At 38.7% G+C, this 58,008-nt stretch overlaps 2 protein-coding genes and 1 pseudogene across 2 annotated transcripts; all 3 read left to right on the plus strand.

The window, feature by feature from the left end:
• Positions 1-13,262: 13,262 nt before the first annotated feature.
• On the plus strand, positions 13,263-47,009 carry LOC135768949 (uncharacterized). Its single transcript, XM_073813817.1, has 2 exons — positions 13,263-13,478; positions 45,274-47,009. The coding sequence occupies exons 1-2, from the start codon at positions 13,391-13,393 to the stop codon at positions 46,287-46,289; spliced, it is 1,104 nt and encodes a 367-aa protein (XP_073669918.1). The 5' UTR covers positions 13,263-13,390; the 3' UTR covers positions 46,290-47,009.
• LOC141281884 (uncharacterized) lies at positions 21,136-26,382 on the plus strand. Its single transcript, XM_073813712.1, has one exon. It carries the CDS (start codon positions 21,136-21,138, stop codon positions 23,152-23,154), a length of 2,019 nt encoding a protein of 672 aa, XP_073669813.1. The 3' UTR covers positions 23,155-26,382.
• Positions 47,010-51,099: 4,090 nt separating the features above from the next.
• On the plus strand, positions 51,100-57,378 carry LOC135768962 (uncharacterized; annotated as a pseudogene).
• The last annotated feature ends 630 nt before the right edge of the window (positions 57,379-58,008 follow it).

Genomic DNA, 58,008 nt, shown 5'->3' on the forward strand with positions numbered 1-58,008 from the left:
AGAGAGACCATACGTGTGTCAACAGTGTGGAAAGAGTTTCAAGACAAAAACAAACCTTAATGCACATTTGAGAACATTTGAAGACATGGTGTCTTAATGTATAAATTGAAAGCTATGGGTTTTAGTGGACAAGCATTGAAATGGGTGTGCTCTTATTTGGAGAATAGAACACAAGTTATGGATATTGGAGGCAAAATGTCCAACAGGCATGGATTGTGGGGTACCTCAGGGAAGCATTTTGGGTCCACTCTTCTTTTTGTTATATATAAATGACCTAAAGTCTGCATGTTCATGTAACCTTTTTTTTTATGCAGATGATTCTGCTTTAGTTGTCTCTCATAAAGATAAAAATATGATTGAAAGCATACTCAGCGCAGAACTTCTTAATGTTAGTATGTGGATGGCGGATAACAGATTATCCCTTCATTTAGAGAAAACGGAATCTATATTATTTGGAACAAAGATAAAGTTAAAGAAAGCCTTAAGTTTTGAGGTTCGTGTTGAAGAAACAGTAATTACTGCCAAGGAATCAATCAGTTACCTTGGATGTATGTTAGATTGCCACATGTCTGGGGTAGGTCAGGCTTTAAAGGTTATCACCAAGGTAAACCAGAGAGCCCGCTATATGGCCAGAATATCAAAGTTTTTGGACGAAAGAACTAAGATAATTCTGGCAGGAGCGTTAATACAGCCTTATTTTGATTATGCGTGTGGCTCATGGTACAATGGTGTCACAAGCAACCTAAAACATAGGCTTCAGACATCTCAAAATAAATTAATAAGGCTTATTTTAGACCTCCCTATAAGAACTCACCTGGAAACATGCCACTTTGAAAGGGTGGGATGGTTGAGAGTTGAGGATAGAGTACATCAGTTGCAGCTGGGTATGATACATAAAATTGTTTATGGGGATGTTCCCAAATATTTTAGAAATTATTTTAATAAAGTAAATGAAGTTCACAGGTATTCCACAAGGGGTAGTGCAACAGATTTTATACCACCAAGAGTCAAGACCAATTTGGGCAAACAGTCTTTTCTTTATGTTGGAGCTACCCTTTGGAACGGGTTACCTAGTACACTTAAGACAGTTAGAAGCATAGGCAGTTTTAAAAAGGGTTTGAAGGTGTGGCTTAGGTGCCAAACATAGGTTTTATGCTTTTATTGTTTTTGTGGTATAATATTAAATGGTTGTGTTAATGTATGATGAAATGATTGTTGTGAGATCTGTTGCCACTTGTCCTTTGCCCTTAGGAACCACAATGGAAATAAGTCTTTCGGCTTTATTGTGTTATCCCTGACTATTTATGTATTTTAATGTATGACTCGGAGTATTGTTTCATATTTTTATATTTAAGTGGTCAAATAAAATCAATCAACATGCTGGCCACAGTTTCTCCAGCACTTGTCTGAGCACGAAGGATTCCATTTTGAAATTATCTGTGGAGTTTGGAAAAGTGTGGTTATTATCTTCCATTTGAATTCCCTCCAATTATTAGAGTTGGTCACAAGGTGTACCTCACTGCAAACTTCCTCCCAAGTTTCCAGAGGAACGGTTTCGTCCATTTCTGCCTCCCATTTCTTCTTTATATGTAATGTATTATTTGGGTTTTTCAATAGAAATAATAGATATACTCTAGAAATTATATTTTTGATTGCATGTCCATTTTGTATTTCTTCTATTTCTACTGGAGAGGGTTTTTTCACGATTTTGTTGTAAGGAAATTGTAAGTATCTAAAAGATTCAGGCCTTGGGAGTGTAAATTCTTTTCTAATCTGGTCAAATGATTTAAGTGTGTCATTGTGAAATAATTGCGGAAGATAATTAAGTCCATATTGGGACCACTTTTTGAAACCCACATCTGTCGAGATGGTGGGAAGTCATTGAGATATCCAATACTTGCTGCTGATGAAATTTTATTGGACAGACTACATGAAGTTTGATACTTGATCAAATGATGTTGATTTTTAAAAGTCATATAAGCATCACGCAATCAAATGTGCTGCTACATCATGCGCTGGAGCGCGCATGCAAATTTTTGCAAACCTCCATTTACCTGAATAAAAATCATTTTTACTTTGAAATTGATGCGCTGTCTTTTTGAAATGACAGTACACTGCAAAAAAGGATTTTTAAGAAAACATTTTTTTAGTATTTTTGTCTTGTTTTCAGTAAAAATATCTAAAAATTCTTAAATTGAGATGCTTTTTCTTCATGCGCAAAACGACCCAAGAAAATAAGTCTAGTTTTTAGACCAAAAATATCAAATTTAAGTGATGTTGTGCATAAAACGAGCACAAAAAAACTCTGCCAATAGGCTTCAAGCAAAATTAGCCATTTTAAAAACACATCAATGTAAAAACTCAGGTGAAGATGTCGATTTGTTGTCTCTTTTTAAATCATTAGTAGAATACAGGGTAAAAATTGAATATGCGTATTACAAACAAGTGGATAATGTACCCTTTTTTATGATGAGGTGGGGTGTGAGAGATGCATTAGAGACAATTGATGAATATGAGAATTTTTTGTTTGACTGATGAAATGGTATTTATTTTTCAATTTTTTTGTACATGATTTTGTAAGGTAAAAATGGTGTAAATTAAAAGAGCTCTTAAAGTCTCTCTCTCTCTCTCTCTCTCTCTCTCTCTCTCTGTCTCTGTCTCTCTCTCTCTCTCTCTCTCTCAAAGGTGGATATAACAATTCAAAGGGGGAATTCACTTCCAGAAATTCCAAAATGTCACAAATGCTGCAGTGATTTTCACTACCATCAAAGTGGTTCCCCCTAAAGCCACATGTGACTGTCTACATGGACAGTGAGCAGCAGTGCGCTTTTCCTTTTCAATACCTCAAAGCTCTGCTTTATACTCAACTGAACTTCAAGAATGAAGTGGAGTTTATTTGTAGTTTTCTTTTCCCTGAAGTAGACCCAAACATGTTTGTCAATTGGATTGATTCTATTATTGTCATATATGCAATGTTTTTATATAAATTAATTGATGTATTTATGGACAGGCCATCATTCATGGCCTACGTGAAATGAAGGCATTATCCTGGCAGGAAACTGGGGAGGTGTTCCTCCGTGGCCTTTCTTATCATTCTAGGTATGCTTGTAATTTGCATTTGCAAAAAATGGTATTTTTTATTACACAATATTTTTGACAAAGGCATTCATCTTTAATTGTAGTGAAGTCGAGAAATTTGACAGCAGTGTCCAAAAGACTGAAACAAGAAGGAAAATCACATGCAGGAAGTAACTTACTTATGCATTTACATTATTTTACATTTATTCATTTAGCAGATGCTTTCATCCAAAGTGACTTATAAATGAGGAGTTGTTTTTAATGCAATTGAAGATGAAAAGTAAAGTCACTAACACAAGTCTTTTTTCCTTTTTTTCTTTGCTTTCTCTTTTTTGCAGTAAGATGATGTTTATTTGATTGTTAAATAAAGTACAGAATTGTTTATTATTGGTGTTTTGTCTATTCTTATTTAAAGGTGACATAGAATGATTAAACAGAGTATTTATCCTTGTTCTGTGATGTGACATGTAGACAAAAATGTTGTTTGGGTCTGTAATGCCTTAAGGCTGGTTCAGACGGGACGAATTTAAAATCGTCGGCTGATTTTCCAACCCTGAGAGACCCCACACACGGCGATAAAACATCGCGGGTCTAACAGTTTTGGTCGTACAGTTAGTGTTGCGCCGCCACATGGCAAAATCAACACATCACACACAAACCGATTTGACCTCCGAGCAGTCCCAGGTCAGACGGGAAATCTCGAAAAAACTCTCGAGATCAAACGTGATTTCAGAGTAAACAATCATGGCGGACGAAGAGGATCCAGTGGCGATAGTTTGCATTTTGTTTTTAACCGACAAAAACGTTCTCAAAAGAAAAGGCGATGGTCAAAGAAGTGGAGACAAGACAACGCGAGCATGGACTATACTTGCTACATCATAATATGAAGGTGAGTTGTTGTGACCCGTGATTTTGTTTCCCGGTACATCCTCGCTGCCTCGCCACCTCGCTTTCTGATTGGCTACACGTCACAGTCCACCAGCTGCGTGCTCGTTTGTCCCCGGGAGACACCACACACGAGAAGAAATCGGGTCAAAAAAATCCAACATGTTGGATATCCCCGATTTGAGATCGGAGCGGTCCCGAGGTGCTTCCGAGTAGACGAGAGCAGTCTAAACACCACACACGGCAAGAATATCTGATCAGTTTATTTTACGATAATCGGAGCATCCCTAAGATTGTCGGAAAGGGTGAATCGGGGCTAAAATCGGCCTAATTATCCTGCCGTGTGAACCAGCCTTTAGAAGCTTACTAAAAACCTCTCTCAGATAGCTCTATTAGGGTGGGGGATTTTAAATAAGTGGTTTTGCACCTATTTGGCTCCCCCTACTGGCTTAACTTGCAATCTCATTACTGATTGGCTGACTTTGCTGCCACTCAAAAAATGTAGCCAATTATTTTAAAGTGGACAGTGGGCAGTTAGATGCCTGTGATGTCATAAGCATCAGTTTTTCAGATTGGGCTGTTTTCTGGCTAAAAGAGGAATTTCTATGAGACTGAGATGTTTAGCCTGTTTTGCACTTTTTGTATGTTTGTGAATGTGGGTAGACTACCATTATTCAACAAAGACAAGGTAAAAATGATTTTCTATTCTCTGTCCCCTTTAAGTTTTGCTTCGCATTCAAAATATCAAAAAACAGGTTTTTTAATGTTAGCGTGATATAATTTTAATAAGACCATTATAGGTTGAACTGAAAGAAAAATGTTTGCATAAAAAACATTGCAGCAATATAGACCATTTCAAAAGATGTAAACAACACTGGTCCAGAAACACTTCCTGTTTCAATTCGTAACTGTTTTTTATTTTATTTTACATATATCATTATCTTTAAGATTTTTGTTTAACTTTTTGATTCAGTTCTGTACAATCAAAAGAACATATTTTATCCCAACATTTATCTAGTGTTAAAAAACTGAAACAGCAAGTGTTGTTTACATCTTTTGAAATGGTCTATAATATCACATACTATTTTACATAAGATACATACACCCACGTTAAAAAATACTGCAGACTACTGTGTAATTTGTTAGTCAGAGAATGCAGAGAGTTTGTTTGGCACATGCATTAAGCAGGGAACGCAAATATTTATTTGGAAAAACTTTAAATAAAACGAGACCGTAATCTTGCATCCTATTGTTTTCAATGCCATGGGTGTTATAGGATCTTCCAAACAGCAGGGGGCGCTGTCTCGAAAACGAGGGGTCTGAGGATGCGGGTCCCTGGGCGGGGGTCTGTAGCTGCAGGCTCCGAGTTGTACTACTCGGTGAATCATTCTTTTCACACTCTATCTATCACAGTAGGTGGCGGTATGCACCTTTAAAGTTGGTTCGCAACCCGACAAAAAACCCACAAAAGAAAGAAGAAGAAAGACAATAAACCAAGAGAAGAAGAAGAAGAACGTGTAGAATTTCATGAAGCAGTGTTTCGAAAGCGGGCATCACTAAAGTCTAATTAAATCGTCTTTAATTATTTACTTGGTTTGTCAGCAGGATTTATTAATACGCTAACTGTTAGCAGTGAGATTGAGTTTTCTTACCCGGACTCACTGTTGTCTCTGGAGCAGGGATCCATTGTCCGGACAGCGTCACAAACATCTCCTGACTCATACAGTTGTGTACTTTGAGGTAATGTCCAGCACGTTTAATACCAATATCATTATTTGCAGTTTTTTTCCATGTATAATCATGAATCGGTATACTTTGAAGAGGACACAAAACATAGAAGTTGTGCACTATTCAGACAACTTTAAAACTATTCGCGAACTGCATCTGTATTAATAATTTTTATTTTAGTTATTATTTACCTTAATGTTAATTAACGTTAGGGGAGAGCGGGGGAAAAATAACGATATTTAGCTTTAGCTCTATCATTCAAAAAATATTTAAGTAATATTAATTATTTTTTTACACAATCAACACACACATCTCTGCTAGAAATGAACACTTAAAGTTTGTTTGTGGGACCTACCGTAATCTTACAATTACACTGAAAGTGAAAGGAGTGCAAGTTACCCAATAAGTTAGGTAAACAGATGGTTTGTTGTAACACCTGCTAGAAATTTTATTAACACAACGTTTTAAATTCAATCAAATTCTGTTTATATACTAAATGTGGATATTGTTTATATCTATAATATAGATATCCACACATTCATCCATCCATGATCATTCATCTAACCATCCTTGTATTATGCATCGATGGGTATAAATATATTTTTTGAAAGGGCTGCACAATTAAGACACAAAATACTAATTGAGTTATTTCCCCTGATATTCTATTAACAGTTATCATTTTGATTAATAGCATTGACATTGTTTTTATTTCATTATCATTGTATACCTGAGGCTTAATGGTAACACTGTGTTACAACTAACCCTGCTGTGTAAATTTTTTTTCAATCCCAGCTATCAGTTACTAGGAGTTGCTAACATGTTTCAAAATAATGTTATGTTTTAGGTAACAAGACAGTTATTAAAATAATATAAGGTTGGATTTGGTGACTTACACACCCAACTAAAAAACATAAGATGAAGAAATTTACTTTCATGCCTCCAAAACACTCTTTGTTTAATATCTTAAAGCTACACTGTGTAGTTTTTTTTTTTTTTTTTGAGTTAATTCTTAGCAAAAACCCATGTGTTCTTTCAAAAATATGTGCTCATTCATGTGTAATTACTTCCACCTACTAATCAAAGTATTCTCGTAAGTGAAGAATCTGCTATTTACAATACATACGGGCAAGTCGCTCGAATGGTTGAATTAGGGATGTCCCGATCCGATCACGTGATCGGAAATCGGCCCCGATCACGTGGTTTCAGACTCGATCGGAATCGGACGTTGCCTTCCGATCAGGACTCGGATACATATGCAGGGTTTAAATTGGGCCAGCACACATACTGAAGGTCTCGCTCTGCTCCGCGCCAGTCTACGCGCTGCGCTTGTGCGTGTGAACTGACGCGAATAATAAACGTGTTTTCATTCATAGGCTTCACACACTACACACTCGTGCATGCTGTGCACACAAAAGCGGGTTTTTACCGCTCATTTAAACGACGCGTCAATGGTTTTTGTCACTATGTGCTCAGTTCATCTACATCAGCACGCAGCTCTGTGTCTCACTCAGAAGCTCAAGAACGCGCATTCGCGCAGGAGGATCACATTACACATTGTAGAGATGAGAGATAGAGAGAGAGGTAAGAAGGGTGCACACGTCGAAAAAACTTAATAGAAGTCTAGAAACAAAGTATTAAAGTATGTATAGCCATATCAATCATCTTATTACAATATGTTAACTAGATAACTGGATACAACTTATTGTATTGTTTAATAAAATAATGTATTGTGATTATACAAATAAATTACAACCTAACTATAGTGATTGTTTAACTAACTGCTGACCAGCTTAGGGAATCTCTATGGCTAATTTATAAGACATATTGCTGAATCAGTATGTTGTTTTTCTTGTTAATTGAGTCTTTTTGGGTAGTCTATCTTATGCCTAGAAGTAGTCAAGGAGGTTGAGTCTTATAACTTCCTTCAAAGTTTGATCAATTGTGCATAATGACATGTGCAACAAATGCATATAGGGTGTCAGACTCATAGATTTGCATAATTTAAAGTTCAGGTTTTAATGTTTGGGTCAACCTGTGGCACAGCTTTAAAGCTGAAACTTATAAAATCCTATCAGAGGTCCAAAATGTCATTGAAACACACCAGTGGCTTTGCTGTCATCAGGATAAAACATGTTACCCCTCGAACCCTCCCTCCCAACAGAGCATCCCCACAAAACAAACCCCAATTTAACCCAAGAACATATATAGTATATATTCATTATTTTTTAACACATCAATAGTTATGCTCTGGCACAGAGTTAAACTCTTTTGACTCCACACAAAAACAGCAATGCGTGCGGCATGACATAAGGAACATCATGGTTCTGTTTTTTCGCTCTTCTTTTTTTAATGTATTATAGAAGTATCGGTATCGGCCCAAAGTTGCATTTGTAGGCGGCATACGTCATCAAGACAAAAAATACTTTGTTACATGCTCGTTACCGCTAAAAGTAGTGGAATTACAGTAACTTTATAATGCGTTACTCCCATCACCACTGGGCATATACCCAGAGACTCGAAAACTGCTACAAATTAAATAACAGTAGAAGGATGTGGCAAGGAATATAGTCGGTTACCAATTACATGAAAGTCGTAAACAAAACTGTGATCAAAGACTCCTCTCTACTGGACAACCTTAACAGGTTTTATGCTAGATTCGACCAAAATAACAGAGACATCCCCCTGCCACCAATAACTCAAATGAGACTGTACTGCAAGTGACGCACTCAAAGGTGCTTAAGCATCTTAGGAAGGTGAATCCTCATAAAGCTGCAGGACCTGATGGCGTGGCTCAGAGAGTCCTTAAAGTCTGTGCTGAACAGTTGGTGGAGGTGTATATGGACATGTTTAACACTTCTCCCCTCCAAAGAACAGTTCCTCGTATTTTTAGCTCATCAACTCTGTGGTTCCAGAAACATAAGACCCTTTTCAGTTTGCCTACCGCTCGAACAGGTCAGTGGATGATGCGGTGGCACTGGCACTTCACTATATCTTACAGCACCTGGACACAATAAATATGTATGATTATTGTTACTGGGCTACAGCTCTGCCTTTTAACATGATGTGGCCAATAAAGTTGACCGGCAAATGATAGAACTGGGAGTACCAACGTCCACCTGTAATTGGATCAAAGACTTCCTCACAGACAGGCCACAGGTGGTGAGGATGGGAAGAAAGGTCTCAGCTGAGCTGACAGTGAGTACGGGAGCCCCACAGGGCTGCTGTCTCGGACCTATACTTTTTTCACTATACATATGACTGTGTCACCAACTCGGACAATAACAACATCGTCAGTAAATATGCAGATGATACAACTATCCTTGGCCTCATCAGAATATGGTTCACATGGTCACTGGGGAGGACAATGATCTTGTTCTTAACATTGATAAAACAAATTAACTCATTCTGGACTTTAGGAAGAGACCTCTCCCCTGCAGCCTCTAACCATCAAGAGGATTGAAGTTGAACGGACTGACAGCCATAAATTCCTGGGACTTCATATCTCTGAAAATCTCAGCTAGGCTAAAAACATCCAGAAATTAGAAATTAAACACCGGTTCTGCATCTCTTTCCCTTGTATTTCTTTTAAAGGTCACTTTCTTTCTGATCCTATTTTTTAAACCATAGTTAGTGTGTAATGTTGCTATAATAGCATAAATAATATCTGTAAAATGATAAAGCTCAAAGTTTTCTTTAACAGAATTCACCTTTCAAAGCCTACAGCGAACGGCCGGTTTGCACTACAGTCCTCTACTTCCTGCTTTAATGACGTCAAAGCAAGAGTGTTTGACTAAACTCTGCCCACAAGAATTCGTCAGTCGCCAACTAAGCTCAAACTGCTCTGTTAAACTAAGCTGCTGTTGAATCACAACACACTAAACAAGCATCAAAAGTAATATAATATAAATGTGTTTTTGTAATCTGGTGGGTCCTGATTCATTTTCAGTGCAGGAAAAACCCCTGCTGCAATAATATGATGATGTCTGCATAATTTCACTTTGACATGTGTAACTAACTTTTATTTAAAACCTTTATCTTCCAATTGAAATAAAATGAAAATTGCATCAAAATGTTTATTTAAATTAACTGAAAATATGTAAAATCACCCAGGTCTACACCAAACATTCAGATCTATTATTAATGCGTGAGAAAACAAGTGAATCATTACACCCCATAACATAACAGTCAATCTTAGCAAAACATGAGGATCAAAAAACATGAGGATCAAAATAACGCTGTTGGGGGGCGCTGTGCAACAAAGCGACTCTCGACACGGCCAGGCTCTTTGTTTGTTTGTTTTACACTCTGTTTGTTTTACACGTTGCGTTGTGTTTTATAGTGTGTTTTAACGTTTGACGAAATGTCAATAATAACAGTCTTACAATTAGTGTGCATTTGGCTCGCGATTGTGAGCTTTTATCGTGTAAATTGACTTTTTTTGGGATCTGATGTTCCGTTTACCGCTAGCCCAGGCAGGCTCGTTTACACACGGACTCAGCTGTTGGAGCTGAGTCGGCTTAACTTGGAGCCATCGCAATTATCCCTCTCTACAACACTGATTCCTTTGGAGTTAATACGTGGCAGTAAACGGAGGCGAATACGGAGGAAGCAAGGGTCTAGAGGAGGCATTCGTAACAGATTGAGGAGAAGAGGAAGCAGATTACCGCTACCTGCAATCACCTTGTCAAACGTACGATCATTGCGGAACAAGGCTGACGAGCTGTCTACACTTTTGAGTTCGGACTCGGATTACAGGCAAACAAGCTTATTCTGCTTTACAGAAACATGGCTTTCTGAAGATGTGGATTTCGAGTTGGATGGCTTTAACATCATACGCTTTGACAGGGATGTACGGAAAACATGGAAGTCGATTGGTGGTGGGCTCTGCATAGCTGTCAACAACAAGTGGGCTAATAACTTCACGGTGAGAGAGACTGAGTGTTGCAAGCACTTTGAAACAATGACTGTGTCCTTCAGACCTTACTATTTACCCCGAGAATTCTCACAAATTACGGTGATTTTAGTATATGTACCAGGACCTGATTTTACACTCGCTGCTGAACATATAGCGAACAGTTACAATAGGGCTGTCAATCAAGTTGGTGAACAACCTGTATTTTTGCTGGGGGATTTTAACAAGTGTGACGTTACCACGCATTTACCTAATCTGGAGCAATATGTTACAGTACCCACTAGAATGCATAATAGATTGGATTTGTGCTATGGTAATATTTCGAATGCGTACATATCAAAATCACGTCCACCTATTGGTCGTTCTGACCATAAGGTTATTCTGCTGTTGCCAAAGTACAGATCAAAACTCAAGAGGGAAGTACCATTGAAAAAAATAATCAATGTGTGGAACGAAGAGACTTCAGAAACACTAAAAGGATGTTTTGAGTTGACTGACTGGGGTTTGTTTTTTGAGGATTGCGGGAATGATTTTAATCTACTGACTGATGTAATAACTTCTTACATCTTATTCTGTGAGGATGTTGTAACTCCAACCAAACAAATAATAATACATCCAAATAATAAGTTGTGGGTCACTAAGGACATGAAAGCCTGTCTAGTTAGGAAAAAGAAGGCTTTCTTAGAAGGTGATACACTGCTAGTGCGGGAGTTACAGAAAGAATTTAGAAAGAAGGCTAAGATGGCAAAAATTCATTACAAGGAAAAAGTGGAACAGAAATTAACCGCTGGGAATGCGAGAGAGGCATGGCAGGGGTTAAACATCATGATGGGGAGAACATCTAAACCTGCAGCGATTAACTGTCAAGACCCTGCCTCCTTTGCAGAGCAATTAAACCACTTTTTTAGTAGGTTTGATAAAGGCAGTACATCAGCCAGCTGGAATCCACCTAGCCCCAATCTATTCCACCAGACTATCATCATTGAGGAGCAAATGGTCGCATCTATCCTGAGGCGAGTAAACCCACACAAAGCCCCTGGCCCTGACAGGCTCAGAGGTAGAGTGCTTAAAGATTGCTCCACCCAGTTAAGTGGAGTTTTCACCAAGCTCTTTCAGGGCCTCTTGGATTCAAGCTGTGTTCCTCGCCAGTGGAAAGAGTCAACTGTCATCCCGATTCCTAAAAAGACACATGCCAAAGACCCCAAGGATTTTAGGCCAGTGGCCCTGACATCGCTGCTATGTAAATGTATGGAATGAGTGGTAGGTAACCACCTTTCCAGCTATGTGTCAGAAAGACTAGACCCACTCCAGTTCGCTTATAAAGCTAAACGTGGAGTGGAGGATGCAACTTTAACTCTCTTGGACACTGTAACCAAACAGCTGGACTCATCACATACCCACACAAGGATTTTATTCATGGACTTTTCATCTGCTTTTAATACTGTACATATATATACACTTTTGCACCACCTAGATGAGCTTCAGGTCCACCCAATACTGATTTTATGGATTAAGAACTTTTTACAGGACAGACCACAACAGGTGTGTGTGAATGGTTTTAATTCTAGGAAACAGTTTTTAAATACTGGACTCCCCCAGGGATGTGTTTTATCTCCTTTTCTTTTTTCTGTTTACACAAACAATATCTCATGTAACAGGGAAGGAATGACCCTTTTAAAGTATGCTGATGATATGGCCTTAGTAGCCCACCTGTCTGACGCGAACGCACTGTCTGACTACCATCAGACAGTTAACAATCTGGTCACAACATTCCAAAACATCTTTTTAGACTTAAATATTGATAAAACCAAGGAGCTGTGCTACCAGAGTAGGGAAATTAAGAGTACACAGCACATGTTTCAACCACTCAGTATCAATGGCAAGCCAGTTGAACAAGTTAATGTTTTTAAATACCTTGGAACAGAGATTGATACATCTATGTCCTTCTCACAGCATGTAGACACTGTGTATAAAAAAGCCCAGCAGCGTCTACATCTGATGCGGAAACTCAGAGATTTTAATGTGAGTAAGGACATTTTAATCAGGGTTTATCAATCACTGATCGAATCTTTACTAACTTTTAATATTTCAGCCTGGTATAATGTCCTTACCGTTAAGTATAAAACAAAACTTGCACGTATAATAAACCAAGCCAGCAAGATAATAGGCCTCCCTCAACCCCCCTTAACAGAACTTCACAGACGGTCAGTGTTGAGGAAAGCCACTACAATCACACAGGACCCAACACATCCACTTAATCAATCATTTCAGCTATTACCATCAGGTAGACGTTATAGGGTCCCACTTGCAAGAAAAAATATATACAAAAAATCTTTTATTCCTACAGCCATTACTATATTAAATGATTATTTATAGACCAAACATATTTTTGTATTTTGCACATGTATGTTGTAGAGTGAAATTGTTTACTGTCTATTTCTTATATGTTTTTACTGTTTTAATGTTATTTGAGCCTGTCTTGTCAAAGACAAATTTCTGTCACTTGTGACAGACAATAAAGTTTTCCTTATCCTTATCCTTATAAAGTTAGAAATAAGCCCATTATCTGTCATAAATAAAACATTAAAAAGTTTGAAACAGATGGTGAATGTTTTACTGACATTAAATGTTTTAATGCCTCTTTTTTCATTTCTAGTTCACACCTATAGAGTGAAAGTGATTGAGACCTTCAGTGAAGCTCCTCCTACAACAATCCACCAATAAATGCTGGAGTCAAACACACAGAGAAATCACTCCATGTGTGACAACTGAAATCTTCATGACATAATGTTGGTGCCGGTGAAAGAGGAGCTTGAGAAGGTGACAGATCCACAACCATGCAAAATAAAGGAAGAAGATACAGAGGAACAAATAGGTTGGTGTCTATTTTTCAATCTTTATTATTGATGGTTGAGGAATAATCATAAAAACATTGAGAAACATGAGGGGAAAATAACTAAAGAACTAAAATCCAGGAGATGATAACTTTCTGCATCTATAATAGATTCAGTAGAATTAGATTGAAACATCAGGTAAAGAGTTTTATCCAAAGCAACCTTCAGTGGATTGAATGACTGTGATCTCCATGCAATGCTCTACTGCAGTTAAACCTCATGTTGTGTTCACGTCATTATGGAGAGATTTTTCTTTTACCCAAAAATACTAGTTAAAGTTATTGCATCAGACTGAAATTTATTTACTTTGTTTCTAAAGACTAACAATCTCTGTGGCTTTTTGTGATTCCCCACCTTTTTTTAATGGTGGTGTTCTTGGTCATAAAAATAACTGGCCTACAAAAAAAGCTTATAACCAGGGCCTGCTAATGATATTGATAATGATAGTGACTCCGTGCCATAGTGTCTGGAGGGCCGGTGTCTCTGCAGAGTTTTATTCCAACCCTAATCAAACACACCTGATCCAGCTAATCAATGTCTTACTAGGCAGACTAGATACTTTGAGGCAGGTGTGTTGAGGGAAGTTTTAGCTAAACTCTGCAGGACACAGGCCCTCCAGGACCGACTTTGGACACCACTGGTGTATACCATAAAAGCAAACTAACTAGTTAAACATTAAAGTAGACTAGTGTGGTCAACGGGGGTGATTCTAAGATGATCATTTAGGGGGCATACGGGTATAATAAAAAATACAAATAGTTTGAATACAGTGTAAGGTCCGGCCTATATATGAACAATGGCAGAGCTGTCATTAAATGGGGCAGTCAGGGCTACTTTACAGGGTCCATAGTCAATGAAAGAAAACAATAAAGCCCACCTAAAAATGGCCTAACAAACCCATGGTGATCAACCCTGCAAGTGTTTGTCATATTTTATTTAATATTACCCAAATTATTCTCATATAATACTATTTTCACTAAAAAATCAGATGCATAAACTCAGATTAATTAGGCCTAACTGAAGGAAAACAAGTTGGCAAAAAGAATGGACCTGTAGTATTGAAATTGTAGAAATTTTGTTACTCTAACCCCATTCACACAGACCTTTGGTCCCAGAAAATACCCGTAAAATTGCCAGACAAGCGTCTGTGTGAACACAAACTCGTCCCGTTAATCTTCTGAGATTGTTGCCGGAAAGAGGACCTAGTCTGATACACGGATAACCCTCTGTGTGAACAAGAAGCTGAAAGAATGCCGTAATGAGCGGGTCGTAGTGAGGATGCGCGCGTCATCACAACAAAAGTTATGGTTCAGCTCTTTAAAACGAGAGATAACATGCCTATGAAATGTTGCAAACTATATTGATGCAGTTATCAGGAAATGATAAATGAGACGCATAAACAATGACGCATGTGCCGTAGTGAGGACGCGCGTGTCATGGCAACATGAAGTTGGTTCAACTCTTTAAAATGAGGGACTTACAACATAGACGATGAGAAATCTCATCAAACTGGACTGAAGCAGATATCAGGTAAGTTAGCTTTTCACTTACTGCATTGAAACTGAGATCATTGAGCAGCATAAAAGAATATCGCGTCACATGTTCATTTGAGCTATAATAAACAAAAAGTCCTGTGCGTCATCCCAACAAGATATATCGTTCAGCTCCTCAAAATGCGGGTTTTAAATGCATATAAACAATCACGATGAGAAAAGTCTGAAAACTGTATTAAAGCAGAGATCAGGGAGCTCGTCAAATATCCACTCTGAAGCTGAGATCATTCACCAGCATTAGAACGGCGCATCACGTGCTCCTTTATAATCTTATCATAAACAAAAATGCACGCGAGTGGTTTCTGGAGAGAGAAATAATAAATAAAAACAAACTTCAGATGCTGCGTAGAAGAGTGGGCGGGACTTTCAACAGGTCACGTATCTTTCTGGGACCATCAGATGCCGGCTAATCATGACAGTGTGAATGAACAAAAAATCTAAGGATCCTGGAAAAATCCAGGATGCCTTTTCCGTGTATTTTCCGGAATGTCTGTGTGAAAAGGGCTTAATGGTGATCAAAGACTATTGGCAAAGCTGTTTAATCAGTACAGTGGGGGTTAAAGATGGTTTTCTGATTGGTCAGTTTGAATGTGATGTTGGGTTTAGTCACATGGTCAAGGCAAGGGGATAAAAGAATATGTTTTGGGGGTCTTCTCTCTCTCCTTCCTATTGCACTCATCTTCTTTGGGTTGGTCTCCATGAGCTCTGCTCTTGGATTTTCTATGCTTTTCTTCTTTACCTGAGCTCTGGGGTTCAGGCTGTGTTTTTGTACTTTTACCCAACATGCCCTCTCGACATTTATAAATTAGCACCTTATAATGCAATCTTAAATCAATTTTAATCAGAAACCATAATCAAGCTTATAAAAACAATCTGCATAAACAAGTTGACAGTAAAATTCATGTACATGTTCTGACTAAGCAGTGTTTACTGCTGTAGTTAATACATTTAAAGTGTTTGTGTAGGGTTTTTTTGGGGAGGACTTGATACTACCAGCTACCAAAGACATTATTAAAGAGCTTCTGTGTGAGGATGCTGCCAAACAAATTGACGCCGTGCCACTCTCTGACAGCACGGTGAGCAGACGTATTGGCGACATGGCTGAGGATATGTCTGCTGAACTGTTGGACCAGGTGTGAGCTAGCGAATTTTTTGCACTGCAGCTAGATGAAAGTACAGATGTCGCTAACGCTGCCGAGTTGCTTGTGTACGTAAGATTAATTTCCCAAGAAATGTTCGTCGAGGAATTACTGTTTTGCAAAGCACTTGAAAGTAGAACCACCGGGAAAGAGATTTTTCAAGTGCTGGACAAATATATTGATTCAAATAGACTTGACTGGTCTCGTTGCGTGGGTGTGTGTTCTGACGGGGCCATGGCTATGACTGGGAAGAACAATGGGGTGATTGCTCTCATCAAACAGAAGGCCCCGAATGCTGTGTTCACGCACTGTATACTCCATCGAGAACCACTGGTGGCTAAACGGTTAGATGATGAGCTTAATCAGGTACTACAGGACATAATACAAGTAGTAAACTTCATTAAATCACGCCCCTTGAAACACAGGCTGTTTGCTCTTCTGTGTGAAGAAATGGGAGCCTGTTTTGATAGACTGCTGCTTCACTTAAACGTACGCTGGCTTTCACGGGGGGCAGGTTTGAACCGTGTGTATGAGTTGCGGAGGGAGGTTGCAGAATTTCTCTTGTCTGAAAAACATCAGCTTGTTGACTGTTTTAAAATGCAGCCTGGATTCTCAAACTTGCATATATGGCTGACATTTTTTGTCATCTTAATGTGCTTAACCAAAGCATGCAAGGGCCTGACACATACATAGTGCATATGCAAGACAAAGTGCGTGCCTTTTCCCTGAAGATTACGCTGTAGTCAAACAAGCTCAAGTAGGGAATAACAGAAATGTTCCCACTATTACACCAAGAGCTGCTGTCATCTGGTGGTGAGATGGACACCATTTCTCCACTGATACAATCCCACCTGGAGCACCTCCAGGGATATTTCAGAGACTATTTCCCTGACCTTGACAGCACCCATCTGATATGGGTAAGAAACCCATTTGCCTCTGAAGTAGGCTCTTGTCTGGACTTAAAAATCACAGGAGGGGCTGATTGAGAGGACTTCTTCATGGGATTTAAAAATGAAATTTGAGGCTCTTTCCCTCTCTAACTACTGGATGTATGTAAGAAAATACTTTCCCATCCTAGCTGAGAGTGCTCTGAAATGCCTTCTACCTTTTGCAACCACTTATTTTTGCGAGTCTGCCTTTTCAACTTTAAAATTACTTAAAACAAAACACAGAGCACGTCTAAATGTGGAGAGTGACATGCGTGGCCTCCATGTAAGATCTCACCTTGTGTGGAGTATCACTGATCCTGAGAAAGGTGAGGGAACAGCCTAGAACTACACGGGAGGACCTGGTCAATGACCTGAAGAGAACTGGGACCACAGTTCCAAAGGTTACTGTTAGTAAAACAGGGCTACCATCATGGATTAAAATCCTGCAGCGTGCGCATGGTTCAACTGCTCAAGCCAGCACATGTCCAGGCCCAGCTGAAGTTTGCCAAAGACCATCTAGATGAAGGAATGGGAGAGGGTCATGTGGTCAGATGAGACCAAAATAGAACTCTTTGGTATTAACTCCACTCGCTGTGTTGGGAGGAAGAGGATGAGTACAATTCCAAGAACACCACCCCAAACGTGAAGCATGGGGGTGGAAACATCATGCTTCGGGCTGTTTTTCTGCAAAGGGGACAGGACGACTGCATCGTATTGAGTGGAGGATGGATGGGGCCATGTATCGTGAGTTTTTTGGCAACAAAAAACCCTCCGTAAGAGCATTGAAGATGGGTTGTGACTCGGTCTTCCATCATGAGAATGACCCCAAACACACAGCCAGAGCATCTAAGGAGTGGCCCGTATGAAGCATTTCAAGGTCCTGGAGTGGCCTAGCCAGTCTCCAGACCTGAACCCAATAGAAAATCTACGGAGGGAGCTGAAACTCCGTGTTGTCCTGTAAGAGTTCCAAAACCTGAAGGATCTGGAGAAGACATGAGGGGTATTGCACAAAGGCAAGATAAAACCAGACTCATGACTCCAGACTCAGTTGCATGAAGGGATGCTAAATTAATCTACATTAAGTTACTATAGAGATTTTCTTTTTGCAGCTAGCCTAACAATTACTTCAATTCAAAGAACTTTATTAATCCCAGCGGGAAATTGCTTTCATTTTACAATTATAGAAATGAAAGATAAAAGAAAGAAAATAAAATAATAAATTTAAATATGCCCATCAACCATTTTAAAAATGAATAGATAAGACATAAAAAATGAATATACTATACCAATATAAAAAAGGGTAATTTACTTCAATAGTGAATTGTCCCAGCAGTTACTAAGAGGAGTTATACAGCCTAATGGCCACAAGTTTAAAGGATCTTCTAAAACGCTTACTTAGCAGTAATCAGTCTCTGACTAAATGTACTTCTCTGGTTGGCCAGCACCCTAGTGGGTGAAAGGGATTGTCCAGAATTGAATTTAGTTTTGACAGTTTTGTTTGTACATGGTGGCTATCAACCAACATTTTACACCCCCAGATCTGAAGCCTATATCAAATGAAAATTTTAGCCACATTTGACAAGTGTGCAACGCTTCATGACTTTTGAGCCTGTCAAAAATGCAATTAATTTAGCAATATTTTGCGAGGCCGGCACGGACACACCCTTTAGCAAAAATTCAAGGTCGTCGCTATTTATCATCACAAAAGGTCTTGAGATTCGACTGATGAAATATAATGTTGATATGGTTAAATCTCTAAGAGCAGTAAGTCACAGCATAAAACAAGGTATTTCCTACTGCCTCTAGGTGGTGCTATTACTGTATCTAAATATTGCTAGGTTGATGTGTTCAGGCCAATACCCTTATAAAACATGTGACATCTGAGGGTTGTAGGACAATGTATGCCTGAATTACAACAGCTTCCTGTTCCATGGCGAAACATTAAACTTTGACAGGCCACCACCGACACGCCCTTCAACAAAAAGTCAAGATCTTCCCAATTTATCATCGCAAAGTCCTTAAGATCTTTCTGACCAAATATGATGATGATGATTAAATCTGTACGAGCAGTAAATCCCAGTGTAGAACATGGCATTTCCTGTTGCCACTAGGTGGCGCTATGACTAACTGAAAATTGTCATGTTGATGTGTTCCGGCCAGGACTCTTATTAAACATGTGAAGCGTGGGTCAGATTGGACATTGTAAGCCTGAGTTAGAATGAAAACGCCTAAACTTGTCAGGCCACAGACACACACTCCAGCGAAAAGTCAAGATCTCCACAATTTAACATTGCAAAGGACTTTAGATGAGATTGACCAAATATGGTTATGATCTGATAAAATCTCTAGGAGCAGTTTGGTAAAGTACGAAGCCTGGAAATGCCAAAATTTGCACAGAAATCACAGTGAAAATTCAAAATAGCGGGGGTTTTAGAGCTTAGCTCCAAGAAACTTTTTTGTAGGTCTTGGGTTGATAGATGATCCTACCAAATTTCTTATCTGTACCGGGGCTGTTTTCTCGAAATTTTGCAGGTGGTGCTATCGAGTAATTTCTACATGCTCACTTCTGAAGCCTATACCACGTGTAAATTGTTGTCACTTCTGACGTGTGTGCTTTGCACCCACGGTGCTCAGGCCCTAAATATGAACTGCGAACAATGAACTGTTATAAATATAATGACGTGAAATGGCTGGAGAGGAACTCCCTACATTAAAGCAATAAGCATTGCTGTAGGCTAAAGCTATACTTCACCTCTTATTATGTTTGATTGAAGTTTGCATTTGCTGAAATTTATTTTTGCTTCAAGTTCGCTACTGTTTAGTACTGTTAACTTGAATGCTTCCTTTTTTAAATCATAAAGACCTTTCTGTTTGGTTTATAACATCAACATCAACCTATTAATTATATTAATATGTTGTAGGGGGGAGCTGGAACAATATAAGACTTTCCCAAAACATTTTTATAGGTTCAGAAAGAGTGTCTGTTGTAGTTGCTGGGAAAGGATCCAGGTATGAATTTTTGTCAATATCGCACACCCCTAGGCTGCATAAATGTGCAAAGGTAAGCTATTATTAGAGTAATAAGTTATTTTACACTTTAATGCGCATGCCCAGTTATGTGATTGGTCATGTTTCATGCGTTTATGGTTGTATGTAGTGTGGATGAATATTCTTTTTAAAATGCCGTTTTTAAACGCAAATGCTCTAATGTAAACAGGGCCTTATATTTGACAGGGGACGGCACAAGTCTTACTTTGCTCTCTGTTTCAGAAAAAACATTCTGGGTTTTGGGATCTTCCACTTTCACTATAAATGGCCGTCATTTTTGAACAAGAACACCACAAGTGTGACTCTGTGCCATAGTGTACAGAATAAAAGCAATTTAAAACAAACTTCCTAATTCAACATTAAAGTAGACTAGTGTGATCAACACTGCAAATTTTTGTCAGATTTTATTTAATATTGCCAAAATGTTTCCCAGATAGGGTTGCAAAGGGGTGGAAAGTTTCCAAAAATTGTTCAGAAACTTTCTATTGGAATCTAATCTGAGGAATTTTGGAAATACTCCAAATTGGAAACTTAATGGGAATTATTTGGAAATTTAGGGAAATATATATAAACTAAAACATACAAACACATATACACGTAATAACCATTATTATAGTTATTATAATGGTGCTAGCTTACATTTAGATATCTGATATTCTGTCTAGCTAGCTACTGTATAAACGTTTTTAAATTATGTCACCTAAGTGTTTTCTCAGTGAGTTTATTTGACTTTACACTGGTATAATGTTGTTGCACTAGCTTACACACAGCACAAGGAAGTTTTACAGACATTTATAGGACATTTGTTATAGGGTTTTGAACACAGCACAAGAGTTAGAACAGAAATTGACAATAGAAATGACATAATGTACTTCACACTAAAAATAACATGGATACATGACATCTAAAATGTGTTTTGTCATTCTGGTTTATCAATATGAACTATTTACTGTCTTCATTTTAGATATGATGGAAGTGAAAGAGGAGAGTCAAGCTGAAGTGGATGAGAAACATCAGATTGTAAAAATAAACCATAATTTTTCACAGAAAGAAACTCTGAAGACAGAAGACATAAAGTGTGAAAATAGTTTCAGAGAAGATGAACGCCCTGAAGATCACAAGAGGACTCACAGTGAGGAGAAACCTTACACATGTCAACAGTGTGGAAAGAGTTTCAGAACAAAAGAGAACCTTAGATCACACATGAGGACTCACAGTGAGGAGAAACCTTTCACATGTCAACAGTGTGGAAAGAGCTTCAGAAGAAAAGCTCACCTAAAAGATCACAAGAGGACTCACAGTGAGAAGAAACCTTTCACATGTCAACAGTGTGGAAAGAGTTTCAGAAGAAAAGATCACCTTAAAACACACATGAGTAATCACAGTGAGGAGAAACCTTTTACATGTCAACAGTGTGGAAAGAGTTTCAGAAGAAAAGATAACCTTAAAACACACATGAGTAATCACAGTGAGGAGAAACCTTTCACATGTCAACAGTGTGGAAAGAGTTTCAGAACAAAAGTTAGCCTTAACTTACATGTAAGGATTCACACCGGAGAAAAAACACACGCATGCCATCACTGTGAAAAGAGTTTTAAAACTGTCGGTGATCTTAACAAACATTTGAGGATTCACACTGGCGAGAAACCACACGCATGCCATCACTGTGAAAAGAGTTTTACAACTGTCGGTGACCGTAACAAACATTTGAGGATTCACACTGGAGAGAAACCATACACATGCCATCACTGTGAAAAGAGTTTTACAACTGCCGGTGACCTTAAGAAGCATTTGAGGATTCACACTGGAGAGAAACCTTACACTTGTCAACTATGCAGAAAGAGTTTCACCTTTAACTCAGGCCTTTTCCAACACATGAAAACTCACAGTGGGGAAAAGCTACACGCATGCCATCACTGTGACAAGAGTTTCCTAGATAAAGTTAAACTTAAGATACACATGAGAATTCACACTGGAGAGAAACCATTTACATGTCATCTGTGTGGAAAGAGTTTCACAATAAAAACTACCCTTAACGTACACATGATGATTCACACCGGAGAGAAACCACATCCGTGCCATCACTGTGAAAAGAGTTTTGTAACTGCATGTAACCTTAGAAAACATTTGAGAATTCACACTGGAGAGAAACCTTACACTTGTCATCTGTGTGGAAAGAGTTTCGTTACAAATCCCAACCTTAAAATACACATGAGGATTCACACCGGAGAGAAACCACATCCATGCCATCAGTGTGGAAAGAGTTTTACAACTGCAGGTAAACTTAAGACTCACATGAGAAGTCACACTGGAGAGAAGCCTTACATATGCTCTCAGTGTGGAAAGAGTTTTTCTGCTGAAAGTAACTTTAAGATTCATGCAAGAATTCACACTGGAGAGAGAGCGTTCACTTGCCATGAGTGTGAAAAATGTTTCAGAAGTAAGAGTAACCTTATAACACACATGAAAATTCACAAAGGAGAGAAACCTCACGTGTGTTTTCAGTGTGGAAAGTGTTTCAGTATGGAGTGTCAACTTAAGAAACACATGATAACTCACAGCGAAAAGAAACCTCACGCATGTCTTCAGTGTGAAAAGAGTTTTATAGATAAACGTGGACTTGAGACTCACATGAGAACTCACACTGGAGAGAAACCTTACATTTGTCCTCACTGTGAAAAGAGTTTTACAAGTGAAGGCACTCTTAGATCACACATGACAGTTCACACAGAAGAAAAAACTTTCACATGTCATCACTGTGGAAAGGGTTTTACAGTAAGACGTGACCTTAATGATCATGTGAGAATTCACACCGGAGAGAAACCATACGTGTGTCAACAGTGTGGAAAGAGTTTCAGGACAAAACCAAACCTTAATGCACATTTGATCACTCACACTAAAGAGAAACCGTTCACATGCCATGAGTGTGAAAAGAGTTTCAAAACAAAAGCTAACCTTAAAAAACACGCAAGATTTCACAATCAGTAGAAAACATTCATGTGTCAACATTGTGGATATGGCAACAAAGTTTAGAAATCAGATGAGGTCTTATTAATAAAACTGTCTGGAGGATCCTTACTCAAAGTCTACATGCATACAAAAGCCAAAAATGGCGTATGGCAAAAAAGATTGGGACCGTTTCTCATTTTGTGTTCTTGTGAAACATCATCAATTGCAGCCCAAGAACTGTTCCAATTCCAAGTTCACATCAAGTCAAGTTCACATAACATCTCAATGTGTTCTTGATCCACTCATTTTATCGAGAATGCATCAGGAGGTGACTTGTGTGGACTTACGACAGAAAAGTTTCCCAGAATGCATTTCACATCAACGGCAGTGGAGCTTAAAGTCTGCACAATATTTGAAATATTACTCTTTTTGTGTCATAAAATGTAGCCGTTTAGTCGAGAATATAGATGAATAAACTTCAAATCCGTGGTCAGTTAGTAAAGATAGCGCCTATATTAACATTTCCTCTGAAAATTTTGGATATTTGAGTTCAAGTTCATCCTCGGGCAGTCAGCGCCGTGTACAACGCCCAGAGCAACCTCATCTCTGCAAGTCCTTCTGAAATTTGCCACTGTCTCAGTGCAGCTGCTCTGCCCTTCAGTCTCATCAATTAATTTTTGTTTATTATTCATTTGAAGTGTTATTTGTTATTATCATAACATGAGAGTATGGGGATAGACTCTCTTTTGTAGCGAGCCAGTTGATGAATTGCAGTTTAAGCTGGGTACACACCAAAAGATAATCGGGCTGATTTGGGGCTGACCCCCCCCTCCAACAAACTATCATATTATGTTTGGAGTGATTTGGTTCGATAATAAGTATCTCTGTCTTATTGGAGTTTAGCATAAGGAAGTTATGTGCAATCCAGTCCCTAATATCGCTAATGCAGTCTGTTGGCTTAGAAAACTGTTGGGTTTTGCTAGATGTGACGAGATGTAAAGCTGGATATAATACACAAAGCAGTGAAAACTTATGTTATGTTTCCTGATAATGTCTCATAGAGGTAACATATATAACGAGAATAGGATAGGACCTAAAACGGAACCCTGTGGTACGTCGTGTTTAACCAGGGATTGATATGACTCTTCCTCATTTACATAAACAAAGACCACAGATACCAACATAGTTTTCTAGTCTGTTGAGTAGGATTGTGTGATCTATTGTGTCAAAGGCTGCTCTAAGGTCTAGTAATATAAGAATTGAGATTTCACCACGATCGGATGTTAAAAGGAGGTAATTTGTAACTCTAATTCTGATTGGAACTTTTCATATGTACCATTATTCACTAAGAATGTGCATAGCTGGCTTGTCACTACTTTTTCTAATACCTTAGAAAGAAAAGGGAGATTTGAGATTGTTATTAAGATCTCCCTGGTCAAGGTGTGGTTGTTTAATGAGCAGTCTAATAAATGCTAGTTTGAAAGCTGTCTAGCGATGAGTTAAAGATATTTAGTACTGGGTCTGACACTACAGGGAATACCTCTTTTTAAGTAGTTTTGTGGGAACGGGGTCTAATATACAGGATGATGATTTGGATGATGTTACTAATTTAGACAGCTCTACTATTGTATAAGGTTGTATAAGGTATATTGTATAAGGTTTAAATGACTCAAGATGTTCGTATGGTAATACGACAAACAGTGGCTGTTTGCGTAGCTTCGAAGTTTTCCCTAATAACAGTAATTTTCTTAGTAAAGACGTTCATGAAGTAGTTACTATTGTGTTGGAGTTTGCTATTGGTTTCTGTTTGTTCTTTGTTTCTAGTCAGTTTTGAAACTTTGTTAAACGAGGGTTGTTATGATTTTCTTTAATAAGCTTGCTGAGATAGGTAGAGACAAGGCAAGCATTAGCCAGCACTTTAAGTTTGCATCTAATGTCATGACGCTCTGGCTCCCGGTATACATTCGACTATGGTGGCTGGTGTCTCAATCTTCATGTTGTTGAGAATAGAATCACCAATAACCAGGGCACTTTTAACAGACATATCAGCAGGTGTATTGCTGAGGGAGGAGAATCTGTTAGAAATGACTACTGGAGCGTGAGCTGGTGGGCCCCGGGTACGACTCTGCCGCCTGACAGTCACCCAGTTAGTCTGCCACCTTGACTCTGATGTCAGAACCGAGCCATGTGTATTACACCTAACACTAGAGGCAACCGAAACAGTGTTTGTAACATTAGCGTTCTTACTGTCCTCAACTAGCGTTCGGATGCGCGCTTCTAGATCTGCAACCTTCTCAGTCAGCCTTACTACTTCAATACACTTAGTGCATGTAAACCCCTTTGTGCTTACGGCAGAAGCTAAACTGTACATGTGGCAAGTAGTAAAGGTTACAATAAGAAGCGGAGTCTTACTGCTTTCATGCTGGGCGATGCGGTCTCCGTTTATTCGAATGCGGTCCCTAAAGGCAGATTTACAGTAAGCAGACATAAGCAAATGCTACTTGAGCCGGCACCATTTGTTGATGCTAGCGGGCTATATGCTAACACTGGGTGTTTACTAGTGATAAATCGTTTCGCTTGGTAATACTGTTCAATAATCGTCACGGTAAAGTATTCCTAAGATAAACTAATAAGTTATATTATATAGATGGGAACAAGATAGTAAGAAAATAAGATTTAGATGATGAACACGACAGAGCTCCAATGCACGCAGCAGCGTTGCGTCTCTCTCTCTCTCTCTCTCTCTCTCTCTCTCTCTCTCTCTCTCTCTCTCGCGCGCGTCTCTCTATTGCGTCTCTCTTCACTTACTTGTCTCCACAACACATGCACATTTAGGCTTTCTGCCTTTGTGACAACCAGAGATGTAAAAAAGCAGTCCAGTGTATTTAATGACATTTCTTTATGCCCGTTGTTTGTTATCTTTGTTTACTGTAAAGTCACGTTTGGACCGAGAAACATTGCAAGATTTTGTGTGATTTCCTGTGTTCACAGTCGAGCGTCTGCCGTCTGGTTGAAAATCTGTCCGTGTATGGTGTGCTGTCTTTGTCACATCATTGCACACCACAATCTATAGGAGCAAAACAGTTAAATCTAGGATTTTTATCCTCATGTTTGTGGTCTATCACATTTTGAAACTCTTATGATGTAAAATATCTTTTGGTGTGTACCCAGCATTAAATCACTTCCATATTGCCCCTCAAAATGCTTGTGTTGCCTGAACCACATTCAAGCAAGGTTTTTGCATTTTATATATATATATATATTTTTTTTTACAAAAATAAATTAAAGGGGACATTTCACAAGACTTTAAGATGTCAAATAAATCTTTGGTGTTCCCTCGAATGCGTATGTAAAGTTCTAGCTCGTAATACCATATGAATAATTTATTATAGCATGTGTAGGATTGAAATAGGAATTTAGGAATTTAGTTGTAGAATTTGTAAGAATTTAGTACTCTGTCACAACTTTTCACAACCCCCATTTCCGTCCTGTACCATCTGCATTCCTGTGCTTACTGATACTGAACCAAGAGTATTGGCAGAGCTCTTTATTCAGCACATTGGGGGTTAAAGGTGGTCTTCTGATTGGTCAGTTTGAATGTATGATGTTAGGTTTAGTCACATGGTCAAGGCAAGGGCATAAAAGAATATGTTTGGTGGGTCTGCTCTCTCTTATTCCTCTTCTTATTTTTTGGGTTGGTCTCCATGAGCTCTGGGGTTCAGGCCATTAGGCCTAGATTTCAGTTCTCAGTGGTGATTCTCTTTTTTCTAAACTTTATTTATTTCTCTGTTCTCTATACTATCAGGTAATATCTCACATACATTGGAAACAGTTAATTGTATGTATTATTTACCATGTCATGCATTTATAATGTAACCATTTCAATTGTAAATTAAGTCAGTACTGTTATTAAACTTTTTCATTTATAAATCTGTTCTTTAGTTTTTATGTTAATACTTAAACGCTATATATTGCAAAACAATATATTTATATTCTAGCAATGCTCTCCCACATATTTTGCTATCATAACTGCACTTATTTCCATCATTGGTATTAGTTGCAGAATGGTGATAAATGACAAGAAATAGTTTTACATCATCTTGCTGTTAACATTTCCCAGTAATTTCAGCCTTCCTACAGACTGAACCACTGTAATGAATCCACACTTACACAGGTTAAAATTGCCACTTTGTAGGTTTGAGCAAAATTGTGCTGTTTTTGTCCTTTTAAATGCAAATAAACTGATCTCTGCACTAAATGGCAGTGGCATGGGTGGGTAGTGCAGATTATGGGTTGGTATTATTATAATAACATCCCCTTCTGACATCACAAGGGGAGACACATTTCAGTTACCAGTGTTGAGGGTAACGAGTTACAAAGTAACGGATTACAGTAACTATATTACTTTTTTGGGTAACGAAGTAAAGTAACGCATTACACTAATAATATTGGTAACTACACTACTAGACCAGTGGTTCTCAAATGGGGGTACGCGTACCCCTAGGGGTACTTTGGGGTACTGCAGGGGGTACGTGAGAGAAAGTGGAAACTGACATTTAGGAATAAATTAATAAAATCAGTAATTCATGATGATAGTATTTTTATATGACATTAGGACTACACACAGATGCATTAAAAAAATTATAAATTTAAAGCACATTGTACAAAATGCATGTGCGAGTTCAACCTGTTGACCTTGTCTGGCGCATGCACAAGGTTTCAGTTCAGCAGCTTCAGCAACGGAGATACACGGAGTCTGCTCCTGTTATCATTTCATACTTAAAGTTTACTTTCTTTTGTGGTGTTGCTGTGCGTATATATATATATTCAAGTAAGTGACATCTGTCAGTGTTGTAAATATGTTTGAGTTTTATTTAAATGTACCTCATTAAATCTTCCATAATAACCTTGGGAAAGCAGCTGTATTCCACACAAATTCCTACAGGTAGCTCGCGTCTTAATTGAAGGTAGCTCGCTCGTGGGTTTTATTTATTTTCTGTGGTTATGGCGCATTTGGATGTCTGGTTATATATATATATATATATATATATATCAACTTTATTCAAGACACAAAGGTCCATAGAGACAACACTATACAAAAATAAAACATACAAAACATTAAGAATGAAGCAAATAAAGCATCATTAAAACATATACAGGCTACGGGTCCAATGTTTCCAAAAGCAGGACGTATACCTTGTGTCACTCTTAGAAACATCAACTAAGGACACAATAATCATATTCTTAGATCCTGTTAGTCTGCACATGAATCTATACATAAAATTTCTTAAGACAGCGTTAAAAGTGGGCACATTATTAGACACAAACATTGCACTGGCACTACTCCACCTAGGAATTTTAAGCACAATTCTCAGTGCATCATTATAAGCCACTTGGAGTTTTTTCATTTTTGACTCACTAAAATTACACCACAGGTGGGACGTGTACAATGGAGTGCAATAAGTTTTAAAGAGTGAGATTTTAACATCAGGAGTGCACATGTGAAATTTGCGTGCCAGCATGTTTGCCTGCCCATACAGTTTTCCACACTGACGCTGCAAATCATCATCATCACAGAGGTCATCTCTTATCACATGTCCCAGATATTTAACTTTCTTTACAACCTTTAAAGGTTCACCTGCCAATGAAAAAGAGGGATAGGCACACTTCATATCCTCTTTGGTTCTGGCGATTAATACCACACTCTTCAAAGAGTTAAATTTTATATCAAACATAAGTCCATATTGAGAACATATTCTAAGAAGTTGCTGCAGACCAGCACTGGAAGGAGACAGTACCACCAAATCATCAGCATAAAGCATATGATTGATGAGACTATCCCCCACCAAGCAGCCAGTTCTACAGCACTTCAATTCCCTTGATAGGTTATCCATATACAGATTAAACAGCAGCGGGGACAGAATTCCTCCCTGCCGCACTCCATTAGAGACATAAAAGGGTGTTGACAAACTCATCCCCCACCTAACTTGCATAGTTTGGTGAGAGTACCAGAACTGCAGAATCCTGATTAAGTAAGAGGTGACAATGCGATCATATAGTTTACCAAACAGTTTCCCATGATTGATACAGTCAAAAGCCTTTGAGGCATCCAGGAAACACATGAAGACTGTGCTATTGCGTGATCTGTACCTATGGACAATTTCTTTAAGTGCATAAATACAGAGATCAGTTCCATGCTTGTTCTTAAAACCAAACTGATAATCTGTCGACACTAAGTGTTCTGCAAGCCTATCCATAATAATCCCTTCTAGTACCTTGGAGAGTATACTTGCAATTGCAATAGGTCTATAGTTATCTATACTAGTTAATTTACCCGTCTTGTTTTTAACTACAGGTACTAACAAGACAGATAACATGGATCCAGGAAGTATGCCATGCTTCATTAACCCAGAAAAACATAAAGAAAGTAAAACTGAAATATTTTGGCTAGCATATTTCAAATGTTCTCCTGTTATTCTATCCTGCCCACAGGCTTTATTCATTCTAAGCTTGTCAATAGCATAACATACTTCCTCCGGCCTGATGACTACGTCATCACTGTAAGATATCTCGCCCATGTTAAAAACATCACTCTTCACACAGTTAAAAATGTTCTCATAGTGTCTCCTCCAACGCTCTGCAATGTTTCCAGGTTCAGTAATGCCATCAATACTAGAAGGCAGTGGCATTTTGCTGTTGTTAACCACTTTCACCTCCTTCCAGAACTCATAAACATTATTAGTTTGCAATTTTCTCGCCATAGAGTTCGCCCTCATAGTCTGCTCGTTTCTTTTTATAAAACGCACAGCATATTTGAACCTAGCATTAGACCTTACCTTGTGCTCACAGACTGGGCCATGCCTAGGTTTGCCTGCTAAGACCCAACTTCTAAATGCATCTCTTGCTTCCATATGAACATCATGGACATAGTCATTCCAACCTGGTCTTACAATATGTTGTTTCACCACTTTACTTCTTAGTGGTTCACTTCCATCAACTAAACCTTTTACAATTCTATCATACATTGCACATAGGTCATTATTATGACTTACATTCAGACAATTGCTATCCACACACATAATTGCATCAACAGGTACCTCAATATTTCTCATGTGCAAATCAATCATTAACTTGTAATATTGCAGGTCATCTTCTGTAAGCCTTGTCCAGTCCAATGTCTCACCTGATTTATGGCTGTCACTACAAACAAGCTCAGGTAGACCCTTAACATTTATGAACATAGAGACAGGAATGTGGTCTGCTGTAGCCAAACCATATAGAATCTCAACCTCCTCTATGCAATCATGTGCATCAGCTGTAGATATACAATGGTCCAGCCAGGATGTAGTATGCCAAGCTTCACTCACATGTGTATAGCTATCAGCTGGCAGTAATTCCTTAGTGGATAGAATAACTTTGTTATCTTTGCAGAATTGTGTCAAATGTTGACCAAAAAGTGAATTAGTATCTGATATATCAGCATTTAAATCCCCCATAACAAATATGGATGTATATTCACTTTCCCTTAAGTAAGACCCTATATAAGCAAGCTTATTCAAGTACTCATTTTCATTTTTGTGACATTCATATGGAGTGTATACATTTAAAATTATAAAAACATTCTTATTATGCACCACCTTAATTCCCATGCACCAGTCCACATCTAACCTAATCACCGTGACCAAGGGGTCAAGTTTCTTGTGCCAGAATATGGCCACACCTCCTGGGATCCTGCCACGCAGAATTGTAGTGTTTAGGTCTGTCGTGGATTCCCCTGCCCCATGAAAATCATTATGCACAGTGTTAAGTTTTTCCAAATCTTGAATAGCTAAAAAAGTCTCTTGCAAACACACCACATCAGCATTCTCAAAGAGCTCGTCAATAACAACGCGTTGGGCTCTCGCTCCAGCACCCTGTCCAAGTTGCAGACCACGGGAGTTATAAGACACGACTCTCATAACAGTTTATCATCATTTAACATGCATGGGACGCCCTTGGCTCGGGCGCACTCATCCCTGTGTCAAGAGGTGCTTTAACTCTAGGCTTACGATTCTCATAGAAGCGCCTTACATAGGTCCCTTCTGGCCACAGCTGCGGTGCATACATCTCTGCTACTTCCTTGCATTCAGCTGTAACTTTGAAAGAGCTATAGCGTGTATACTCAGTACCAATCTTCTGACACATCACATCTCTGGAAAGTTGTTCTTTTAGATAACTAGCCAAAGTCTCTGAATCTAGGTCAGGAGCAAGCTTTGTCACAAACACACTCACCAGCTTAGTTGTCACTGCATGTATGTTCCCCACTGCACCAGTTCCAACTATTCCATAGGTCTTCTTCTATCTGGGAGGATTATTGTTCTTGTTCTGTACTGCAGCAGTAAATTGTTTTCCAGAGCGTTGCTTGCGCTTGCCATGCTTAAGTACACTGCTCCATGCAGGGGACATCGCCACCTCAATTCCCTCGCCAACGAACTCCTCAGTGACAGGCAACGCCAAAGATCTGGATACAGGCTCCCTGTGACTTAGTCCTTGGAGCTGGACCTCTTCATTGACCATAGTTGTGGCTGTATTTCCCCTGCTTGCAATGGGTTGTTCAATCACACTCAGTCGTTGGTTAATGTTTGTAGTAATTCCACGAAGATACTCACATTCAGTCGACTGCTTACTCACAGCATTCTTCATGGAGGCCAACTCCACACTTAAGCAATCAATCTTACTAACCAGGCAAGAGACATCAAGGCTATTAAAAGTCACTGATGGTAAATCATCCAAGTTATATGAAACAAAACGAGGAACATTCTCACCAACCTCATTTAGTAGTTTTAGACAACTTTTAACATTGTTGACATCTTTTAGTTGCCCTTTGTGAGCTACACAACGCTGCCCCGTGCCAGGACACAGTTCAAACAAGACCTTCTTGGAGTTTTCAATCCACTCAGATCCAAAGTGATTTACAGCCATCAAGATAATATCATCCTGAGGCACAGTCTTCAGTTTGACAAAAAGGAAGCTTAACAGTTCATCTTCCACTATAGTTTTGCCATCAATAGTGGTGTAAATCTCAGGTTTAATCCTTTGTTTGATAACATGCCGTGCTGCTGTATCATCTGTGGCGGCCATCTTTAAATCTTACAAGCGGTTACAAGCTTGTAATGTAACATGTCTGGAATGGATACCCTCACGCACAAAGACCACACGACCACTTTATGATGAGATCTGGTATTTTAATCTGTTGGTAAGGAGAAATTATCAGGTCAAAACGGGGTAGCAGCTCCTCCCACTCTGACACACAGTGTTGTTTATAGGGAGGACCGCACGTGCATGCGTCCAACAACCTCATGTAGTGAAACTGAGGCCAACGCAAAACGCACGATGAGAAACCCCGGATGTGCCCCGCTGATGACACTCCCTCCCCAAACAGGTACTCAAAGAAAAGTTCCTCTACATTTTAGATATTTAAACAAAAATGATTCAAACGAAATTTCGTGAAGTTCATTACTTCAGCATGAATACACACATATGGAAAGTATAACATTAATAAAAAAAATTATAATTTTAGAAAATAAAAACTTTAGTACAAAAATATATATAAATAAAAGGAAAACTCAAAACAAAAAACTCAAAACAAAAATCTAGTCAAAGTAATTTTTATACCAGTTACATCCTCCCCCCTGAACTTCACAAATTTCGACTATAGGGGATAATATACACTGGACTCAGACCAACTGCTATTTAGAATATTGTGCAACATAATGTTTCCCACTTACAGGGAAGGTAAGAACAGCAGGTTGATCAGGCCCACTGCAATCACCTGCAAAGGGTGCCTTAAACACCATTCATTTATAGATGAAACTTCATCTCAGATCCAGAACAACAGTGTACTGAAAACATTGACTCAAAAGGCACTTTACATTAAAGTTTAAATCTCTCAACAACAAAAAAAGTGCATTCTTACTTTAACAAAGACCTTATAACCCCACCAGCCGGATTCAGGGTTTTGATAGACTGGGTCATATTCTCAATTAACCTGTTGACAGGTTTCACTATCCTGCCCACTCTGGTCCTAACTCCAACCACTTCATGGTCTGTAGTTGGTTCAACATTACCAACAGGAATATCATCATGTATAATCTCTGAAGAAATGCTGTTAGATTCATGAATCAGACCTTCGGTTTCTGGAGCTTCAGAATTACTGTCTCTCTCTATGGAGTCATCCTTTGATGCTGAAGGGACTTCTCCCAACACACCAGAAACTGTATCCACTGACACAATACTACTACTACTACTACTGCTGGGCAAACTCTGCTGAGGGCTCTCATGCACAGCACATTCTTCAACCCAACTGGCAACTCGGTCAGATACACTGGGCTCAATCTCGGGAGCACAATCATTTGCCAAAGAAGTTCTCACACCCATAGACAGTGACGTGCTACTACTGCTGGATGGTACATCAGAATCTTCCAGCTCCAACGGAAGAAAGTTAGCTTGCAGCAATAAGTTGCGGTGAACAGTTTTCTCCTGGCCAGTTTTAGTGTTATGTATACGGTAAATATGGCACTGAGGGTTCAACCCAACTACCCTGTAAGGTGTGGACTCCCACCTATCTGCCAGTTTTCTCTTTCCACGTTCACCTTTGTTGGCCAGGAGAACCTGATCTCCCAAATCAATATCACAGCCCTTTGTTTTCCGGTTGTACAATTCGGCCTGCCGCTGCTGGCTGGCATTGATGTTCTCTTGAGCAACGGTTAGAGCTTCTTTCAGGTCAGTCCTCAACCTCTTTACGTACTTGTCATAGTCAATGACATCACTGTCACCCTCAAGGTTACCAAACATGACATCCACAGGCAGCTTTGGAATTCTGCCAAACATTAGGTAAAATGGGGCATACCCAGTGGATTCATGCACGGTACAGTTGTACGCAAAAGTCAGTGTATAAAGCATCTGAGACCACCTATCCTTGGACCTAGGCGGCAATGCCCTGATCATGTTGCCCAAGGTTCTATTGAACCTCTCGACAAGGCCATTGCCCATGGGATGGTAGGCGGTTGTTCTGGACTTTTTCACTCCTGCGACCTGCAACAGCTCTCGAATCAACTGACTTTCAAAGTTAGCTCCCTGATCAGAGTGGATCCGATCAGGGAAGCCATACACACAGAAGTACTTGTCCCACAATTGCCTTGCCACCTGCCTCGCTGATTGATTACGGCACTGAAAAGCATGAGCCATACGGGAAAAATGGTCAGTAACAACTAACACATCTACGTTATGACCCCTGGAGCTTTCTGCGGTCCAAAAATCAATGCATACAAGCTCCATGGGCCTTGACGTTCTCACACTCTCCAGCGGGGCTCTGCCTTCAGGTTCGGGCGTTTTACTAACGACACAGCGTTGACAACATTTGACGTACCTGCGAACATCATGTTCCAACCCGACCCAGAAGAACCTTTGTCTCGCCAGGTGCATGGTTCTACTTTGGCCCTGGTGCCCTGCTTCATCGTGAATGCCTGTCATCACCTGTGCAACTAAAGACGATGGAACAACATACTGTAACCGTTTCTTTCCTGCCAGATTGTCTTTCCTTACTCGATACAGAACACCATCAACCATCTTTAATTTGTCCCACTGCTTCAAAAGCCTGAGAACTTTATGAATCTCCCCAGCACGCTCACGGCGTGAGGCTCTTTTGCCCCTATTGATGTAAAACAGGACCCGGGACAGGCAAGGATCATTTTGTTGTGCATCTCGAAGTTCATCCAATGACAAAACTGGTAAAGGGCATTGCCCAGGGGGTGACAAATGTTGGATGTCTTGACCTATCAATGAGATTGCTCTGGATTCTACTCCTGCTTCCCAGTGACTATGACCCTCTAACACTGCAGACACCTCAGCACAGGAGAGCGGACATTGGTTTGATGTTACACAGGGAGGGTCATCAGCGCCCTGAAGCCCAGTACTCAGCCTAAATGCTTCCTGCACAGTGTCTTTCCCAAACTGTTCTGCTTCCTTGAGCAGTGAAATGTAAGGTTCAGTCAGCAGTCTCTCGCTGAGCCGGTTAGGAACAAAGGGTTGACGACTCAGAGCATCGGCCACCACATTTTTAGGACCAGGTATGTATTTAATGCTAAAGCGGTATGGCGCCAACTTTGAGATCCATCGCTGTTCACACGCGTCGAGTTTAGGCTTTGTGAGGACATAAGTTAATGGATTGTTATCCGTCCATACGACAAATTCACTGCCTTTCAGCCAGTGACTGAATTTGTCACAAACAGACCACTTCAAAGCCAAAAACTCTAAGCGATGAGCAGGATACCTGGCCTGGGCGCGGTTAAGAGCCTTGCTAGCAAAAGCGATCGGCCGAGCTCTAGTCTCACCCTCTGCAAGCTGCGAAAGTACGGCACCTAACCCGTCAGTAGAAGCGTCAGTGGACAAAATAAATGGCCGGCTAAAGTCAGGATGCGTCAGCACTACAGAATTTACCAAAGCAGCTTTTAGCTGCTGGAAGGCACTGCTGTGCTCCTCCTTCCAATCCCCAGGGCTCAATTTCCTGAACGCAGCAACACGTTTATCTGGAGGCTTTTTGCCCCTTGGGGCAGCTGTCAATGCAAACAAAGGTTTTGCGATAGTGGAGCAATTCTGGATGAATCTCTGGTAATACAACACCATCCCAAGGAAAGACTTTATTTTCCTTTGAGACGGGGTTACCCCATCCTCCATCATCAAATCAGACTCTGACACTGCCGCAATAGCACTGACCTTGTCTGGGTCAGTTGCTACACCTGTACTGTCAATAACATGCCCCAAAAACCGCACGCTTCTCTGAAGGAAATGACACTTTTTAGGAGCTAATTTTAACCCATGTTCACGTAGCCTACTGAACACCATCTCAAGTCTTTTGATGGCCTCACCCTCGTCCGGGGCATACACAAGTAGGTCATCCAGGTAACAAAGCAACGTCAGGAAATTTTGGTCGCCAAAGATATTCATCATTAGGCGCATGAAGCTAGCGGGGCTGTTACAGAGCCCCTGCGGCAGCCTGTTAAATTCGAATAGGCCCATTGGCGTTGTGAAGGCCGTGAGCTTCTTGTCCTCCTCCGCCATGGCAACATTATAAAAGCCGGAGGTGAGATCCATTACACTAAACAAAGCATTCCCACCCAGGGCCGCCAAGCAGTCTGCTTGGTGAGGTAAGGGGTGAGCGTCCTTAATGGTCCGAGCATTAAGCCAGCGGTAATCAACGCAAACGCGAAGTTCACCGCTCTTCTTCCATACAAGGACCAGTGGGGACGCCCACTCACTACAAGACTTCCTAATGATGTCTTGCTCCTCCATCTCCGAGAGCACCTTCCTCAAGGTTTGATATTGGGCCGGGGGGACACGCCTATACGGAAGCCTAAAAGGGTGGTTGTCTGATAAATGAATCCTATGGACAAACTCTTTGGCCTTACCACAGTCTAGCCTGTGTTTAGAAAACACATCCTGATACTTCTGAATCAGCTGTAGAAGCTGATCCTTCCAGTACGGAGTGACTTCACAGGACCCTATGTCAAGGTCACCGAGGCCAAGCTTTTGCAGTACACTATGTATATCAGAAGGGGGGCTGCATATACCAACAGTAGAGGAGACAGACTGACTCTGTACATTCACAGCCTCTCCATGACTATTTCCAAGTTGCACATCCAAGTCTTCAACTGCTAAAACAGGAGACACATCTGCTATTTTGGCATTACGTCTCAAAGTGAGCGGTTTATTAGACGGGTTAATAACCTTAACCGGCACCCATCTGTCACCTGGCAGTGTGGCTATAACACGCCCGACAAGAACACCCTTCTTGTGAGTCTGAGCCTTAGGTGGTTCGACCAGCACAGCACTGCCCACAGAAACAGAAGAACTGGCGGGAAGCCTTCCCCACACAAGGTGCTCCTGACGAGGTAGAAGTGTGACAGCTTGAGTAAGCTTAGCGGTACCGATGACGGTTGGGATGGTACTGCCCTGCCATCTGTCATGTCCAGATAACATATTCAAGAACCTTTGGATCTCTGGTTCTCCTGTAGGATTTGGCTGATTCATGACACGCCAATAGCTTTGGGACTGCTTAAGTTGACTAAGAATGTATTTGATGACGTTAGTACCGACGATTAACTGGTCTTTTTGTCCTGGTACAACAAGGGTTGGTACAACAACTGAGTGGTCATATACATGCATTTTTAGCTGATAGATGCACTTGGGCCTGACCCGAACGCCACCACAACCTACAAGTAAAATATCAGTGTGGGGCTGATCAGACTCAAGGGTCCCACATGCATCTAGCAGCTTGCACTCCATTTCCTCGCTAATGGTACATGCCATAGAACCAGTGTCCAATAGGCCCTGGCATATGACTGTATCATTAACCAACACATCTGTATAGAATAAACTGTCAGCTTTTTCCAGTTTTGCAATGCTCTGGAACAAAACAATGCTGCTACTTGACTCAACTTGACAATTGCTGCTATAGATGACCATCGGATCATCTTCACTGGTGAGAGGCTGACTTTTAGCACTCACACCGCCCTCCCCCCAATGTGAGTGATCTAGTTTCCCTGATCGTCATTGGCTTGGGCCATGTCTTGCCCAGCAGCCCTGTGACACTGCTTACGCTGATGCCCAAACTCTAAACAATTAAGACATCTCTTTTCCCTCATGCAGTGCGAACGGGTTGAATGAGATCTGTCTCCACATACTGCACATGGGGAAGCTCGATACCACTGAGACGGTTGAGGCTTTGGTCCTGGAGCAGGTAAGGTGGTGCGCTCGAGCACCCTCTCTAACATCTTTAACACACGCTCCAAAGTGCCAGATTCCACAGATTCGTTTGTTTTAGGGTGTGGGCTTGCAGCACATGCTGCAGAGTTTACACCTACATCTTCACTTCCTACTGTTACCTGAGTGCTCACAGGTCCTTTAACAACAGCAGCCTGGTTTACTGCAGCTTTAAATGCAGAAGGAAGCTGCCTACGAGACCTAAAGTCCCTTTCATGCTCATCAATGGCCTCTTGGACCTCTTCGGCGGACCATTTGCTTATGGGCTTACATCTAAAGACACTGGCAAGGTCAGAATTAGGGCAGTTCCGGATAAACATCATTACAATCTCCGAACTCATATTCTCCATCTTACCACCACATCTTTTCAGGTGAGCATCTGCTAGCTCGGCTACTTCATTCAACCTGACCCAATAGTCAACAGGGCACTCATTGTGTTTTGGCTGTGTCGCATAAAAATCAGCTAACGGCTGGCATGAGCCAGGGCTCTCACTAAAATAGCGACGCAGTACCTCGTAAACAACTTCAGGGCAGAGTACTGCAGCCGAGCTGCTTTTTAGCTTAACCTTAACAATGCTCTTTGCCCTACCACAAAGGTGATTAAGTATCTCTTCTACGCTGTCTGCCTTGTTGCAGCCCTTTTTGGACAGAAATACTTCCATCTGTTCAATCCACTCCAGGATGGTACACTTATCACTACCATCCCCTCTGAACATTTGTGGGTCTTTAATGTCAGCTTTGACTATAAGGTTTAGCTTGGACAGATCAAGATTCGGTGATAAAGGCATTGTCATTGATGGAAGCTGCTCAGACGATGGAGCGGGATCAGGTAATATTGAGGCTTGGTTTGTCAACAAACGCGTAACAATAGAATCGCCTATTTGACTTCCAAGCTCACCAATGAGATCACGTAGTTGCTGTGTAACATTGTCACAACCAACATTGGCAGGCGTGGATGACTTTGGTTCGTTTATCTTGGTGTAGGGCGGAAACGAAGCAGTCGCAGAATCATAAACCAACATGCGCGGTTTACCAACTTTAGGCTCGTCAACTCCAAGAACGCCTCGACCCCTGCCAATGTGAGGTGTTACAAAACTTCCATTAAACCCTCCTTCTGCCATAATACCAGTGGTAAGTAGTTACAATGGAAAACATACACACGCACAAAAAAATATCTTCACAGTTATCATATGCTTTAAGTCAAATGAAGGCAAAAACGGGAAACAAATGGATAGAAAGTCCAATATGTGGTGTGGTGAAGTGAGATTTCAATGACTGAGTTCAATTACTGAATTACTGTCAATGTCCAGACACTGATACCGGAATGTCAATGATGAAAATGCTTCGGACGTCGTTTTCTGCGTTGTGATCCTACGTCGTTGAACCCCAGCGACCAGCTGCAGCGGATCTAGTGCATCCGGGTCACGGCACCAAATTTATGTAACATGTCTGGAATGGATACCCTCACGCACAAAGACCACACGACCACTTTATGATGAGATCTGGTATTTTAATCTGTTGGTAAGGAGAAATTATCAGGTCAAAACGGGGTAGCAGCTCCTCCCACTCTGACACACAGTGTTGTTTATAGGGAGGACCGCACGTGCATGCGTCCAACAACCTCATGTAGTGAAACTGAGGCCAACGCAAAACGCACGATGAGAAACCCCGGATGTGCCCCGCTGATGACACTCCCTCCCCAAACAGGTACTCAAAGAAAAGTTCCTCTACATTTTAGATATTTAAACAAAAATGATTCAAACGAAATTTCGTGAAGTTCATTACTTCAGCATGAATACACACATATGGAAAGTATAACATTAATAAAAAAAATTATAATTTTAGAAAATAAAAACTTTAGTACAAAAATATATATAAATAAAAGGAAAACTCAAAACAAAAAACTCAAAACAAAAATCTAGTCAAAGTAATTTTTATACCAGTTACAGTAACAAATCTTACAAGCGGTTACAAGCGCCTGTGGTAAAGACTGGGTACGTGTTTGACGTCGCGTTGAGCTGTGTAGACCGGCGTATCATATGACATCAGTAATTTAACATGTATGATTCAAAAACAAAAAGATAAGTCGGCGCACCCGCGCCGGACGATCCGCGCAACGCGATGAAGCCCGCGGCGCGGCAACCGGACGATCCGCGCAACGCTGTGAAGCCCGGGCCGCGGCAACCGGACGATCCGCGCACATCTTGAGTCGAGGCACTATGGTTAAAATGGATGCCGTCATTTTCGGATTCATTTTTGATTAAACGAAAATACAGTCGTCACAAGTTCAATATCATCTCATATTTAAACATCAAATGTCAAGAGATACCAGAGAGCCATACGTGACATACATGCACATCCCTATTATGAATCCAAAAGCAGTAAATACTCTATGTTTGGATCATCTTTCTAAATCTGATCTTTAATAAAAAAAAATTTTAATTCAAAATGTGGTATTTTTGGACGAATCCTACCCATATAAGAGGTGATAAAAAAGTATAAATAAAGACAACATGAACGTTTTTTTTGTTGTTTAAAAGGATCTGTTCTTTCATTTGATGTATTGTATGTTTATGTTTAAAGAAAAACATTTTCTGGAAGGTATTACAATTTTGTGAAAAATAAAAAAATGCTGGCACTGGCTGGCAACGTTTTTTTTAAAATGCTGGCGGGGAAAGAGTTCAAATCACAGTGAGTTCATAGACAGGTGTCTATGAACTCACTAATTTAGGTATAAGGTGACACAAGTAGCTCTCGACCACTTTTATTTTTTAGAAAGTAGCTCTCCAATAAAAAAAGGTTGGAGACCCCTGATATATGTTCAGTACTGAGATCATTAACAGTATTTATTGAGACCTGAATCCAAAATCAGGAGCAGGGTCTGCGCGAAATAATAAAAGTTATGAGAGGTGGCTTCTTAAAAGAGGATGCTAAAAAGAAAAAACAAACCAGAGCCTCAAAAATACCACCAGTTTCGTGATGAATACTAATAAGCAATAAACCTGCTCTGGGGCATCAGATATAATAACTGTCTCACTCTCATTTCACTGTATCTCAAAATCAAATGTTGTTGACTGGTTAAGGGGTACTTGGCTTGAAAAAATCATAAAAAGGGGTACTTCAGCCAAAAAAGTTTGAGAACTAGACTATAGGAACGCGCTTTCCTGCGTTACCCAAGCAGTGTTTGCCTGGGTGTTCTGTCTGTTTAAGTGGTGCGTGCATGCGTGTGCCTGTACGTGTGCCGTTGCCATAGAGATTGATTTTGACGTAGCTGCTGGTGCAAAGGGGAGCGGGAAATGAAGACGGAGGGTTTCGGCCACTGGGGCGATATTCACATTACTTTCAGCTTATTGCTCGAAAGGACAAAAATATTTGTGTGAAATGCACACTATGCCCACACGACAAGTGTCTTTCAACTGCTGACAACGCGATGAGCAACCTGTCTGAGCATTTGTAAGCCCAGCATTGCAATACAACACTTGTGGCGAAAGATCCTGCTTACCGGTCATTTAAAGCAGAGGTCCCCAACCAAAGTAATTATTTTATTCTTCTTTAAAACAACTTCAGAATTATCCATCGATCGTAGCACCATGATCAAAATAAACTATTAGGCTAATAATATTTTAACGGCTACACTTTTAACGTAGGTTTGAAAGGAACCTAAACTTGTCAATCATCATTAATCATGGTAAACGTGAGTCTCCGTGCCTCTCATAGGCGGAAATCCTTGGGGGGTCGGGGGGGACAGGACCCCCCCTATCTGAGTGTTGTCCCCCCTAAAATTTCATTAAATTATTTTTTAAAAGGCATATTTTAATGATTTATAATACTTAAAATTGTTGTGTAAGAAGTAAAACAATACAAATGCAAACGAAGCAACAACAAAAAATGTTGTAAACATTTTGATTTCCCCCTCCCTTGCCTCACAGTGGTTTGGTCCACTGCCAGCGCCACACAGTCGGGTGGTTGAGAAGTGTACGGGAGCCGACGCGTTCAATCAGCTATATACCTACAAACCAACGTTTCCCATCACTTATCAGTTTAACCTCATATGTTTTAAAACGGGACTATTTGGAAATATAAACATGAACATATTTTGTTTTATGAGAACAGAAGCAGATAAACGAACAAGAAAACATTTTTATGCATTCATGCAGAGGTGAGGCAGAGCTGAAAGTAACAAATTACATTTACTCATGTTGCTGTAATTAATTAATTAATTAATTAATTAGTTACATTTATATAGCGCTTTTCCAGTGCTCAAAGCGCTTTACATATGAATGGGGGAATCTCCTCAACCACCACCAATTTCAAGTAATTTCAAGGGTTTCAAGTAATTGAGTTTTTATTTTGTGTATACTTTTACTTTTTTGAGTAGGTTTTAAATCTGTACTTTTACTTTTACTTAAGTATGTTTTGTTTAAAGTATTGTAGGCTACTTCGCTACATTTTAAATCATATCCGTTACTGAGTAAAAAAATAAAATAAAAAGCAAGGTGATAAAGAAGCACCATGGATGATTGATTGATGGGCAGGGGGAACGCGCAAAAAGAGCCATGGAGAGGGACGAGACAGACGCGGGCTAATGCAGACCCTCAATTCAATTGTTATGAAAGAAACCCCTGGCCATTGATGCGAAGTGATTGTTTCAGTCAGGTAGGATTCATTCTCTTCAGTACGGAATTGCCGACCGGGTTTTTACCGCTAATTTGCACGACGCGTTTTTAATACATGCGCATAATCCTTTGAGGTCTAGCAGCTTCGCGTCAAGTCAAACAACTTAAGAACGTCCTCGAGAATGCGCAGGTCATTAGACATTGCAGAGAAGGAGACAGCGAGAGAGAGAGAAAGATTGAAAGACATCAGGTCACAGGTCTGGGAAGCTAGAATACAATAAACGTCTAAAGGATAAAAGTATATGGCACTCATCTCATTATATGCTCATTTAAACTAGGTATATAGTTTAATAAATAATGTATGTTACCAGCAATACATCAATTACAACCTTACTATAGTGATTTTATTTACTAGCTGCTGGCCTCATATTATTTTTGCTTCAAAAGTGCAACTCACCTGTAAAAATCATTAAACAATTTCATAACTGTTTCTGAGTTATAAAAAAGCTTTTTGTTTTACTAACTTTTTGTTTTTGCACTTTAATTGTAAAGCTGTTCCTACAATAAAAAACAACTTTTGAGATTTATACCGTAATCCCTTGTCCTTTTTTAACTATACTAGAAACCTCTCCCCGCTGTAAAAAAGTAACTTTTACTCTGAGTAAAATTAAAAATGACTTACTTTTTACTTTTACTTGAGTAGATTTTTAGACCAGTAACTTTACTTTACTTAAGTATAATATTTTATTACTCTTTCCACCTCTGCATTCATGTGTATTAAAATTAAATTTGCGTCCGTTCATAAAGAGAAATGTTTTCTATCTGTACACATTTCCTTGCAAGTACAATTTTGCCTGTATTATTGGTGTCCCCTTCAAATATTGTTCTTGAAAAATGTTATGTTTATTGTCCCCCCAACATTTAGATGAAATTTTCGCCCCTGGTGCCTCTGCGCCAAGCCGCTATTCTTCTGGTATCTCTCCTTCACTGCATTTTTCTTCTCTTCTGTTACTTGAAATTGGGTCTCGAGCCCGACCAAAATTCGAGATGCCTTCGAGAACAGCAAGCCAAGTTCGTTTAGGTTCCATTAATTATTAAGACTATAGGGGCAGGCAAACTAGTAAAAACAATGAAAGTAAAAAACAATCCGCCAAAATATGGGTTTACACGTCTATAGAAAATATACTATAGCCTAAATAAAGCAATTATTAATTTTCCTAATGCATGGTTGTTATCTTTACTTCCGTACATTTTCAGGAGGATTTTCAGCACGTTTGAACTCGAAATTATTTTAAAGCTGAAACCGGTGAAAAAAAGGTTGGGGACCCCTGATTTAAAGGAGTCACTCATCATCAGCCGACCCCCCTAAACCATGTCCATGTATCTATGTGGTAAATTAAGAAAAAGGAAAGTAAAGTAATAAGTAGTGAAGTTACTTTTCAAATGCAGTAACTAGTAAAGTAATCTCATTACAATTTAAAGAAGTAACTAGTAACTAATTACATTTTTTGAGTAACTACCCCAACACTGTCAGTTACTTATCTTTTCAGATGCATGGAGAGAATGGTTTACCAAAACTACGTAGTACTTCCCTTTCTGAGGTCTTTGTGCACGTTCACTTCCGGTGGATCGTAATGCCAGTTCTGCTGGTCCAGATTGAACAGAAAAGTTGTTGAGAGGTACTTAAAGGAACGATGGTGTTGTAGAATTGTAGTAAAGTAAAAGTACAGATAATTTGTTGCAAAATGTAACGAAGTAAAAGTCAAAAGTATGCACTATAGATTCTACTTGCGTAAAGTACAAATACAGGGAAAATTTACTTAAATACAGTAACAAAGTATTTGCACTTCGTTAACTTACATTCCACAACTGCCTAACAGGATTTTAAATACCTAACCTAACTGTGCCGGAAGTGGACATGCACAAAGTTGACAAGTCCCACCCACGAAACCCGGAAGCGTGATAATCCTTTATTCGAAAGCATTATGTTTGCATAACAAGCTGTCTGATCTCACTGTACTTTGATGTCATATGAAAAGCGCTTGGTGCAAGCGATGCTTGCAATTAAACACGCTTATTGACACAAGTTTTTATATAATGGGTATGGTTTTCTAACAAAGTTAGGGTCCGGAGCAAAAATGAAAAACGCATGCCTGCATGATCGTATCACTGTATTATTTACTGCCATGCGAGTCACAAATTAAAAGCTTGCCAGGCCACATGATGCTCACGTGCCGCGCAAAGAGTAAGACTGTTTTAAACAATTACGCTGCAAGAGTTTTTTTAAGTAAATTTAACTTCCCTGTTATAGGCATCTCTGCAACTTTTTTTTTCAAATTCAGTTTATTCCCTTTAATTCTCATATATTCCTGTTAATTCCCATGGAAAGTTGCCAGCCTTGAAAATTCCTGGAGTTTTGCAACACTTTTCACAGATAATGATATTTTTACTACAATATTGAGGTGCATGAGCTCAGATTAATTAGGCCTATGATTAATTACTTCAAAAAAGAAATACAAAACCAGTCCTAACGGAAAGAAAACAAGTTGACAAAAAGATAGAATCCAATGTTTGGTGATTGGAAACACCAGAAGTGTTATATGGTTTACATAGCAAGAGGAGAAATTGAAAATAGAAATGACATAATGCACTTCACATTAAAAATAACATGGATATATGGCATCTCAAATGTGTTTTGTCACTCTGGTTTATCAATATGAACTATTTCCTGTCTTTATTTTAGATATGATGGAAGTGAAAGAGGAGAGTCAAGCTGAAGTGGATAAGAAACATCAGATTGTAAAAATAAACCATAATGTTTCACAGAAAGAAACTCTGAAGACAGAAGACATAAAGTGTGAAAATAGTTTCAGTGAAGATGAACGCCCTGCAGATCACAAGAGGACTCAGAGTGAGGAGAAACCTTTCACATGTCAACAGTGTGGAAAGAGTTTCAGAAGAAAAGTTAACCTTAAAGCACACATGAGGATTCACAGTGGAGAAAAACCACACGAATGCCATCACTGTGAAAAGAGTTGTACAACTGCAAGTGTTCTGAAGAGACATTTGAGAATTCACACCAGAAAGAAACCTTACACTTGTCAACAATGTGGAAAGAGTTTCAAAGTTGAATCTACCCTTAAGATACACACAAGAATTCACACTGGAGAGAAACCGTTCACATGCCATGAGTGTAAAAAAGGTTTCGGAAGTAAAAGTAACCTTACAACACACATGAAAATTCACAATGGAGAGAAACCTCACGTGTGTGTTCAGTGTGGAAAGAGTTTCAGTTTGGAGCATCACCTTAAGAGACACATGATGATTCACAGTGAAAAGAAACCTCACGCATGTCTTCAGTGTGAAAAGAGTTTCATAGATAAACATGGACTTGAGATTCACATGAGAAATCACACTGGAGAGAAACCTTACATATGCTCTCAGTGTGGAAAGGGTTTTACTAGTGAAGTCGCCTTTAAGAGACACATGACGGTTCACACTGGAGAAAAACCGTTTGCATGTCAACAGTGTGGAAAGAGTTTTAGAATGAAATTTGACCTTAATAGACACGTGAGAATTCACACCGGAGAGAAACCATACGTGTGTCAACAGTGTGGAAAGAGTTTCAAGACAAAACCAAACCTTAATGCACATTTGATCACTCACACTAAAGAGAAACCGTTCACATGCCATGAGTGTAAAAAGAGTTTTAAAACAAAAGCTGCCCTTAAAAAACACGCAAAATTTCACACTCAATAGAAACCATTCATGTGCAGGGCCGGAGTGCGACTCATTTTCAGCCTTAGACCGGCCCAATTTAGTTCACGACTGACTATAATATCAGTGACTAATATAACTGACTGATATAATATCAATATCACTACATCTTCAGTAGTATACAGTTTAAGTCTGCAAAGGTGCACCGTTCCCTTGCAATTCATTGCATTTTTCAAATATATAATTTCCAATTCAATGCAAATACAGTAGCCTAAACAATATGATTTTTGCCATAATCGTGCAGCCCTACCATAGTTTAATAGTATTCAAATAAACTTATACTGAAAGGTAACAAATGTGTTTGTATTTTACCCTATATTTCTATTTTAAAAAAATGTTGGGTCTTGAGATTACTTAAGGTGTTGAAAAAGTTGAAAAAGCCCTGTAAGGCTAGTCTTAGATCCTGACCTGAAATGACTGAATCCACAGGGAACAATTTTCTTGTTTGGTATCATTCTAAATGTTTTAATGCAAGTGGTACAATGCTTTGTTCTCTCTGGATAATTAAGGAAGGTTTGCCAAGGGTTGAGGGGGATTTTCTAGATTTAGAAATGCACCCCATGATGCTGTATCTTAGACACACCATCATGTATTTTTATTTTACTTTGAGGAATCTGTAGCCATATCTTCATTTTTGCCAGGTATGCAATGTTTTTTCATTTGTCGTATTTGAATTGTAAATTGGCTTCTGAATTTAGATTTTCCTACCTAGCTAATAAATTATGTTTGATTTTATTTTGTGTTGCTCTGTAAATGTTGACAGATGTTTTAGATTATCTTAAGTACTTAAAAAATTTGCCTTCTGCATTTTATTTTTTTTTTTTTGGCTTTTCCCTCCATTGTACCGAGGTACGAACCGAACCATGACTTCTGTGTACCGTTCCACCCCTAGTATAATGCCAAATAACGTAAGGCCTAACGTGTGTCAAAAAGCAGAAATATATAATGGAGTTTACATTTTTTTTATTGAGAAAACATGATCTGAAAATTACTTTTTTCCCCACTGATGAGCTTTGCATCAAGTAGATTTTTTAAATCTTACAATAGACGATAATGACAATTAATTGTTACATAGTACTGATCTACGATTTGTAGATCATTTTCCTTTTAGAGTCTGTTCGTATGAAGTCGCGCTGGAGTATTCAAGGTGCGTTTTCCATGCATATTCAAGGCTGCATTTTCCATGCGTTTTAGATGGCAATAGACCCTACTGTAAGAATTCTTCTAATAAGTGGTCAGGACTTGGGACATAATCAACTTGGGCATGTAGCGGCAGGGACATCTCCCAACCGCAAATTATGCGACTGGGGCTGGATAATATTGTGCTGGCAGCCTAGGTACAGCAAACTTCAACCCAGTGGCATGACAACACTGGCCCTGTCGGCAAAAAAACAGACCGGCCCACCGGGAATATTTGTTTGCTAGGGGCGTGGCTTGGGAGTGGCCATTGATGTGACTAGTGATTATACTCCAAGTCACGAGTGAACGGTCCAACCCCCATGTCTCTACGATGTTCTGATGCAGAGATATAAGGCTTTGTTTGATCGGTTGCTAGGGTACTGTATTTGTTTGCTAGGGAAAAAAATGCACCCACTAGTGATTATACTCCAAGCCACAAGTAAAGCGGTCCAACTCCCGTGTCTCTACGATGTTCTCACCCGGAGATATAAGGCTTTGTTTATTACGTTGCTAGAGTACTGTATTTGGTTGCTAGGGAAAAAAATTGGAATCCACTAGTGATTGCACTCATCCGTTGTTCAATGTCATAATGCTTTTATATTAACGATAGACTTACTTCTGTTCTGACACTATGTCATATACACAACCAACCTAGCACTGGGAAGGAACTCAATCGCTTTATTTCCAGTTCACCACTACAGGTGAAGTATACATAGCAACGGTATTGTTTAGAACAACATGTGACAGAAACATTCAAGTTAACAGTACTAAATTTAGCATACTTGAAGCAAAAAATAAAATTCAGCAAATGCAAACTTCCATCAAACATAAGAGGGTGCTGCATTTTTTTAGCCTACATAAATGCTTATTGCCATTGAGAGGACTTCAACCATTTCACGTTCTTATAATAAATAGCACGCATACATCTCAGAGACGTCTATTTTATGTCTGCGTTTACATCTGCAAGACTTATTATTTAGATTGTTTGCTCATCTGCAATACGTCTCTGAGACGTTTCCTAAAAGATGTCATATAGACATATTGAAGACATCTGCAAGACGTTTTTGATTTAGAATGTAAATCATTCTATTTCTAAGACCTTTATAAGCATGGCCGTAGCCAGCTATGAGGTCACAGAGGTCCGGACCTCGGTAATTTTTTCTCATATAAAAAATAAAATTTGAACTTCTCTGAATGACTAATTATTTTTTCAAAACGAATACACTTATATAATTAAGTTTGGACAGTTTACTGTATAGTTTAGCGTAAAATGACGAAGATTGGCTTAAGCTGCAACAAGAGTTTTGCAAGATCCCATTATTAAAAATCCTCTTTAGACGTAGTGTTTTGGCAATTAATGTGACACTGTGACATTATCTATAAAGTGATTTTTATGTGTAGGTTAGTATTAGCGATTTCTCTGATTTATTTCTGAAATATAATGTTTGGACCAACTTTGTTTTTTAAGGCCAATAATTTTTGATATTGTTCGTATTAATATCTGGCAACATGGAAACTGAAAGCTACCAAATAAGACGCATCATTCAGCAGGAGCAGGTTATTGCTGACAGGATAAAAGCAGTAAGAACATGGAGTAATCATTATAATTGTGTCTGTAAGAGTATCAACAGTATCAACAACACTTTCGAAAAACATTAAATAATTCCGGTACAAAGATGTAGAAGAATTGGGTTTAAATAAAATATGCCAAATATGTTAAAACACGTAGCGTAAAACGGTAAAGCTAATCTCAAAAAAACATAAGCATTAAGAATTCTGTTATTTCATTTAATTTAGAAGTTAACCTTTAACAAAGTCATGCTGAAAACAACAAGAGCACTAAACAAGTTTAAAATCTTGTAACGTTTTTGTTATATCATTTTGCTTATTAAAATGATTACAAAAATAAACATTGTTGCATGAAAAAGTAATAAATAATCCAGCAGTCCCAGTCCATCCCCCAAAATAGAGTGTGTACACAAAGTGTAAAAAGGTTACGACAGAATATTTTAGATACTAGGTAAAAATAAAGTATGCTTCAATGTACTTAAACCACTTAAATACTAACTAGTACATTAGTAAGTTATGTAAAGTTATGCTACAAATATACTTATTAAAAGTAAAGTTGTACTTGAGCAGTACTTCAGTCTACCTGAAAAAGTAAGAATACCAGTACCAACTAGATTTTTATTGAAATAAATGATGTTTCAAAGTAACACTTAGATGTTCTTAACTTAATTTTAAGAAGTATCAAAAACAAATGTGATATATAAGCCACACAATAAGTGCATGAAAATTGTACATTTACTAAATGTACTTAAGAAGTGAATTTTATTTAAGGGCACCCTTTTCACCTGGGATAGCATTTGTTAACTCTTAACACCCCACCCTGGACCTCGGTAATTTTCAAACCCTGGCTACGGCCATGTTTATAAGATGTTTTTACCCACCAGATGTATTCCAGATCTTTACCAGACATCTTACAGACGTACCTGTGCTATCTGGATTTATTGTTGAGAGTTCATATTGGTGATCTTATAGTCCATTTGAAAATGTTCTTACAAACTGACTATATTAATTAAAAAAACACCAAATAACTTATCTGTCACTCATGACAAAAAGTGTGTCCGGCTAAAGTATTAAAAATTAATGCCGCAATCAAATGTGCTGCTACATCATGCGCTGGAGCGCGCATGCAAATTTTATTTCTTTGCACTGAAGGCTGGTGTTTGAAAAGCTAGGGATGTAGGCTGCTCCATAATATGATTTTGCAAATTGTTAAAATAATTTACAAAATTTATCAGCAAAACATTTATTAAAATTAAAGGTATTGCAGAGGATTTTCTTTTTCCGGGTGGATCATCAAGACTATTGGTCCTCCTAGTTGTCAATTGCATTTTTTTTAAGTGGAGAAGGCGATTATATTCTAAAATTCGAGAAAATCTTCCGCTACACCTTTAAGAGACACATTATATGAAACGAAATTCGTTTTAAAGTATCAAACAAAATTTTAATTAAACTTGAAAATTATGTCTGACTCACCCAATTTCTCCCTTCATAGTGGCCTTTACAACGCCATGGCGTTTAAAATTACAGTCTATCCTAGCTTATTAAATTGAAACAAGACATAAACGTCGTTACAACAATATTCAAACCCAAAAATACTCAAACATATATAAAACAGATAGTCTCTATTAGGATAACAATCTGATATAGCACGTTAACAGTTGCTTGAGATGTTAACTATTTTGGGCAAAACCTCTGTTGCAAACCTCCATTTACCTGAATAAAAATAATTTGTACTTTGAAATTGATGCGCTGTCTTTTTGAAATGCCAGTACACTGCAAATAATTATTTTCAAGAAAACATTTTCTTAGTATTTTTGTTTTGTTTTCAGTTAAAATATCTAAAAATTCTTAAATTAAGATACTTTTTCTTGATGAGCAAAACGACCCTAGAAAATAAGTCTAGTTTTTAGACAAAAATATCGAATTTAAGTGATTTTGTGCATAAAACAAGCAAAATACTCTGCCAATCTGTCAGATTTTTTGCTTGTTTTATGCAAATGTATGCAGTTTGAGATTTATTAAGAAAAGTGGGCTATATATATAGAAGAGGTAAATCATTCTTTTCACACTCCATCACGGTAGGTGGCAGTATGCACCTTTAAAGTTGATTCGCAACCCGACATTAAACCGTAAGAGGAAGACTGTTTCGAATCTCATGAAGCAGTGTTTCAAAAGCGGGCATCACTAAAGTCTGATTAAACCATCTTTAATTATTTATTTTGTTTGTCAGCAGGATTTATTATTACGATAACTGTTAGCAGTGAGATTGAGTTTTCTTACCCGGACTCTCTGTTGGCTCTAGGACAGTTTTTGGACAGCGTCATCTCCTGATTCATACACAGTTGTGTACTTTGAGGTAATGTCCACCACATATAATACCAATATTATTCAATGTTTTTTTCATGTATTATGAATCGGTGTACTGTGAAGAGGACACAAAACATAGTTGTGCACTATTCAGACAACTTTAAAACTAACCGCGAACTGCACTGTATTAATACATTTTATTTAAGTTATTCTTTACCATAATATTTAGTAACGTTAGGGGAGAGCGGGGCACAAAGTAACGACATTTGGCTTTAGCTCTATCATTCAAAAAATATGTAAGTTATATTAATTTTTTTTACCCAGTCAACGAACACATCTCCCCGCTACAAATTAATACTTAGTTTTTTTTTTTGTTGTTATTATTTCTCTCTCCAGAAACAACTCGCGTGCATTTTTGTTTATGATAAGACTACAAAGGAGCGCGTGAATGCACAGTTCTATGTTGGTGAATGATCTCAGCTTCAGAGTGGATATTTGACGAGCTCCCTGATTTCTGCTTTGATACAGTTTTCAGACATTTCTCATCGTGATTGTTTATATGCATTTAAAACCCGCATTTTGAGGAGCTGAACAATATATCTCGTTGGGATGACATGCGGGTATTTTCGTTTATTATAGCTCAAATGAGCACGTGACGCGATATTCTTTTATGCTGCTGAATGATCTCCGTTTCAACACAGTAAGTAACGAGCTAACTTACCTGATATCTGCTTCAGTCCAGTTTGCTGCCATTTCTCGTCGTGAATGTTGTAAATCCCTCATTTTAAAGAGTTGAACCAACTTCATGTTGCCATGACACGCGGGTCCTCACTATGGCACGTGCGTCATTGTTTATGCGTCTCATATATCATTTTCTGATAACTGCTTCAATCTAGTTTGCAACATTTCTCGTGGTGAATTTTTATATGCATGTTATCTCTCGTTGTAAGGAGCTGAACCATAACTTGTGTTGTGATGATGACGCGCGCGTCCTCACTTCGACACGCCCTTTACGGCATTCTTGTTCACACAGAGGGTTACCCGCGTATCTTACTAGGTCCTCTTTCCGGCAACGATCCCAGAAGATTAAAGGAGTAGTCCACTTTAGAGATGGGGTCCATTGACTTTTTATAGTAGGAAAAAAAAATACTATGGTAAGTCAATGGGCCCCATCTATAAAGTGGACTACTCCTTTAACGGAACGAGTTTTTGTTCACACAGACGCTTGTCTGGCAATTTTACGGGTATTTTCTGGGACCAGAGGTCTGTGTGAATGGGGTATGAAAGTGACAGAAGTGCATGTGGGGTTCATTGTATCAAACAGAGGGTTTGTTGTAACATCTGCTAGAAAATTTAGTTTAAACACAAATTCTGTCTATATACTAAAGGTGGATATTGTTTATATATCTGTCTATAATAGATAGATAGATAGATATCTATACATTCATCCATGATCATTCATCTAACCGTCCTTGTGTTATGCGGCAATGAATATAAATAGATTTTTTTGAAAGGGCTACACAATTAAGACAAAAAAATTATAATAGAGTTATTTCCCCTGATATTGTATTAACAGTTATCATTTTGATGAATAGTATTTACATTGTTTTCATTTCATTATCATTGTAAACCTGTGACAACTAACCCCGGCGCTGTGTAAAAATGTTTTCATTCAGTTACTAGCAGTTGCTGACATGTTTCAAAATAATGTTATGTTTTAGGTAACAAGACAGTGATTAAAATAATATAAGGTTGGATTTGGTGACTTACACATCCAACTAAAAAAACATAAGATGAAGAAATGTACTTTCATGCCTCCAAAACACTCTTTGTTTAATATCTTAAAGCTCCACTGTGTAGTTGTTTTTTAGTTAATTCTTAGCAAAAACCCATGTATTCTTTCAAAAATATGTGCTCATTCATGTGTACACTGCAAAAAATGATTTTCAAGAAAAAAATCTTAGTATTTTTGTCTTGTTTTCAGTAAAAATATCTAAAAATTATTGAATTACGATGCCTTTTCTTGATGAGCAAAATGACCCAAGAAAATAAGTTAAGTTTTTAGACCCAAAATATCAAACTTAAGTGATTTTGAATTTGTGCATAAAACAAGCAAAAAATGGGGTAAGCTAATTTTAAAGCTAATTGAATTTTTCTTGAATTTAGTGTTTAAGTAAATGTTTAAGATTTTTTTGCTTACCCCATTGGCAGATTTTTTTGCTTGTTTTACTTTTTCACTATATACATATGACTGTGTCACCAACTCGGACAATAAAAACATCGTCATTATATGCAGATGATTCTTGGCCTTATCATATGCGGTAATGAGTCATCATATAGGGATATGGTTCATAGGGCTACGGGAAGGACAATGATCTTGTTCTTAACATTGATAAAACAAATTAACTCATTCTGCCTCTAACCATCAAGAGGATTGAGGTGGAGCGGAGTGACAGCTATTTGTTCCTGGTGACCAGAGATGGGCATAAATACATGGAAACGTATTTCAAATACGAATACAAAATACTGTGTCGAAAAATGTATGTAAATACAAATACAAAATACTGTGTGGAAAAATGTATTTAAATACAAATACAGTATTTTGTATTTTAAAAATACACAAAATACATGTGAAACTGGTGATTCAGTGCAAGTATCCATATTATGCTAAAATCTGGATCTATTTCTGAATCCCAAAAAGCATTTAGATGTGTGCAACTGCTTAGAAACTTTCGTTTTGTTTTACATACCTCATTGTTTGAGTTACAGTATCTCTGTTATGACAACTTGACATAAACCAATACAACACAACTGGTTATAAATCATAAACAATAATTATCAAACTTAAGAAACTACCTAGCTTTGTGGGTTAACATTACATTTAACTGTGATTTAAATGTCATTAAGTGTTAATACTATGTCAAATATTATTAAAACTCGGTCAAATAAACATTATGAACTGAAGAATATTCATGATGCTGTTATAAAACTATTTAACAGAGTATTAACACTTAATGACATTTTAATGACATATTCAATTTGTATCACTGGTAAAAAGTGGTCAGTTATGTTGTCTTGGTTAATGTCAAGTTGTCATAACAAAGACATCTCAAACTAGGGCTGTGTTGGAATAAAATCTATTCACCGATTCTGAATCGATTTTCATGTTAATTTCCAAAGATCGATCCGCAACTCAGAGGATCGATTTAATAATTAATAACTTAAACTTGCCGCGTCATTGAATTCACGCATGCGCGCGAGGTGGGAGGACATTAAAACAACGAACATAGCGGTCAGTAAAGTTAAGCAAGCGGTTGTTTTGGAAACTCTAGAAACGCTCAAAGCTGCGATCTATATGTAAAATAATCCACTCATAACAAATGAACGAGTTATTTGTTTAATTTTTATAATAAGCGCCATGCAGTGAATCCACCGCGGGTCTCCAGAGAAACTCTCTCTCTCTCCCCCTCTGTGCTCATGCAGCCGGTCTCTGACGGGCAGAGGTGCAACATGATCTCCCGCAATGGGTCGCCAAATAAAGAGTTCTTCTTACACATAATGATAATAGTTGTAAAGTTTTAAGCAAGCTAAGACAAAACTCGCGTTTATATCAGTGACACGTGCGCTGCTGGAGCGATGTAGTTTGACGCCTAATTCGCTTATAGTACAAACATCTTTGATCTGAAAGACGAGAAAGAGACGCAAATGTTAATGTGTAATAGAGAAAGTAAAGAGCGTCAAGACCTTAAAACAGACTTCATTACATCATAGCACCCATCATAATATCTCTATCTAGAGCTCCGTCTCTTTTATACAGGTATTTATCCTGTCTGTAGGTTTGTGCATATATTTATACCTGTTCATTTTACATACCTATTTTTAATGTAATGTATGCATAAATACAAAATACAATGCATACTATAGCTTCAATAGTCTATAAAATTAATAACTCAAGATTCTGTCTATCAAGACTTAATCTGTTGTTATCCTCTGGGCATTTTCACTTTAACATTATTTACTTTAAATTGTCCATATTTTAAAACTGTGGTGAGCAGTTAAAAGCTTAAGTTAGTGGCAAATAACTGCAGATTTTTATAATCCAAAAACAATATAAACTGAAAAACATGTATACCATGAAATACACCGTTACCGTGAAATAAAATGACTCATGGAATAGATTTTTGGTCATTCCCCCCACTCCTATCTGGCACCATTTCGGGCTTTTTTCAAAAACACTTATCTACATTTTTTTAGTTCATGTTTTATTCTTTTTCCCACATTTAAACAGTTTTTATTAAAATCACATTTATTTTGTTTTAATTGATATTTTAAATTCATGTATCTTTGATTTTTGTGTCTCTTATTTCTACATACTTTTTTCTCTTATAAATTGTTTTCTCATTTCTATGTAAAGCACTTTGAATGTCCTCTGTGTATGAAATGTGCTATACAAATAAACTTGCCTTACATTGTGTTACACTTGCCAAAAATGACCAGCCTACAGAAAATAGTTTATAACCAGGGCCTTCAAATGTCTCAGACAGAGGAGAGAAAAGGAAGAGATGCACATTGTGTCCGCCAAAAGATGTCCAAACAAGCACTGTGTGTTTTAAATGCAAAGCACCCATTAACAAGGCACATGAAATAGGCTATTGTCATTCACGTGCATACGTTCAGTAAATGCATTAGATGCATGATTCATTTACATGAAGGGTTTTAAACACAGCACAAGAGTTAAACTACAAGAGCAGAAATTGACAATAGAAATGACATAATGTTCTTCACATTAAAAATAACATGGATACATGACAATCTCAAATGTGTTTTGTCATTCTGGTTTATCAATATGAACTATTTACTGTCTTTATTTTAGATATGATGGAAGTGAAAGAGGAGAGTCAAGCTGAAGTGGATGAGAAACATCAGATTGTAAAAATAAACCATGATGTTTCAAAGAAAGAAAGTCTGAAGACAGAAGACATAAAGTGTGAAAATAGTTTCAGTGAAGATGAACGCCCTGCAGATCACAAGAGGACTCACAGTGAAGAGAAACCTTTCACATGTCAACAGTGTGGAAAGAGTTTGAGAACAAAAGGTAACCTTAACGCACACATGAGGATTCACACTGGAGAGAAACCATTTACATGTCAACAGTGTGGAAAGAGTTTCAGAAGAAAAGATAACCTTAAAGAACACATGAGGACTCACAGTGAGGAGAAACCTTTTACATGTCAACCGTGTGGAAAGAGTTTCAGAAGAAAAGTTGTCCTTAAAACACACATGATGATTCACACCAGAGAGAAACCTTACACATGACTTGTCATCTGTGTGGAAAGAGTTTCGGAATAAAACCTTACCTTAAAGCACACATGAGGATTCACACAGGAGAGAAACCACATCTGTGCCATCACTGTGAAAAAAGTTTTACAACTGCAGGTAACCTTAAGAAACACATGAGGACTCACACTGGAGAGAAACCCTACACATGTCAGCAGTGTGGAAAGAGTTTCGGAACCAAACCTCACCTTAACGCACACATGAGGAATCACACCGGAGAGAAACCACATCTCTGCCATCACTGTGAAATGAGTTTTACCCCTGCAGGTAACCTTAAGATACACATGAGGACTCACACTGGAGAGAAACCTTACACTTGTCAACAGTGTGGAAAGAGTTTCTCTATTGAAAGTTACCTTAAAATACATGCAAGAATTCACACTGGAGAGAAACCTTACACTTGTCAACAATGTGGAAAGAGTTTCTCTGCTGAAAGTAACCTTAAGGTACATGCAAAGATTCACACTGGAGAGAAACCTTACCTGTGTTTTCAGTGTGGAAAGTGTTTTAGTGTGGATCTTCATCTTAAGAGACACATAGTAACTCACAGCGAAAAGAAACCTCACGCATGTCTTTAGTGTGAAAAGAGTTTCATAGATAAACATGGACTTGAGGCTCACATGAGAAGTCACACTGGAGAGAAACCTTACATGTGCTCTCAGTGTGGAAAGTGAAGGCACTCTTAGAAACGCATGACAATTCACACTGGAGAGAAACCTTACACTTGTCAACAGTGTGGAAAGAGTTTCTCTATTGAAAGTTACCTTAAAATACATGCAAGAATTCACACTGGAGAGAAACCTTACACTTGTCAACAATGTGGAAAGAGTTTCTCTGCTGAAAGTAACCTTAAGGTACATGCAAAGATTCACACTGGAGAGAAACCTTACCTGTGTTTTCAGTGTGGAAAGTGTTTTAGTGTGGATCTTCATCTTAAGAGACACATAGTAACTCACAGCGAAAAGAAACCTCACGCATGTCTTTAGTGTGAAAAGAGTTTCATAGATAAACATGGACTTGAGGCTCACATGAGAAGTCACACTGGAGAGAAACCTTACATGTGCTCTCAGTGTGGAAAGTGAAGGCACTCTTAGAAACGCATGACAATTCACACCGGAGAAAAAACGTTTGCATGTCAAAAGTGTGGAAAGAGTTTTGTCCTTATTAGACACATGAGAATTCACACCAGAGAGAAACCGTTCACTGTGGAAAGAGTTTCATAACAAAAGCTGCCAAAACAAAATACACGCAAGATTTCACACTCAATAGAAACCATTCATGTGTCAACAGTGTGGATATGGCATCAAAG

This window comes from Paramisgurnus dabryanus, chromosome 3, assembly GCF_030506205.2.
Source record: "Paramisgurnus dabryanus chromosome 3, PD_genome_1.1, whole genome shotgun sequence".
Lineage (NCBI taxonomy): Eukaryota > Metazoa > Chordata > Actinopteri > Cypriniformes > Cobitidae > Paramisgurnus > Paramisgurnus dabryanus.

Bases quoted from the DNA above. Each gene is read 5' to 3' on its own strand.
- LOC135768949 (XM_073813817.1), top strand. From the start codon at position 13,391: ATGTTGGTGCCGGTGAAAGAGGAGCTTGAGAAGGTGACAGATCCACAA. The intron at 13,479-45,273 runs GTTGGTGTCTAT...TCTTTATTTTAG, and splicing joins AGATACAGAGGAACAAATAG to ATATGATGGAAGTGAAAGAG.
- LOC141281884 (XM_073813712.1), top strand. From the start codon at position 21,136: ATGGAAGTGAAAGAGGAGAGTCAAGCTGAAGTGGATGAGAAACATCAG.